The sequence below is a fragment of the Panthera tigris genome, chromosome C1 (assembly GCF_018350195.1).
Source record: "Panthera tigris isolate Pti1 chromosome C1, P.tigris_Pti1_mat1.1, whole genome shotgun sequence".
Taxonomy (NCBI): Eukaryota; Metazoa; Chordata; class Mammalia; order Carnivora; family Felidae; genus Panthera; species Panthera tigris.
The window spans coordinates 128,671,641-128,743,729 of record NC_056667.1 but is presented as its reverse complement, the minus strand read 5'-3'; the positions used below and the strand labels follow the sequence as shown (position 1 = coordinate 128,743,729).

Below are 72,089 nucleotides of genomic sequence, written 5' to 3'. Positions count from 1 at the left end.
AAATGACAACAAATATATACCTATCAATAATTAGTTTGAATGTAAATGGATTAAATGCTCCAGTCAAGGGTGACAGAAGGGATAAAAAGCAAGACCCATATATATGCTGCCTACAAGAGACTCATTTCAGACTTAAAGACATAGACTGAAAGTGAAGGGATGGAAAAACACTTATCATGCAAATGGGAGTGAAAAAAAAAAAAAGCCAGGATAACAATACTTTTATCTGGCAAAATAGCCTGGAAAACAGAGGTTGTAACAAGAGACAGAGAAGGAAACTATATAATCATAAAGGGCACAATACAACAAGAAGATGTAACAATTGTGAATTTATGTACCTAACATGAGAGCACCTAAATATAGAAAGTACCTAATGACAAACATAAAGGAAGTAATTGATAATAATTCAATAATAGTAGGGGACTTTAGCTCATCACTTACATCAATGGATAGATTATCCAAACAGAAAACAAGGAAACAGTGACTTTGAATGACACATTGGACCAGATGGATCTCATAGGAATATTGAGAACATTTCATCTTAAAGCAGCAGAGTACACAATCTTTTTAATTGACCATGGGACATTCTCCAGAATAGGTCACATATTAGGCCACAAAACAAGTCAACAAATTCAAAAAGATTGAAGTCATATGATGCATCTTTTCCAAACACAATGCTATGAAACTAGAAATCAACCACAAGAAAAAATCTGGAAAGAACACAAATACATAGAGGTTAAATAATATGCTAATAAATAATGAATGGGTCAACAAAAATTTAAAGAGGAATTAAAAAAACACATGGAAACAAATGAAAATGAAAACATAATAGACCAAAACCTTTGAGACACAGCAAAAGCTGTTTTAAGAGGGAAGTTTACGGCAATAGAGACCTACCTCAAGAAGCAAGAAAAATCTCAAATAAACAGCTCAACCTTACACCTAAAGGAGCTAGAAAAAGAAGAACAGACAAAACCCCAAATCAGTAAAAGGAAGGAAATAATAAAGACTAGAGCAGAAATAAATAGCAACTAAAAAAACAAAACAAAACAAAAAAACAAAAACAATAGAACAGATCAATGAGAGCCGGAGCTGGCTCTTTGAATAGATCAACAAAATTGAGAAACCTTTAGCCAGACTCATTAAAAAAAAAAAAAAAAAAAAAGAAACAAACAAACAAAAGAGAGGACTAAAATAAAATCAGAAATGAAAGATAAAAAATAACTGGCACTGCAGAAATACAAAAAAATTATAAAAAATATTATGAAAAATTATATGCCAACAAATTTGACAACCTAGAAGAAATGAATAAATTCCTAGAAACATATAACTTCACAAAAATGAATCAGGAAGAAATAGGAAATTTGAACAGACCAATTATCAGCAATGAAACTGAATCAGTAACAAATAAAAGTCCAGGACCAGATGGCTTCACAGGCCAATTTTACCAAACATTTAAAGAACAGTTAATACCTTTTCTTCTCAAACTATTCCAAAAAAATAGAATACATTCCAAATGCATTCCACAAGGCCAGCATTACCCTATTATCAAACCCAGATAAAGACACCACAAAAAAAGAGAATTATAGGCCCATATCTCTGATGAACATAGATGCAGAAATCCTCAACAAATATTGGCAAACTGAATTCAACAATACATTAAAAAAATCATTCACCACAATCAAATGGGATTTATTGCCAGGATGCAAGGTTGTCCAGTATTTGCAACTCAATCAACATGATACATCGCATTAACAAGAGAAAGGATAAAAACCATATGATCATTTCAATAGATGTAGGAAAAGCATTGACAAAGTTCTGCATCCATTCATGATAAAAACACTCAGTAAAGTAGGGTTAGAAGAAACATACCTCAACATAATAAAGGTCATATATGAAAACCCCACAACTAATATCATACTCAATGGTAAAAAGCTGAGAGCTTTTCCCTTTGGTCAGGAACAAGATGAGGATGTCCACTCACCATTTTTTTAAAAAAGTTTATTTATTTTGAGAGAGATAGCATGCAAGTGGGGGAGGTACACAGAGAGAGGGAGAGAGAGAGAATCCCAAGAAAACTCCACACTGTCAGCATGGAACCTGATGTGGGGCTCAAACTCACAAAGTGAGATCATGACTTGAGCCAAAATCAAGAGTTGCTTACTTAACCAACTGAGCCACCCAGGCACCCCATCACCATTTTTATTCAACATAGTCTTGAAAGTCCTAGCCACAGCAATCAGACAAGAAATATGAATAAAACGCATCCAAATTGGTAAGGAAGGAGTAAAACTTTCACTATTTGCAGATGACATGATACTATGTATGAAAACCCAAAAGACTCTACCAAAAAACTGCCAGAACTGATAAATGAATTCAGTAAAGTCACAGGACACAAAATCAATGTATAGAAATGTGTTGCATTTTTATACACCAATGATGAGGCAGCAGAAAGAGAAATGAAAACAATCCCATTTATAATTGCACTAAAAATAATAAGATACCTAGGAATAAACTTAACAAAAGAAGTGAAAGACCTGTACTCTGAAAACTGTAAAATTTGATGAAAGAAATTGAAGATGTCTCTAAGAAATGGAAAGATATTTGATGCTCATGGATTGGAAGAACAAATCTTGTTAAAATCTCAATATTACCCCAAGCAATCTACAGATTTAATGCAATCCCTATTAAAATATCAAAGTACTTTTCACAGAAGTAGAAAAAATAATCTTAAAATTTCTATGGAATCACAAAAGACCCAAATTGCCAAAGCAATCTTGAAAAAGAAGACCAAAACTATAGGTATCACAATCCCAGATTTTAAGATCTACTACAGATCTGTAGTAATTAAAACACTATGGTACTGACATAAAAATAGACACATAATTTAATGGAACAAAATGGAGAGCACAGAAATAACCCATGATTGTGTGGTCAATTAATCTTTGATAAAGGAGACAAGAATATGCAATAAGACAAAGTCCCTTCAACAAATGGTGTGGGGAAAACTGGACCACTTTCTCACACTGTACACAAAAATGAACTCAAAATAGATTAAAGACCAACATATGAGACCTGACCATAAAAAACCTAGAAGAGAACATAGACAATAATTTATCTGACATTAACTGTAGCAACATTTTTCTCTACTTGAAGAAAATCTTTACTTGTAACTAGTTGTGCATATCAAAGAAAATGAATGTACAAAGTTTATTATAGAGTTTGATTCTAGTCATAAAATCTTCTCAGTAAATCTCTGGATACTTAACAAAATATAGTATCCTTCATTGACAAATGTGCTAGTATTGACATAAACTTATCAATAGTATGTTAATTCAATAGATAGATACTTAACATCTATTTCACATCAACAATCATGGAGATGATTTTGTACTAATTTTTGCATACATTCTAGCTTGATCCCACTGGAATTGAAAGGCTCTCCTTTTCAAATTTTCAAATGGTACTAAAGAGACAGGCAGAATTCACAAAAAAAGAGATATGTCATATATATGAATACATTTTATGTAATAAGCTAAATATAATTTTTTCAATTATATATATTAAATATTATGAGTTTTATTTTAATATAAATAATATAAGATACATAGACCAGATTTTAAGATTGAGTCACTACATTTATATAATTTATTTATGTAATATATAATTTATGTAATATATCTATAGCTTATATGTTACATAAATTATAATTTGTATGTAAATTGTATGAATAATATATAGATTGTATCAATATGTTTTATATTATATACAAATATATAAAATAGATTAAATATAAATTTATATATAAATATAATCATAAATCTGTCAGGTATTTTTTAAAAATTTTTTTAATGTTTATTTATTTTCAAAGGAGAGAGAGACAGAGTGTGAGTGGGGGAGGGGCAGAGAGAGAAGGGAGACACAGAATCAGAAGCAGGCTCCAGGCTCTGAGCTGTCAGCACAGAGCCTGACACGGGGCTTGAACTCACAAACTGTGAGGTCATGACCTGAGCCGAAGTCGGATGCTCAACCAACTGAGCCACCCAGGTGCCCCAAGTATTTTTGTTGTCAGTGATTCACTGTTATTTAGAAAATTCGAGCCTGAATGGTGAAAGGATGGGAGAGAGTTGAAGGGATCTAGATGGTGTTCCAAACCTACAACTCTGGGATGCCTTATGGCTGGTTAAAAGATTGCTCTCTAAAGAAAATATAATTTTTGTTGAAGGTTTTAAAGGTCATTATTTAATCATCAGTGCTTTATTCTCACTACGTTTTTTGTTTGTTTGGGTTGTTGTTTTTTTGTTTTTTTGTTTCCTTTCCAAAACTATATTTACATGGTAGATGAAATAGGTTGTGGTTATAGTGGTTGGGTAAAATTCTTATTTTAATACCAGTTCAGCTTCTGCTATGTCAGATGGGAACCAGAAAGGACAGGAATAAGGGTGATATCCGAATTAGGTGGCCCCTTTTTTGGTGTTAGAGTATAATGGTTCAGTTAGATAACCAAGGTCCTTGAAGAACACAGAGACCTGAGAAAGGATTACCAACTACAGAAGAATTCAAAGTAACCATTTTCCTAGGGCTTATCCTGTTCTTTTTTTGTATTACTTATCTAATTAAGCAATAAATAATACCTGTAAACTCAAGGTCATGTCTTTTAAAAATATACGTGAGAGCCTTAAAGTATCTTTAAAGATTTCACTCTAAAATTTTTGGGTAAATTGCAACTCAATTAACATTTGACTTATTGAATTAGTAAGAACAAAAAAAGAAAAAGCCAATTTTTCATCAATTCAGATTCTTAGAGTTTTTTGAAAAGTAAAAAAACAGATTTCTTTATCCCTTGGTAATCTGATTAATTTAGTAATAATTAAAGTCGACTTTTAAGCTATAAGTTAAAGCATTAAAGTATCTCTATTTTCAGATGGTGTGATTATATGACTAAAAACCCGAAGAACCTATGTAAAAACTACTACAAGCAATAGTGTAATTTAGTTCAGATTGACAGACAAAAGTTGAGTAAACTTCATACATAAATTTAAATGTGTATATATAATCAAAAACTATTTGAAGTTATAATACAATAGAAGAACCAATGCATGATTAAACACAGACACACAGATACATCTAGGCATAAGCTCAATAAGAAATTGCCAAAACCTCTGTAAGGAAAATGATAAATCACTGCTGAAAGATTTAGAAGTACAGTTGAACAAATCGAAAAGATATACATTTTTGGACAGGACAGCTTAACATCCTAAAGATGTCAGTTATTTTTAGGGGACATCTGGGTGGCTTAGTTGATAAAGCAACCGACTTAGGCTCGGGTCACGATTTCAACTTTCGTGGTTTGATCCCTACAGTGGGGTGTCTGCTGACAGCTAAGAGCCTGGAGCCTGCTTCAGATTCTGGGTCTCCCTCACTCTCTGCCCCTCCCCTGCTTGCGCTCTGTCTCTCTCTGTCTCTCAAAAATAAATAAACATTAAAAAATATTTTTAAAAAGATGTCATGGGCAGCCTGGGTGGCTCCGTCAGTTAAGTGTCTGACTTCGGCTCTCGTCATGATCTCATGGTTTGTGAGTTCGAGCCCCACATCAGTTTCTGTGCTGACAGCTTGGAGCCTGGATCCTGCTTCAGAGTCTGTGTCTCTGTCTCTCTCTACCCCTTTCTTGCTTGTACTTTGTCTCTCTCTCTCTCAAAAGTAAACATTAAGAAAAAAAAAGATGTAAGTTGTTTTTAAGTTAATACATGTAATACAATCTCAATAAAAGTGCCATTATTATTTTTCTTTCCTGATACTAGAAAAGTTGTCTATAAAGTTGATCTGGAAAGAAAAAAGTGAAAATAGACATGAAAATCTTAAAAAAAAAGGAAAAGAGCAATAAGGGGAATCTAATCCTAAGATACATTAAATCATATTACAAAACCTCTATAATTAAAATAGTATATAGCATTATAGCATGAGTAGAAGGAAAAAATAGAACCAAATACATATGGAAATGTAGTTTAAAATAATCTCACATCAGTAGGGAAAAGGTGAACTCATTTAAATAACTGGTATTGGCATAAATGGATAATAATAGAAGAAAAGAGAAAATCAGTCCCAGTTTCCATCCTACACGCCAGAATAAATTCCAAATGTATCAGAGAGTTAAATTAAAGTGCTGAAGTACTAAAGCAAAACATGGTCTGTAGCTTAGGAAGAAGAGAAACTTTCCAAACTATAACTCAAGATATAAAAGCATTAAGAGAAAATATTGATAATTTGACAGCAAAAACAACAACAACAACAACAACAACAAACTTTTCCATGCATGAAAAAAAAAAAAACAACAACAACAAAGAATACATACCATGAGCAAAGAACAAATGGGAAAATGGGAAAAATATCTACAATTTATATTAGAGGCAAAGGTTAATAATATTCAGTATATAAAGAGCTTATAAATGTAGAGAAGAAAAACATTCTATAAGTCCTATAGAGAAATGGACAAGAGGTTTAAGTGGACAGATAATAGAAAAAGAAATATAAATAACCCTTATTTGCAAAGATGCTCAAATCATTGACAGTAAAAGAAATGTGATTTAAAGCTATCTTGAAATCCCATTTCCCATTTATGAGATTGGCCAAAATATAAAATTTTGACAGCATCATCTCCTGGGTGGATGAGGTGCTCACAAACATGGCTGGTGGAAACCCAGATCTGTACTATTTCAAGTGGAGGACAAGTTGGCAATGTCCATTAGTTGGCAGAAAATCTTTAATTTTAGGAACCTAGTTTTAATAAACCACAGGGGAATAAGGTGGGAAACAAGAAGACATTTGCACAAGGCAATTCATTATAGTAAAAAACTGGAAAAACCCCAAATAGCTGTTATTAGGGGACTGGTTGAATGCTACATTACATCCACTCAATGAGATGCTATTCTATGAAGTGGTAAAGAGAAATGGGAAGGGTCATTATATACTACTATGAAGTCTTATAACTGGAATTAATAAAGAGAGAGACTTGAGAGACCTAGCCACTTATTATAATGTATAGATCTTATTCATGAGTTGGCAAAACTTGTCTTAAGATCCAGATTTAGTAAATATTTTAGGCTTTGTGAGTCATACAGTCTCTGTCACAACTATTCAACTCTGCCTTTGTAATGCAAAACTAGCCATAGACAATATGCAAACAAATGGGTTAGATGTGGCTGTGTTCCAATAAAACTTTACTTAGAAACATGAGCAACAACTGGATTCAGACCTCAGGCTATAGTTTGCTGATATGTGAAAACTATTAAAAGAAATACATGAGACAAATTGAACACTAACTGGGTGGAAGAATAGGGACAGGACAACGAGAGTAACCTCTTCTATTTGGAAAGGAGAACAAGGGGAGGCACAGAGCAGTTACTGGTGTATAGAAATTCTGAAATCCTATTGAACAAGATCTCCCTGCTCTGGAATGGGGACTGTTCCAAGTTTACATGCTAGCTTTTGTTCCTTTGAGTAGATTTCCAGTTTACTGTATTTTCTATTAACTCTACCTCTGGGGGTTCATATCTTTTCCATTATTGTTCTTGGTGACATCTCAAAATACTCTCCTTGTGAGAGTCCCTCAGCCTGTGCTGGGTTGTGTATTGTTGACTTAGCACCTAAACTGTCTAAGGTTGGGAACTACATTTCTCAGAATCCTCTTCTCTGTACAGTTGTGGGACAGAGTTAGCCAGTTAGATGAACTTTTATTACATTTGGAAAGAAGATGAGAGCCGAGGACATAACTCTGTGAAAGCTATGATGGTCAGACATGATGTGTAGCAGAGGTACCTGGTGGGCGGCCTGTTCTCTCTTTCTGCTTCAGCTCATCTTCTTGGTTGCTGGCCATGCTGACCAACAGCTGCCTCAACCCACAAAACCTTGGCTATAGGCCCACAGAAGCTTACATAGAACTCTCCACAAACTCTTCCTTTGCCAGGTCAGGCCTCTCTGGCAGTGAGATTCACAGTCCTTGTATTTTCCTGCAAGATCCAACTTGTCTCTGTGCCAGGGCTTCAGATGAAAGTCATTAATAACTATTTCTCTGATCTTTCAACTCCTACTTCCAAGACCTCCACTTTCCTAGCTCCATCTACATTTAGATAAACTGTAATTCCCATATTACATCATTTCTTGTAATACTTACACTCACTCTGGTTTCCTGACTTAGCCTCAGTTGATAGAACTGCCCATTGAAAGTTAAAAATTAAGAGTCATTTTATGTCTAAGATGGTCATTCTTTTTAGTCCTCCCCAATGTAGAAGAAGATATTTGAACTAATAATAAAATCTATTTTATTTCACCGCTTCTCAAAAGGAATTTGGTATCAGTTAGTTTTATGCCTGTTTTTCAACTATATTTTAACTGACCAATTGGATTCTAAATGTCATGATGCCAGATACTACCTTTTGCCAATTAAAAAAAAAATCCTGCTCCGGGGGTGCCTGGATGACTTAGTCATTTAAGCATCTGACTCCTGATTTTGGCTCAGTTCATGATCTCGTGGTTCATAAGTTCAAGGCCCACATTGGACCCTGTGCTGATAGTGTGGAGCCTGCTAGGGTTCAATCTCTCTCTGTCTTCCTGTCTCTCTACCCCTGTCCCATTCACACTGTTTTTCTCTCTCTCTCTCTCTCTCAAAAAATAAATAAAACATTTTAAAAAATCCTCAGAATTAAACATGGGTTAAATTGAAAAAAAATATATATCTTTTGAAAAACATCATTCATTCAAGGAATTCCATTATAAAAAATTCCTGCCTGGTAATTAATCTAAAATGTTATCATTAAATTTTTTTTTCCCGAAAGATATTTGTCTGCTGAATATGGCATGACATCTAGTTTTTCATAAATTTTCTAGTAATATTTGGGAAAGAAAACAAAAAATAATTCAAAATATGTAATTGCCTGAATATTTATAATCATTTTTTATCCTCCAACCTTAAATTACAACTGTACAAATTCTTGGCTATTGTACTATTATTTGTGGATTTGCTTAAAAGAAAGCCCTTTAGTGTTTAGTCAGACAGTAGATGGATTTCAGTAGGTAACATTATTTTATGACAGACTCAGTAGCTGAACTGTATTCATTTTTTAAATCTAGTAAAACATTTTTTTGTACTTATTTATCATTTTTGCAAAAGGTGACACATTAATTTGTGATGGGCTTTTAATTATACAGTTTTTGTAAAATTACTCCTTTTCTCAAAAAGGAAATTTTAAAATAGCCAGAGCAAGCCATGAAAATAAGCCTGTGCCATGCACCCCAATGTTTATAGCAGTGCTATCAATAATAGCCAAAGAATGGAAAGAGCCCAAATGTTGTCCATTGAGTGATGAATGGATAAAGAAGATGTGGAAGATAAACACACACACACACACACACACACACGCACACACACACACACACACACAGTAGGATATTACTCGGCATTCAAAACGAATAAAATCTTGCCATTTGCAACAACATGGATGGAACTAGAGTGTATTATTATGCTAAGCAAAATTAGTCAGAGAAAGACAAATATATGACCACTCATATGTGGAATTTAAGATACAAAACAGATGAACATAGGGAATGGAAGCAAACATAATTTAAAAACAGGGAGGGAGACAAACCAAAGGAGACTCTTAAATATAGAGAACAAACTGAGGATTGCTGGAGGGGTTTTGGGTGGGGGCATGGGCTAAATGGGCAAGGGGCATTAAGGAGGACACTTGTTGGGATGAGCACTGGGTGTTATATGTAGGGGATGAATCACTGGATTCTACTCCTGAAATCATTATTTCACTATATGCTAAATAACTTGGATGTAAATTAAAACAATTAATTAATTTAAAAAAACCTGTGCCAAAGTCCAAGGTCAAAGCAGTGTGATTGAGTGAGGTATATTTAATTATAATCCCAAAGATACCTTTGTTCCAGTAAGATAATCTATTTATTCTTTTGCCACACCTTTGTTTTAGATAGTATGTGCTTCTTGTCTCCTTGACTTTGTATTTGGCTATGTAACTTTCTTTAACCTATGGGAAGTTAGCAAATATGGTGAAAGCAGAGCATTGAAATGTGCTTGCTAGGTTGGGCAGGTTCTCTGTGCTTCCGTATCATGAAAGAGCATACCCTGCACAGTACTGTTCCTCTAGCATGGCTCCCAGACTAAGACACAGGAGACAGAGCTCCCCAGCCCAGCTACAGGCACATGAGCCCAAAATATATGCTATGAAGGTTATATTTATAAGAATAGGAAGAGAAAACATTTTATGTAATGGTTTTTAGGTTGATCTATAATATTTACATATTTAGACATATGTTATACGGGCCTCCATTTTCTTTTTTTTTTTAAATCTTGCCCTGGACTTTGCAAAGGTTAAAGGCTGGTCTACAGTCAGATAAAATTCCATTTCAGTAGTAACACTTCTATTTGTAGTCTTCACGTGTATTCTCTGAATTTATGTGTGTGTGTGTATGTGTGTGTGAGCATGTGTGTGCTATGACTATATGGGGCCCTCTAAAGTGCAGGGCCAGAGGAGGCCCTGGACTGTTTGTGGGGAGGAGAGGGAAATAGTAAGATTATTCACAACATTAATGCCCATTTTGAAGGCATTTAATGGTGGGCCTTTTAGTTGTGGCTTTGAAGGTTTTTAGCATGTCCGAAGGAATTGGCCAGAACCATCACTTACATCTTTGAGTTTCAAAAAAAGTATGGCAAGTACTTATAGAATGAATGTTTATGTTCCCCCAAATTCATATGTGGAAACCTAATCCCTGACATGATGATGTTTGAAGTGGGGCTCTTGGGAGGTGATTAGATCACTAAGGTGGAGCCCTCAAAAGAACCCCCCCACTCTTTCTGCCCTGTGGGAGGGCTATCTGTGAACCAGGGAGCAGGTTCTCACTAGACATTGGATCTGCTATTGCCTTGATCTTGTACTTCTCAACCTTGAGAACTAGAAGAAATAAATGACTGTTGTTTATAAACCACCCAGTCTATGGTACTTTGTTATAGCAGCCCTAGTGGACTAAGACAGCAAGTCTAAGGCATCCCCTTTCCTTTCCATATCTAGCAGCCACTCCTAGGAGGTGTCCCATTGCATGCCACTCTTTGCCCTGTTGTGGCTTCTGTTACCCTTCAAGATTGTGACCAATGTCTATTTAAATTTAAATTTGATTACTGAGTAAAAATTCTAGAACACAAGACCTAACAAAATGTTTTGTTCTAGGCCTTGAAGTCCTATGGATTTTTTTTTTTTTTAGTTCATTCTATGTAAACAACAACAACAATAACAAAACCCAAAAAACCAAAACATCTCCTTTGCATAAGAATACCCCAGAGTACAGACAATGCACATTTTCTCTCTTGGCCTAGAAATATTCTTAATAGTTAATTCTGATTCTTTCTAATAGTTTCAATGGAGCCGTAACCCACTTAGCTGGATTTTAAGCATCACCTACATTTCTAGGTACATTTATAATGTTAAGGATATTCCCAGAACATACACCAAAGGAAAAAAAGTGGGGTGGGGGGGGGAATGCTTTCGCATTGTAGGATGATGACATATGCTTGTGCTTAATCAAATTCCCAGCTAATCACAAATACCAAAGTCATTGAAGAAATCAATTGCTTTTGCATACTGAAGCTCTGATTTAAATTTTCAAGCCTCCATAATTTTAAAATCAATAAACATTTATTATTGTTTCTACTTGTACCTCTGAATAAATCACTGTATAATTTTACCTCTTAATTCTCAAAGGTATAATATAAAAATATTGATTTTAATGGTTTTTTTGTGCTTCTAAAAGGATGTGTAATTTATACATACACAGCCTATTGGCGTGATGCCTAAGGCAATGGATATTATTGTTACAAATAATGTATGAAAACCTTTTATTTTAAAAATCTTTTATAGAAATACAGAAGTCTTACAGAAATGTACACACAAATGATAAGTTTTCAATTTGATGGATTTTCACAAGGTGAACACACATATATAAACTCTAGATTAAAAAATAATAGAATACACCAGCAACCCAGAAACTTCCCCTTTTCCCCTCCTAGTCACTATTCCCTGAAAAGATAACTGCAGTCTGATTTCTAACACCATTGATTAATTTGGCCTGATATTGGACTTTATATAAAGTTGAATCCCACAATGAGAAAAATTGTTGTGCCTGCTCTAAAAACAAAACAAAACAAAACCCAAATCCCCTCAGCATTGTGTTCATGCACTTCACCCATGTTTTGGATTTAGCAATGATTTGTTTATTGCTGTATAATATACCTTTGTATGAATGTGCCACAATAACTTTATCCATTCTCTGTTGATAGATATTTGTTTCCAGGTTTTAGCTCTTATGAGTAGTGGGATTATGAATAGTCTTGTACATGTCCTTTGATGAACACACGAATGCAGGCATAGTCATGAATTGCTGCTAGGTCAAAGAGCTTGCATGCCTGTGTACGACTTTAGTTGGTACCATCAAATTATTTTCTAAAGTGGTTGTATCAGTTTACTGCTATCACGTACTCCTAGTAGCAGTGCATTCTTGTTTACTTCCTCAACTGCTTTCTCCATCTTTTTAATTTTAGCCATTTTGGTGGATATGTAGTGGTGGCTTTTTGTGCTTTTAGTATATATCATTTCTTTGATGATTAATGATGTACATATTATCATACATTTATTTATTGGCCCTGCATATCCCTTTCTCTGAAGTACCTGGTCAAGTCTTTTGCCCAATTTTCTGTTAGGACATTTATCTGTATTTAAAAAAACAACAACTTGATTTGCAAAAGTTTTTTTTCAATGTCTGGGTTTGAGTCTTTTTAAAAATTATTATTATTTTTTTAGTTGGTGTGGGGGAGAGGCAGAGGGATAGAGAGAGAATCTTAAGCAGGCTCCGTACTCAGCACAAATCCTACACCCCTGAGATCATGACCTGAGCCGAAATCAAGAGTTGGCACTTAACCAACTGACCCACCCAGGTTCCCCAATGGGTTTGAGTCTTTTATGTTTATTACAGTTTTTTCTCTCACTCTATGGCTTACCTTTTCCCTTTCTTTTTTTTTAAGTTTATTTATTTTGAGAAAGAGAGAGAGCGAGTTTGGAAGGGGCAGAAAGAGAGGGAGAGAGAGAATCCTAAGCAGACTTCTTAGAAATAAGTTTCTTACTTAGTACAGTAAAATAATACAGATAAATGTCAATAATGTCTTGTATTTCTATCTTTCTTAAATAGTTTTTATTAATTTATATATTTCTTTATGTATAAATACTCCCTGAAATGGTGCTTGTGCAAGAACAGGGAAGCTGATCTTGAGTAGCTTCATATCTGAGAAGGAAGATTATGAGAATAAATAAATAATTACACAAATATGGAATGAAATAAAAGTTGTAAGATAAGGAAACATGGCATATAAAACACATTTTATCTTCTTTTAGGTGGGTAGCAGGGAAGGTTACATGGAAAAGAGGGCATTTAAACCAAACCTGGCTGTATGGGTGGAATCTGGACATGATGAGATAGATTGAAGGCATTTCCTTGAGCAAGCACAGAATAAACAAATGGCCAGAATTGAAAAGATGTGGTAAATGTGTAAGGACAGGGGTAATTTAATCAGATAGTTTACATGAACTGTGACTAAAAAATTACTGACCTTGACTATTATAAAGGAAACAACAGAAAACATAAATCTAAATGGCTGCCATTTCATATGAAATAGTTGTATTGAATTGCACTTTTCCAGTTGTATTAACAGAATCCAAATCTAGCCAGTTTAAGCCCAAAGAGAAATAGGGTGACTGGGTATTTCATGGAATCTAAGGGGGACATGAGCAGGTAGGCTTTGGGAACCAGTGGGGGCTAAGTGTGCCACTCCATAGTGACCCAGGTAATCCTCTCAGTTTCTATTTGTCAGTTCTGCTTCTCAAGCATATCTGGTTCATTCTGCTGTCTTGCTGTAGAATGGTGTCTTAGTCTGGCCGTTTGGGCTGCTACAACAAATACAGACCTGGTGGCTTATAAACAAGAAAAATTTATTTTTCACAATTCTAAAGGCTGGAATTCCAAGGTCAGTGCACCACCATGGTCAGGTTTTGATGAGAACCCTTTTATAGTTTCAGACTGCTAACTTCTCATTGTATTCTCACATGGCAGAAAGAAAGCAAGAGAGTTATCTGGGCTACTTTTATATGATGATTAATCCCCTTCATGAGAGCTCCACCATCATGGCCTAATCACCTCCCAAAGGCTCATCACTTAGTATGATCACATTGGGGGTTAGAATTTCAATGTATGAATATTAGGGAAACATGAACAGTCTGTAACAAATGGCTTCCCTGCTTCCCAGGCCAGATATTAGAAAATAAATTCTAAGGACTCTTAAGTAGATTTTCTCCATTCAAGAGATCAGACAGATGTACCTGGAATCTCAAATTCCGGGAGGAAGGGGCTCATCAGCTTTGTTTGGGTCAAGTTCCATTCTTAGTTCAATCAATTATGACAGAAGAGAGGATAGGAGATACATGGTAGAAAACATCATATTTGCTGTGATTACTTAGAGCCTTCCCATTATAGCCAAAGGGATATTTGAGGCTGGGGAGGGGGTTTTTAGAAAAGGGGAAAGTTAATCAATTCAGGAGGTGTCACTTTAGAAGACTGTGGTGATATCTAACTTGAGGATATATTATTGAGGTAATAATTGAGCATCTTAAACAAGCTAGGTCCTTGTTTTATTTTGTTTTTTAACTTTTTATTTTAAAATGATTATAGATGTATAGAAGAGTTGTATAGGTAGAACACAGAATTCCTGAATATAGTTCATCGAGCTTCCCCTAATACTAATATCTTATATAACTATGGCGCATTTAATGAAATTAAGAGTTAACATTGTACACTCTTGTCTAAATTGTAGACTTTACCCTGATTATACCAGTGTTTACACTAATGACCTTTTTCCATTCTAGGCTTTGATCCAGGATACTACCCATTGCATTTAGTCATCATGTTGCCATGGTCTTCTCCAATCAATGACAGTTTCTTGGTCTTCCCTTGTTCTTTGTTATCTTGACTGTTTTGAAGAGTACTGGTAAAGTATTTGTAGAATGTCCATCAGTTTGGGTCTATCTGATGTTTTCTCATGATTAGACTGGGGTTATGGGTGGAGAGAATACCACAGAGGTGATATGTTCTTTCTTCATATCATGGTCATGTTATCCGGGGAAGAAGAGAGCAACATGACTTATGACTAGGGATGTAAACCTTCATCACTTGGTTAAGGTGGTGTCTGCTAGGTTTCTTCACTGAAGAGTTACTATACATTTGAAAGCAAATGTTAAAACCACCACAGTAAGGAATGAATATTTCAGGGGCAATACTTTGACAGGAAGGAAATACTTTCTCACTCCATAAAGGTTCATCTATTTGAGCATTAAGCTATGGGTCTTGCTTGTAGCAGTTGTTTCTGTGTCTAATGGTGATGTTGTTTTCCCTTAATCTTTTTGTATTTATCCTTTGGAATGATTTCATAAAAAATGTTTATTTCTTCTTCCCAGTTTATTAATGGTTTCAGTCATTTGTGTGGATCGGAGTGGGCACATGGATATTTATATTTTGGATCATAATCCAATACTAACTTTATTTATTGAGCTGTTCAAATTGTTCCAGCTTTGGCTATTTCAAACTCTTCCAAATAGGATTTTATGTCCTTTTTCCATGTACCCATTTTTTTTCTTTTTTTTTTTTTTTTCCCCTTAAGGCACTTTCTTTTACATCTTTATTAGATGGTCAGATTTGTCAGCATTTTTCTTGTTGCAGTTCTAGAATCTTTCATTTTCTTCAGGAAATCATAGTTCCTTCTATTGGGGAATGGTATTTAGAAACTCAGATGTATACCTTAGGTGTGCTGACAGCTACTGGAGTGTTACTACCTCTAGGTCCTCTCTGCTCACAGAGCTAGGAAATCTCCGTATGTATATTAAACCGTGTATACACAGACATCTATAATTACTCCTGTGTCTATCTTCAAACATTTAAAAATAAAAATGAGTTGATACTGATATCTTTGACTCTGATCCAGTACCATAGGATTTGTTTCAGCCTTACCCTCTTATTCATTTGTAATTTTATTCTCCAACAGTGAGGAAACTCATGCCAGGTGCTTTTTTTGTGATATCATATTAAGTTGTTTCAGCTATGCTTTGGAGATTATTTCCATTTTACTGATGAAGAAACACTTAACCTAATATGCTTAAGTGATTGTCTGCAGGCACAAAGAAAGTAAATGGTGGAGCCAGTGGATTCAAAGTTATTTAAATGTCATGATTACTCACTGACTTATGGTTAAGGATATATGCTTACTATGATAAAACTCTCCTTGCTCGAAGTATTTTTAGAGCTGGTCTTTTAAAATAACAGCCTTATTGAGATATAATTCACATCCTATAAAATTCACCCATTTAATCCCTACAATTAATTGCTTTTTAGCATATTCACGGAGTTGTGCAATCATCAACACTATCAGATTTTAGAACATTTTCATCACCCTCTCTGCCTCCAAAATCTATAGCCATTAGCACTAACTGCCTGTTACCCCTTAACCTCCAGGCCATGGCAACCACTAATCTGTCTTATGCCTCAATAGAGTTGCCATTTTTGGACATTTCAAGTAAATGGAATCATACAATACATGGTCTTTTGTGATTGGCTTTTTCGTCTTTTCTTGTTTTCAAGGTTCATACATGTTGTAGCAAGTATCAGTACTTAATTTCTTTCTTTTAGAAAATTGATTTTATTTTTTTAAAGTACTTTCAGATTCACAAAAAAGATGAACAGAAAGTACAGGGAGTTTTCACGTATCCCCTCTGCTACACAACCTCCACCACTATCAACATCCTACACCAGACAGGTACTTTTGCTGTAATCAATGAAGGTATATTGACACATCATTGTTACCCAAAGTCCACAGTTTACATTAGGGTTCACTCTTGTTGTATATTCTGTGGGTTTGGACGAATGTGTAATGACATGTATCCACCATTACAGTATACAGACTTGTTTCACTGCCCTAAAAATCCTCCATGCTTCACCTATTCATACCTCCTTTCCCCTAACTCCTAGCAACCAGATCTTTTCACTTTCTCCATCGCTTTGTCTTTTAGGGAATGTCATCTTGTTGGGTGCATATACTATGCATTCTTTTCAGATTGACTTCTTTCATTTAGTAATATGCATTGAAGTATTCTCCATGTATTTTCATGGTTTGATTGCTCATTGCATTTTAGTGTTGAAAAATATTCCAATGTCTGGATGTACCACAGTTTGTTCATTCATCTACTAAATGAATTTGGTTGCTTCCAAATTTTAGCAATTAAGAATAAAGCTGCTATAAACATTCATGTGCAGTTTTCTATGTGGATGTGTTTTCAATTCCTTTGGGTCAATACCAAGGAGTATGATTGCTGAATTGTATGGTAAGAGTATGTTTAGTTTTGTACAAAACTGTCAAATTGTCTTCCAAAGTGGCTGTACCATTTTGCATTCACTTTGACAATGAATTAGAGAGTTTCTGCTGCTTTACCAGCATTTGGTATTGTCAGGGTTTTGGATTTTGGCCATTCTAATAGGTGGGTATTGGTATCTCATTGTTTTAATTTGTGGTTCTTGATTACATATAATATATATCATGTATTCAAGTGCTTATTTTCCATTTACCTATCTTCTTTCCTGAGGTGTCTGTTCAGGTCTTTTGCCCCTTTTAAATCATGGCATCTGTTTTTCTCAGTTACCATTGTTTTGAGGCAGCTGGTTGTCAAGGCTACCATAAAGCTGGTGAGAGGGGAATAGGAATAAGGCAAGCTAAATTACCCACAAATGTTGATGTTCTTATCAAGATTCAACTGTTTTTCTTGAATAAATGCTAACCTGAATCATTGAAAGCCTTTGCTTAATATTCAGAGTTCTGAAAAATTTATTTTGACAATTATTATCAGTATTCTGACAATTTTTTAATGTGGGAACTGATTTTTGAAGGTCCTTACTCTGTTATTCTAGAAGTGCTTCTCCTTTGAAATTACACTGCAGGGCAACTTGGTTATTCATTTTGATTTTGGCATTAACATTTTACTGTGTCTTCTGGAGTTTGGTATATTTCATTTTAAACTTTGGTACTTTAAATTCATACCATATTCCACCTTAAACTTTGGTACTTTAAATTCATGCCATTTTGAATTAGTGTGTTACTTCACTTTGCAACTTTTCTTAGGCACTCCAATCTTAAAGGTATAGAAGACCTTTCAGAATTTTAAAATGTTAATTGGGGTTAGTTCCTGTTTTTTCCTGCTTCTATGTAATCTTTAAAAAGAGGAAAAAGCCCTGAGGATGTAAGTGGCTCAACACAGTCTTAAGTGCACTGAATTAGTTGCAGACTGATGACCATGTCATGCTGAAGACTTTCTTCTGTGCTACATTCCATGAGAGACATGTTCAGTCTATATGGTTCCTCACCACAACCAACGCAGGAGAGATGCATTAAAGGCTATTTCCTCCCCCCCTTCCATTCCCTTGTGGTTCCTGGCATATGACTTGGTAGAATTTTCCAAAATCGACTCTTATCAATGACAGATACCATGGACCTAAACATATACACCTCACTTAAAAATTTGCATAACAGTATTCCAGCAAATCACATGCACTGTCTGAACATATGGTGTCATGCAGGGTTACACACTAATGTGTCATATTGGTCAAAATCATTTTGGTTCACAACAAAGGGAAATTGAGTTAAATGAAGTTTTATCATATATACCACTTTATATAATCATATTTTTGAGCATTTGGGGAGAGGCAAATGTATCTTTAGCAATTGCAAATGTATCTTTAGCAATTTGAATCTTTTTCAGAAAAAAAAATTTCCTTTTTTTTTTTTACTTTTTTATTTCCATTTTGTTCTCAGTCATTATTGTACCTCAGAAATATCTATAATATAAAGGTTTAATGGATGAAAAAAATCTAAAGAAAGGGTGTTAATTCAGAAGAATAGTGAACTATTACTGGATATTCATTGGAATTATTTTATATTTTATTTTTTAAATTTCTTTTAATTTTTTTAATTTATTTTTGAGACAGAGAGAGACAGAGCATGAGCAGGGGAGGGGCAGAGAGAGAGGGAGACTCAGAGTCCGAAACAGGCTCCAGGCTCTGAGCTGTCAGCACAGAGCCCAACACGGGGCTCGAGCTCATGGACTGTGAGATCATGACCTGAGCCAAAGTCCGATGCCCAACCGAGTGAGCCACCCAGGCACTCCTCATTGGAATAATTTTAATGCCTTTGATAAAGACTGAAAACTATTTCCTATTATTTTTTCCTTTCTTCTCTAATGGTAGAAGCTCTGATTTTTACCTTAGAGGGGAAAAATATAAATTATCCTCTAATCCCTATTGCCATTTGCTAAGTTCTAACAAATAAGATATAAGTATAATATCATAGGAATATTGTTATTCCCGTTTGGCAGTTGCACCACAGAGCAGGTAATAACTTGCCAAAGGTTATACAGCTCAGGATCTAGTAGGATCTGGAATCAACCAGCATCCTTATTCCTTTAAATATATTTTAAAATACATGATAATTATTCCTTTTCTTGTTGCTTGGTTACTTTTTCTCTTGGGTACATTTAAGTTGGTTGTTACAACTGATCCTTATTGCTATATAATTCAGATACTTTGTCTAATCCTTTGTGGTTTAAAATGTTGGATGTTCCATATTTCATTGAATCTAAAGCAGTATTAATTTTAAAACACCATTGTTTTAAATACCATTGAGATGTTAGATGGTGCTATTAAATATAACCATAAGATGACACCAGTAGTAATATGCATCCTTATTTCAGAGATGATAGAATTAAAAAATAAATGTCTTAGAATAAAAATATTATCATCCCTTTTTGTTGGTCATTTAGGTTGAGGTTTTCCCAGATTCTGTTATTTCAGAAAGCAAGCAGCAACATAACACCTCACACCCATTAGGATGGTTACTATCAAAAACCGAGAAAATAACCAGTGTTAGGGAGGATGTGCAGAAATTTGAATCCTTGTGCACTGTTGGTGGGAGTGTAAAATTGTGCACCTGCTATGGAAAACAGTATGGCAGTTTCTCAAAAAATTAAAAAATAGAATTGCCATATGATCTGGCTATTCCGCTTCTGAATATATATTATACACATATTCAGAATATATATTGTATATATTCTGAATATGTGTATAATATATATATTCAGAATATATATAATATATATATATATAATATATATATTCAGGACATATATATATAATATATATAATATATATATTCAGGACATATATATATTATATATATATATTTGAAAGCAGGGATTCAAAGAGATATTTGTATATACCCACGTCCATAGGAGCATTATTCGCAATAGCCAGAAGGTAGAAGCAACCCAAATGTCCATTGACAGATGAATAGATCAACAAATTGTGATGTATTAATATGATGAGATATTATACAGCCTTAAAAGGGAAGGAAATTCTAACATGCAACAACATGGATGAATCTTGAGGCCATTATGTTACGTGAAATAAGCCAGACATAAAAGGACAAGTACTGTGTGATTTTGCTTATATAAGGAGGTATCTAGAGTAGTCAATTCATAGAGATACAGAGTAGAATGGAAGTTGGAATGGAGAGTTATTATTTAATGGGTACAGAGTACAAAATGAAAAGAGTTTGGAGACAGGATAGTGATGATGGCACAATAATGAGGATGAATGTACTTCATGCCACTGAACTGTACACTTAAAAATGGTTAAGTTGGTAAGTTTTATATTATGTACTTTTTACCACAATAAAAAAATGAGGAGCAACACAAATTTCTGACAATACAGTAAAAAATTAAAAAACAACAGCAACACCGTAGTCTCAATTCTTAGAATTCTACCAAAATGCTTGAAGGCAAAGCCTTTTCATGATACCCTATCCAGTGTGCTTTTAAATTTAGAGAATTAAAAAAAAAACTTAAAGAATTCTAAATTTTAAAAATTTTTAAAAATTTTGTAATCACTTCAAATGTGAGGAATATCCTTATTTTAAAAATGTATACCGGGGTGCCTTGGTGGCTCAGTCGGTTGAGCGCCCGACTTCGACTCAGGTCATGATCTCACAGTTTGTGAGTTCAAGCCCCGTGTCAGGCTGTGTGCTGACAGCTTAGAGCCTGGAACCTGCTTTGGTTTCTGTGTCTCCCTCTCTGTCTGCCCCTTCCCCGCTCATGCTCTGTCTCTCTCTCTCTCAAAAATAAACATTAAAAAAATTTTTTTAAATAAAATTGTATACTGTTGACTAATTTACAAATTACGTTAGCCAAATTATTCCCTGACATTTTTTTCATTCATTCAACATATTATATTGAGTGCATTCTATGTGTCAGATTTTCAAATAGGCATATAGAGTCCTAGACACACATGCTCTCTGTTCCCATGAAGCTTCTAATCTAGCAATTATTTTGCAAAATCATCTGACAACAGGGTAGGCTAGGTTTCTCAAGAAACCCAAGGATAAGCCAAGTATGTTTTCCTTAGAAACAAATTATAATAAATTTAAAAAATAATAAAATATAAATTGATAGTGTGTAAAATGTGAAAAATTTCTTCTCATTACCATCTCCTTGCCATAGTCCCTCTATTTAAAAGTAGAAGTAGTTGACAGTTTTGTATCCTTACAAGTCTATTTCTATGCATTGATAGACAAATAGTTCTATACCTCATTCATAATTATTAACATTGTATCACAGATATTATCCTGTGCTAGTCCACTTAGATTCTCCTCATTCTTTTTTAACAACTACTTGTTATTCATTTCTTTGTGTCACAATTTATTTAACCATTGATGGACATTTAAGAACTTTGCAAAATTTTCACCTATTATATATAATCTGCTGTAAACATCCATGTATAATTTATTATTGATTTATTTTGACTATATTAATAAGACAATAGATAGAGAAATATATAGCCCAAAATTTAAAAGTTGTTAGATACTGCTAACTACTCCTCTCCAAAAGTTGTACCAATCTAGAGTTCATGTTATAGGGTACATATTTTAACCTCCTTGACAACACTGGATTTTATTCATCTTAATTTTGTACTGATCAGATGGGAAAGACATGATGTATTTGTCTGAACTTTAGTATTATATGTTGGCCATTGACTCTACCAATTTTTGTTCCTTTCTTCCTTACTAATAAATATTGAAATAATATTGAATGCAGTGAGGCAGGCATTGCTCTAGTAACAAGAATATAGCAATGAAAAAGAGAGCCAGAATTCTGCCTTCATAGAGCATAGACACTAGTAAAAGAGACTTCCATGTAAACAAGGAAGTAAAACAATCTCTGGGAGTGGTAAATGCTCAGAAGAAAATCAAAGGGAAGTATAGGGGTATAGGAAATGTTGGGGCACAAGATAGGATGGTCAGAAAAGACCTCTTTGGGAGGGAAATCTAAGCAGAGATTGAAAGAGGAAAGGTATGCCCCTTTTGAAGAGTTGGAAAGACAATCCTTTATAGAAATGCCCTGAGGGGTTCGACCTTGGCTTTCCTGAGGAATGTTGGGAGGTGAGAGCTACCGGAGAATAGAGACTGAAAGGAAGAGTGGTAGATGAGGTCAGCAACAGGACCAGTGTCTGTAATGACTAGGGGTTTTCCCTCTCTAAATTTTAGGAATTCCCATAGTAATCTATGTGAATAACTGTAATCTCTGAACAACTAATATTTTGGTGTGAAATTAGAGACTTGTTTTGAAAATAACATCTTCATATTCTTTCTATTTTCCTTAAAACCTGTGTGCTATTCTCAAATTATTCTTTGCTTTACTTACCTCACTTACTCTCCTAGAATCTCAGAGACAATTTTCTTTTTTATTTTTTTTAAGTTTATTTATTTATTTTGATAGAAAGAAAGAGAGAGTTTGTGTGCAAGCAGGGGATGGGCAGAGAGAGAGGGAGAGAGGATCCCAAGCAGGCTCCTTGCTGTCAGCGTAGAGCCCAACATGGGGCTCCATCTCACCAACCATGAGATCATGACCTGAGTGGAACTTAAGAGCTGGACGCTTAACTGACTGAACCACTCAGGTGCCCTGACAATTTTCTTTACCCTACAAAGCACTTGATATTATTTGCTCTAAATATACAACCATTTCAACGCGGACATGAAAGAAAGTCTATTTCTAGTCCCATACTTACTTACACAAAACTTATAGAACTGGGAAGTTCCTCTATGCAGATTGACACATGGTGTGACTTCTTTTTTACACAATCATATACTCTTAGAATTAGTCTTATTACTCTAAATTTACACATATAATAAAAGTGATGTACTTTGTTTCCTGCAAAATAGCATTGCATTGGGAGTTAGAAGATTGGAGAAACAGTTTGCCTTCTGCCACATACTAATTCTGTGGTCTTGAGAGTCTCTTGGTCTTCTTGGAACTAAAGTCCAATAATTGTTCAAAAGAAGATGTTGGAAATGATTTTGAAAGGATTAAATTATTATCATTATCATCCCTAGCACCAATTATGGTAACTGGCACATAGTAGATTGTCAATATTTTAGTGAAAGAATGAATTCACTAATATTGCTTCTCAAGGGTGCAGTTAAATGCCCCATTAGATAACTTACTGAGTGATCATGATGTTCTCTTTCTTAGAGTGTTTGATGGAGAAGGGATGGACCAAAATGATGTGGGTAAATCAGCAAACATTAATTAAGCCTTTATATGTGCCAGAGTCTATGCTAGTTCCTGGAATGCCAGGAAGGAGTAGGAAGAATGTTTGTTCACAGGTATTTTTGTTTGATTCTTACAAGGAAACCAATTATCTAGTTATTGATAGGTTTTTATATCCCTCATATATTCTGTGAAATGTTAGGACTATTCAGAACTATTAGAATTATTGAGCTTTGAGTTCAGATAAACTGCATAAACAACTCTTATCAACTGGATTTAGTTTTAACCACTTCTCGTCTTAATTCAGTAAAGCCAGGTTCATAAGACATGAAAGTCAGTGAGCTCTCCCAAAACAGTGGGTTGGAACCAAGCTCCTCAGTGGAATTATCTGGAGAGATTTTAACCACTCCTAGTTCCTGGACCCCAGTTTGAGAGATTTTGATTTAGTTGGTCTGATATGGCCCTGAGTATCAGTCTTTTTAAAAACTCCTCAAGTGATTCTAATATGTGGGTAGGATTGAAAATCACTGTTTTATTAATTTCATTGTTATATCTATTCTGGGCATTTCAGGAATGACTAATTTCACATATATATTTAAAATTGTTTTTAAATTAAATTAAATTTAATTTAATTTGATTTTTTAAGAGAGAGTGAGCAGGGAAGAGGGACAGAGGGAGAGAGAGAGAATGAATCCCAAGCACGCATCATGCTCAGTGTGGACCCTGATGCAGGGCTAGATCCCAGGACCCCGGGATCATGACCTGAGCGGAAATCAAGAGTTGGATGCTCAACCAACTGAGCCACCCAGGCATTCCTAACATTCTTTTTTAAATGGAGAGAATTTAAATCCTATTAGTCTTTAATAACCAGCAATACTATTGACTTTTGTAAGTTTTGCTCCCTGAGCAGTACAGCCTGGCAACCTAAAGCCCTTTGGCCAAGAAATCTCTGTGCAATTTTTAAGCTGAAGAACTCTTGGATAACAGTCTACTGTGTCTAAGCCAGTTAGAACCCACTCCTCATAATACAGAAAAGTATTATTTTTTTGGAGTGGTTTCTAGGAGTTTCATTGGTCTTTCATGGCCCACCTAAAATTTAATGCAACATTTTCTATGTAGATACCAGTGGGTATTTTGGGTGAGGGGAAGTCCTCTGTTTTAAATCAGATATTCAAAGGGGACTGTGAACTCTTCTAGGAATGTTAAAAGAACCACTGCCCACTAGTATAAAAACACATGGAATACCTCGTGTTTGGAGAAGAAAGTGCTAAGGTTTGATGTCTCTCTAAAAACCAGTCTGATAAGAATTGGGAGGGTGGTTCTTGACACTCCAGAAAAAAATTGAGAATGCCTCCTACTTCTTCCCACTACGTTTCTAAGAATGACTCCACCACAGAGGAAGGTGAATGTGAAAGGCTTCAATATATCCAAGTATCTTTCCTTTCTGGAAGTGAGTCATTACAGTTTCTTCTTACTGCACTTTCTGTTCCCTCAGAATTTAAAGAAACTTTTTTTACTTCTTGCATTTTGAAACTTTTTCATATACTTATTATTGTTTGGTATTATAATTATGTGTATTTGTTTCTTTGTTTATTGTCTGTTTTGTTCAGTTGAAAAGCATCATATGGCCTGGATGCTGTCTTATTACAATTATTGTATTTTTCACTGATACTGTTTAGGATGGTGCCCAGCATATATTAGGTGCTCATGAAATGAAATATTTGCCAAATAAACCATAAATCAATGTTCAGTGGCAGTAGCCACTATCCACTTCCTCACTTGACTCTGGGGAAGTTATTGCAAAGTCCATTCACTGTCTCCATTTATGATATTTGGAGCCAAGGTGATTCCAACAGAAGGTATAACTCAGTTTGTGGAGTAAACAAATAAATATATGCCAGAATAACTGGCATATAATCATGGTTGATTCTAAGACATTTATAGGTCTGACATGTCTCTTAAATTATTGATTTGTTGATCAATTGAATAACAGAGACCACTTGACTTCATTCTTAAATTTATGTACATAGGCTGATGAGAAGTACAGGGAGGTTCAGTAGGGAAAACAAAACAAAACAAAACATTGAAATGGGATTCCAGATACTTGGGGTCTAGATTTGCCTCTGCTACTATGAGACTTGGGAGGAATAAGTTTATCTCTGAATAAGTGGGTTGAACCAGCTGATTAGTGAGGTCCTTTCCATACCTAAGATTTCAGACACGTTTGATTCCCAAAGCAAGGATTGATAAGTATGGGGGATTGACATATAGGATTCACATCTCTTGGAAACCTTTAAAACAGTAATGAATAGCAAAGGAATTTACCTTTCTGTGTTTTGGCTCACTGATAAGCAGTGTATGAGAGTCTATCATGATTTAATCTTCAAAATACCTATTTTCTTAACTATGGCCAGCCGTATCTGGGATGTGTTAACAAATTACTACTTTTGTCTTAATAGAATTCATTTTCTTGTTCTTGTAAGACTTGAGCTAGATGTCCTTTTTGACCTTTTAGAGGGCTTACCTGTATTCTAACACAGCCCACGGCATTTTCCATACCATACTATTTCTGTTTCTCACTAGAGGGACTATGAACTCCAAAGGCTAGGCATAATAAGAACTTAGCCCATAGTAGATGTTCCTTCAATTTTGGTTAAATGAATGAATAAATGAATAGAACATTTGCTATGGTTACAGCTAAATAAGCCAGTAAGTCAGAGTTTTCCCTACTTTTTTGAAATTGGAATAATTGATTTCCAAATAACAGTGTTACACTGGGATTATTGTTTATTTGCAAAAGCTCATGCTCCATGAGCATCAAAACTTGACACTGAGGTTCAAATGGCAGTGGAACCATATGGTGTAATTCTATACATCCATGAAAAGGCACAAAACCACAGTATCAGATAAAAACCTCACCAAATGTTAGAGCTACTAGAAACCTTGACTACAACATAGTCATTTTGGTGGTAAGGAAACAGAAACCCAGGAGTTAAACTAATGTGTTCAAACTTCTTGATAAGGAGTCCATAAACCTGAGCCCATAACCCAAGCTTTCTCATTTCCCCTCTTGTCCTTTAACCCTCATGTACTACACAGTCTCAATCTCCTGTGCTTAGATTCAGAACAAAATTAAAATCCTGTTGCTTTCTCTGTTTTCTGCTCTTCAGCCTGGCCACTTTTTGGGAATTGAACACCTGCAATAGTGTCCTCTCCTTCATGTACCTCACAGTGTTTCAATGCAGTTCACTTGCTGCACCAGGTAGGTTTCCTCCCTCACCTCTTTCTCTCTTTGTTCAGCCTTTGAATGGACCTGTAATTCAGGAAGTTGACAGGGAGCATGAAAGGATTGGAAAGGCAGCAGATGGAGTGGAGGGAGGAGGGAAACAGGAGTCTGAAAATGGCCTGGAGGCAGCTACTACCTGGTGGCTGAAGCCCACAGATGCGTTGCTTGACTTTGAAGAAATGTACACACATATTCTCATGAATATTCTCACATGACAGTAATATCATACAGTTGCAGAGCACGTTGCAGACAACTCCTAAGAGAGGTGATACAGGGTGTGAGGCAGCCTGGATTTAGGTATTATTAAGATTCCTAGTGTAAAAATTTATTGTAAGTAATTTACTGTAAAACAATCTGCGGGTTTTTGGTAGGCTTTAAAAATTCTCTAAATTTTAGCTTCTTGATCTATAAATAGGGTGTATAAGTTTCCTAGGTCTCTTTTCGCTCTGTCTCCACATGGCTTTTCCTCTGCATGTGCAACATGTCTGTGTCCAAATTTTCTCTTTTTTTTAAAGGGCATCAGTCAGATTAGATTAGAAACTACTTTAAAGACCTCATATTAACTGAATTATTATTTTAAAGACCTTATCTACAAATAAGGTTACTTTGTGAGATACTGGCAATTGGGACTTCAGCGTATGAATTTTGTGGGGGACACAGTTCAGCCTATAACATGGAGCATATTTTATAATCCTCTTAGGGTTTGTCTTGAAGATCCAATGACATTTATATATGAAGTGCTTTTCAAATTTTAATTTGCTATATAAATGAAGAGCCTGACATTTAGCAATAGGAATCTTTAAATCCTTATTTTTAGAACCCACAAGCTGAATGGTTAAATGTTCAGTTTTATAGGTTTATTACAGGGTCGTGATGTTTAAATATTAATACACTTCTATATGTTTTGATATATATTTTTTATTTCTTGGTATTTCATACACCCTTTTCCCTCCCATCTCCCACCTGTTAAACATATCCCCTGGTATGGGTTGCATAAGGTGGACAGAGCAGAGAGAGAGAGGGATCTCTCTGCCTTTTGCCATTCTAGATGCACAGAGTGAGTGCACACAAAGTCTAAGCAGAGGGGATCTTGACAAACCCACAGACATTCCTAGTCCCCGGTGCAGCACAGAAACATAGTAGGGAGAATTACAAGACCTGCAGGTCGAAGTGGACAACAATGAGGAAAGTTGCTGTGGAAACCTTATGATCTGACAACTAGGAGCCAGACAGAATGAAAGATGTCTCAGAATCTCTATATGGAAAATGGACATCTGGAACAGTATCTCAGCAAGAAACCACTGGCATCCTCGCAGAGGACTAGCTGGGGGAGGGATTATTTACCAAAGGAATGATTACAAATGTGTGAGTACAGTGTAGAGTGCAGGAACCTGGGGCTAGCACTGTTAGCTCTGCTAGGCCTGAAAGGCTGAAGGGAGAGCATGACATTAGAAACCAGAAGAAAAAGAATCATATAGAGAAGACTGATTCTGTCTGGAGCAGAAAGAAGGGAACCCTGTCGACGTGCTCCCTTTAATTCAGGCTCCAGGACAAATTGCTGGGGTGGAGGTGAGGTGAGAATGAATCTGGAGTATCAAATAGAAGATTTTCCATGGCCATAGTTCTTGGCACTACACATGTCCCAAAACGTTGGCATAATCCTAGAGGTAGGGAACAATGTGGGCATGAACCGGTTAATACTGAGTTTCTACCACTGTAGCAGAATGGGGACTCGAAATAGAAAGTGAACTGAATTATAGAAAAAGACATATGTTATAACTTCTTACAAAATATGAGATTTGGACTGAGAATTGTATCCACCTCATATAATCCATAAATCTAGTGTTATATATACCATACACATGTGTATCCATACACATACGCATGCACACACACACACACACACACACACACACACACACACAACACTAAATGACAATGCAGATGACATTTACATTGGAGTATAAGATAGACAAAAAAGTGCTGGCAGAGAGAAAGAAAGTCTGAGATGAGTAAGAAATCAGTAGGAGTGCATTATGTCAGAAATGTCAAGCAAGGAATGAGGAAATGGGATTTGGAATGGCAGGAGCCACTGGTATTATGAGCTGGAGACTCCTTGACTGACACTGAGCACTTATGGGGAGCAGCAGAGAAATTCTTTCTTTGATCTAGGATGAGGCCAAGAAGCAGAGCAGCAAGTATCAGCTAGGAGAAGACAAGAAGGAGGAATGGGGTCCCGGTGGGACAGAGGGAAGCTTGCTTTTCCACCTTCTTATTCTCACTTCCAGTACACCTGCAGGCTGGCTGTGCCTCTAAGTCCTCAGGAATCTCCTCTTTTAACCTAGTGTGACTGGGGCTCAATTCCATGGTGTCTGTTGTAAATTTTACAATTATTTTCTACAGCTCATTTAAGTTTTTGAAACTCAACCCCCATTCTTCATGACACAGAAAATGAAATCTAAACACTTGATCAAATTTATTTACTATTTGTCACTTTGTGTTGGAAATTGTCACAGTCAGGATTGTTTTACTTTCTTTTTCTTCCTCTTCCCAGGTTGAGGTTCTAAGGGCCCTGAACCATGGTTATTGATGGCATTAGTAATGAGGGAAAGTCCACTGTTAGTATTCTGTTTCACATAGTACTTGACCCTTTAAGTTATAGCTAGTTATTATCTGGTCCTAATGTTGTCCTCATTGACCTTGGCAATCTGCTGAAATGTGGTCACAGCCTATTCTAACCTTCTGTGCAACAGTCCACACCCTTTGTAGCAGGGTTCCTACATCCCAGCCATGAGTTCCATCCTCCCCCTCCTTTCAACTTCACATGCAAAATTAACCTTGAAGAGTATAAAAGCTTCAAATTATCGCTGATATTGAGATAATATTTCAGGAAAAGAAATGATCTGGGTGAGGGAGAGGGAGAGAGACAGACACAGAGAGAGAGAGAGAGAGAGAGAGAGAGAGAGAGAGAGAGAGATTGATTCCAACTAAGGGCTTTTTCTTTTCTTTTTTTTAAATAAATATGATTTTTAATTCAGAGTGGTCTAGTTTCAAATCCTATTTTGGTTACGTATTAATTGTGTGGTATTGGGAAGCTTAGTTAAAATTGCGGAATGTGTTTCTATAACTGCAAAATTAGGAAAAGAATGTCTACTTCTGGGGAGGCAGAGGGGATACAAGGACCTGGAATACTATATGTGATTGATAAATGTTGCCTGCATTTTATTTCATTCCATTAATGATGCAGGCTTATTGTGGGCACAGTGAGAGGAAAGGAATGACCATAAATTAAAATGTTGACTTGTTTTCAGTTACTCTTTATTCTCCTTTGTGCAGCATCCTCTCTGGTCTTGGCAATCTCCTAAGCCCAGTGGGTGTGGGAGATAATTATGGGTGAGGGTTGCCTCAGGGATCTTTAATAGCAGCTCCTCTTCCAAAAGCAGATCAGGTACAATGGATAATATCTTTGATTAATTTTGGTGCCTTGTAAAATTAAACTTTATTCTGTGTAAAAGTTTTACACATCATAATGGAGACATTGTAGATCAATGAGTAAGAGAAAGATTGCTTAATAAATCTTATTTGGACAAGTGTTTAGCTACTTGAAGAAAAATTAAATTTGGATTCTCATTTAACAGCATAAACCAAAGTCTGTTTTATCAAGATTAAAAAGGCAGGGGCGCCTGGGTGGCTCAGTCGGTTGGATGTCCGACTTCAGCTCAGGTCATGATCTCGCGGTCCGTGAGTTCGAGCCCCGTGTCGGGCTCTGTGCTGACAGCTCAGAGCCTGGAGCCTGTTTCGGATTCTGTGTCTCCCTCTCTCTGACCCTCCCCTGTTCATGCTCTGTCTCTCTCTGTCTCAAAAATAAATAAACGTTAAAAAAAAAAGATTAAAAAGGCAATTTTAGAATATCAAAGTTAATTTGACCTACCAGAAATAAAAGGTGATTATTTTCCAATTTCTGGATAAGGGAGGAAGAATTCATAAAGGAAAGGAATAATACATTTGACTGTAGAAAATACAAAATTTCTCAGTATCAGTATTATGAACAAATTTAACTACACATATGACATAATATTAATATCCCTAATGTTTAAGGCAGTTAGTTATATAAATTGATACAACTCCAATATGTTAATGAGTACAAGACATGAACAGATAATTTATTTAGTAGGTAGAAATGATTAATGCATACTTTAAAAAGTATAATGTTACTAAATGCTCAAAAAGATAAAAGTGAAATGAGATAACATTTTCACCTACTGAATTAAAAAATATGAGAACACTCAATTTTGCTGAGGGTCACTTCTTATATAATACTGATGAGAGCTTAAATTGGTTTGCTACTTTGGAGAATAATTTGACAATATGTATGAAAATTCTTAAAAATGTTTACATCGTTTAACCAAGAAATCCAATCTCAGGGCATGAATGATAAACAAAAAATTCTTAAATTTAAGAAAAGCTTCATTATAATAGCTTTAATTCATTGATTGCTTACCATGTGACTGGCTTTGCTTGAATAATTCACTTCTCACCAAAACTCCTAAGTAGCTGGGCTAGGATTTGAACTTACATCTGTCTGCTTCAAATTCTGCTTGTATTCTTTGTTACTATTTTATCCTACACAAAGATACCTTTCATGATATAATAGTGAAAATTTAGAAATACTTAAAAAAAATCTATTAATAATGTAATAGTAAAACAAGCTACAGTTAACCGATTCCATACAATACAGTGCAGCCAGAAATGATATAGAAAGTGCTTATTTTCAATCATTTTCAATGAAAATAGTGTAAAATAAATTGGTATATTTCTTCTGTGATTTTAAATATTTAAAGGAGATAGATACAAAAAAGAATACCAGTTAATAGTAGTTGCCTTTGATTTGTAATATACTGGTCCTTTTCTTCTTTATCTCTATACTTTTGTGGTCTTCTCAGATTTTGCAATCAAAATAGATTATCTTATATTCAGGAAAAAGTAAATTTGAATTAAAAAGTTTGTGGAGACTTTTAGGTTTTTAAGGCTTGATAGGAGATGTATAATCTTCATTAGGTTAAATTCTTAGTCACATACTCTGTCAAAAGAAAAGTGCTCTAAAAATTGACAAATCCAATGAAAATAGGCAATAGTTGTGAGGTTAGATTATTATTAGTGTAATAGATAAAATCTGTTAGTGTCATATAAATAAACAATATCTGTATCAATGTTATAGACTTAAGACTGTTGATTTACCTATTGAAAATACAAGGATTGAGAACCAAGTTATAAATCTAATAAAGTTTCCAATATAATGTAAAAAGAGGTTATCTTAGTAATGACTTTCCCTGTGACTATATATGATCTTTAGGAATTTAAATATCTTAATCAATTGGCTGAGAGTTTTCTTTCCTTGACTTACATGGCAAAACATGGATAAATATTTTTTAGGTGCTATCATCAAAATTGCACAACCTGATATTTTTTAGAGCAATTTCTGCAGAAGTGTCATCTTTTGGGAGCCCCATCTAGCTTTAGAAAATAAGCTTTGCCATAACACATTTAGAACAAAGGCAGTGATTTTATATTTATTTTTATTTTCATGGTTACAATCCCCTTAATTCCACAATTAACGTTGTAATGATTTGATTATGATCAGTTTGTAGGAATATTAACCACTCTTGGTATCTTCTCACCTCATTAACTAGCAAACTAGGCACTGACTATTGATGATAACCAGTTTCTCATGGACTGTTGCTCAGTATTACCAAATCTTTTTAGTTTTATGAAGCCATTTCCATTAGAGAATGAATAGATTTTCTATTTTTTTTCCTTTTTAGCATATGTTGAGATCACATGAAAATAAATATGACTTTATCACCTCGTTTCCAATTTTTTTATCCTAAGAAGCAGCAGCACCTATTCATTGTTTCAAATAGCGTGGCGTTAAAAATTGTTTCTTAAATCAATGTTTCAAATAAGTGGAACTAGTTTAGCTAAAATGGCACTGCTCATTTAACCTGGTATATTGCTAACAAGAGTGTTGGGGGGAAAAAGTTGAAATTAAAAAAAAAATAGTGGTGGTAGCTTGGTTATAATCATTAAGGAGTAATAATATTGAGTTTGATTTATAAGTTGGAAAGATTATGGTGAGGGAAACAAACCAAATTCAGCCAATTTGAGAGTGTATTTGTTCTCAGGACCCTGATGAATGTTTATGGTTTGAGTGAATTGGAGCCCACCAGCATTGCCAAAACACCTGGAAGGGATGTGCATGGAAGAGAAGAGTGTTCTATGTTATACATCTATTTAAGGTAAATAACTATTTAGACAAAAAAGAAGAGGAAGGTCATCATTTACAGCACTATTTTCTCAGCATTACAATTTTCACTGCTTTTCCCCCTTAAAAAAAATAAAAGTAATTTATGCATATTTCCTATGAATTCCCAAATAAGTTTCCCTTTTCCACTTTTCTAATGGAATATCATTTTCTTTTTGTTTATAGAAACTTTTCATGTAACACAGCTATTTTTGTGCTTATTTCAAATACTTCCTCTTTGTTACTTCATGTGATTTTATTTGTGAATCTCTTATATTGGTTTTACCTTTCCCCTCTGTATAACCAACTAGATTTTAAGGATATAAGTAAAGAGAGGAATTGTATTTCATTTTTCTTCTAGAGAGGTAAATTGGAGCTCAGAAAAGTTAAGTAATTTAATTAAGCCAATAGACCAGTGTTTACTAAAATTTATCTTGTGGGTCATTAGATTTAAGGCAGGTATAATCATACACACATACACATGGTTTAGTGGCCAAATTAGTTTAGGAAAGACTGCGTACTATGTAAATTCTCAGTGAGTAACAATAAATATTATATACCAAAAACAGAAATATTTCTGCAGCAAGCAAAGTGATCTATTCATCTATTAAGCTTATTTGAATGCATAGTGTCATTTGTTTTGCTCTTACATCTTTCGTTTGAGGGTTTTTGTTTTCTTTTTGCTTCTTGAGTTAAACTTATATATATATATAGGTATACTAAACATATATATATATATATATAGGTATATTAAACCTATATATATATATATATATATATATATAGGTATATTAAACCTATATATATATATATATAGGTATATTAAACCTATATATATATATATGTTTTTCAGTAAATGCCTTTTAGGTTATAAATTTCCTTCTAAAAACCTCTTGAATTGTATCCCACAGGCTCTAAAATGACGTAATTCTTTGCCACATAGTTCTAGATATTTTGCTTTTTGCATTAGGATTTCAGGTTTAATCCATAAATTGCTGAAGATATATTAATAAGTATCTTTACTCTGTGTATTCTTAGTGGGCCACAACTAATTCACCTTTTAGATATAACATGGCACAGCATATAGTAGATATTTCCTGAAAGCTGGTTTAAGTAAACTGAATCTTTTTTGAAATCACTTAGACTGACAGAAGTGAGTCTCAAATATACATCTCTTGATTTTTTTTGTCAGATTTATTGAGAAATAATTTACTTATAATAAAATTCACCCTGTTTATAAACTTGACACATGTATACAGTCATGCAACCACTACCACGATTAGGATAAAGATGATTAGCTCCCCACAAAGTTCTTTGTTTCTTTTGTAGTCAGTTCCCCCTCCCATCTCCAGGCAACCATTGAACTCTTTTTGTCAGGATAGTTTTGCCTTTCTAGAATGTCATAGGAATAGAAGCATATAGTAGGTAGCCTTTGTGTCTTCCTTCTTTCACTCAATGCATTTGAGATTCTTCCATGTTGTTACATGTAATAGTAGTTTTATTCCTTTTTATTGTTGAGTAGTGTTCCACTAGTTGGCTATGACATAGTTTATTATCCATTCGCCAGCTGATGGATGTTTAGTTTGTTTCCATTTAGGTAGTTTTTAGCAATTATGAGTGAGGCTTCTATAAACATTCGTGTACAGGTGTCGTGAGGACATAAGTTTTTATTTCTCTTGGGCAAACACCTAAGAGTGAAGTTGCTGGATGTTCTGATAATTGTGTGTTAGTGATGGGGATTGGTGGTGGAAGAGGAGTGGATAGGCTCTCTGATGTCCTACTGCAGGATAGTGTTTCCTGGTCCTTCCAGCAGTGATAGCACACCTGTAACACATTAACATAATATCATGGGGCTGACTCCATACTGTTTCCTGACCCCCCTCCAGGGCCAAAGGAGTTTTTCTTCTACATTTTCCCATCAGCAGTAGGTCTTTACCTGTGCCTGGTAGTGACAGAGTTTTCTCTGCCCCTCTCACAGAGGTTTAAGGTTTTGCTACTTATGAGAGGATGGTCTGGGCAGGGTGTCTGGGGTTCATGCTTTCCCCACAGCAGCAGTCGCTGTCTTCCAGCTGGCCCGTACCACACAAGGGACTCTCTCAGGTTGTCTACTGTGCTATCATCTTTCTCATGAGCACCTGCTGGGGTCCACGGAAAAGAGCCTGGGAGTAAGTACCAATTCCTCTTATGTCCGGGGCTGCCAGGGGTTTCATACTGTCATACTACCCACACTCAACCTTTACCAATTCTTTAAAGGTTTGGTTGATGTTTTTTTAAACTCAGTTGTAGGGTGGTCAGTGCTTTTTCTCCCATTCTCTGCCACCTGTGAGCCAGTCCATGGGTACTTGATTCAATTTAATTTTATTCAAATATAAACTTAAACTAAAAACAATTCAGCATAGTTTAATTTCTTGTATTGCCTTTCTATTGGGGCATTAATGGAGGGAAAGTTAGATGATTGGGAGGATCAAAATCTGAATCCAAAGAGATGTGTTCTCAAACTAGCCTCCCACAGACACTGGGGTTTGGCTACAAAATTTGACTGAGTTGCTTTTTTCCCAAATACTCAGAAAATAGTTAAATTTATGGGTTGAATTTTCTGAATTCTAAGATTCTACCTCATAATTTGTTATTATTGTAAAACCTTGGTAACTGCTGCTGATTGTTTGCTCAGTGGTACATGCAGCTGGGTAAACAATGAGCATGAAAATGGCAAATTGGACAGCCAATCAAGCTTTTTCATCACTTTATAAGGTAATTTGGGTTCATCTTATATTGTTTTAACTTGATAAAACATTTTCCTGAAAATTTTTGTGTGGTTTGGGAGTATAGAAACACATATCATTTTAGAGATGCTTAAAAAATTTGCATTCCCTGTAGAAACTCAAAGTAGTTTTGTTGAGAAACACTGCAAAGCAAAGGGGATGATGTAACCAAAAAATAGGATCAGTAAAAGGTCTTTGATTTCAATCTCATATTATTTCTGTTACTGTGCAAATTTTTACGATAGTGGCTCATGTTATGTAAAGTAGTTTGAAAAGGAAGGATTTCAGCAAAACATATTTAAACACCTAAAAGGAAGATATGTGAAGCCTAAATACAAAGCTTAATCATGTACTTAATCATGGGGGAGAAGCTAGGTGTGTTTCAATAAATTTTCATTTATGCCAATTTTTATCTTATAAAAGGATGTGGAAAGTCTTCTAGGACTGATTTGAAAATAGCTGAAATATATCCTGAAGAATTTTCAACTTTTGCAAAATTCAGTGAGTGAAATAAGTGATAATTCTGTAAGGCATAGGGTGTCTGTACTTATTAGAGTTGAAGGCATTCTGGGATATAAGGTCCCTCTCCAAATCTGAAATATATTTGTATATTTAAACATATGCAATGTGCACTCTCAACAATAGCCAAATTATGGAAAGAGCCTAAATGTCCATCAACTGATGAATGGATAAAGAAATTGTGGTTTATATACACAATGGAGTACTATGTGGCAAGGAGAAAGGATGAAATATGGCCCTTTGTAGCAACATGGATGGAACTGGAGAGTGTTATGCTAAGTGAAATAAGCCATACAGAGAAAGACAGATACCATATGGTTTCACTCTTATGTGGATCCTGAGAAATTTAACAGAAAGCCATGGGGGAGGGGAAGGAAAAAAAAAAGAGGTTAGAGTGGAAGAGAGCCAAAGCATAAGAGACTCTTAAAAAACTGAGGGTTGATGGGGGGTGGGAGGGAGCGGAGGGTGGGTGATGGGTATTGAGGAGGGCACCTTTTGGGATGAGCACTGGGTGTTGTATGGAAACCAATTTGACAATAAACTTCATATATTGAAAAAAAATTAAAAAAAATAAACATATGCAATGTAAATATAATTTGGTTAGGGTGGGGGTGGGGTATAATTGAAATAGGCAAAGGGAGGTACAAACTTCCAGTTCTAAAATTATATATAATATCTATAATTTTGATATATGTCATATATAATTTATACATAAATATATAAATAAGAATAATTATATAAATATAAATGTGTGTGTGTGGATGGGTGGATAGATAGATAGATAGATAGATAGATAGATAGATAGATAGATAAAACTTAGTTGGATGGGGTGCCTGGGTGGCTCAGTTGGTTAAGCATCCAACTCTTGATTTCAGCTCAGGTCATGATCTTGGCTCAGGTCATGATCTCATGGTTTGTGAGTTCGAGTCCCACGTCAGGCTATGTGCTGACAAAGCAGAGCCTGGTTGGGGTTCTGTCTCTCTCCCTCTCTCTCTGCCCCTCCCTGTTTCAAAATAAATAAATAAACTCTAAAAAAAACTTGATTGGTACCTATATATATTTTCTAGTAATATTTTCTTCTAGAAAATGTGTTTCTAGTTTATACAATAGAACTAAATATATCAATATTTCATGGTACTCTGCGAAGAGTACTATGATTTCCAAATAATATATCACATGTGTTTGAGTGGGCTTTGATGTGTTTTCCACATGACCTATTTTGGATTTGGGGCATACTCTTGGATAAAAATTTGGCTCTGAAAAGTGATTGTGTTTCAATTTCCTCATCTGTAAGATGGGAATAATAATAGTGCCTCCTTCACAGAATTGTTATGGGAAGTAAATGAGGCATTGCTTGTAAACTGCTTGTTTCAGTGCCTGGCTATAATAAGTGTTCATTAGAATTTAGTTATTATTAGTACCTAAAACATAGAGGTGGTCATGGGATTGTTTTCAGGCCCTGGAGAAGAGCTATGTATCTTTGTAGTGATACCTCCATTTGAGACGGAAGGGACAATAGTGATGATGTTCCCTGACCCATTAATTTACAGCATTTGTTGTAAGAATCAACTGAGATAATGCTTGTTAATCCACATTGCTACTTTTGGGTATGCAAGTTAAAAACTTCACAATAAGAAAGAAACTGTCTTTATTATTTTATACACATCATTTTAAGAGAATCTGTCAACTTTTATTTTACATTTTTTTGTTTTATTCTCCTAGGTTTCTTTTTCTTGTTTTTAACCAACAGCTCTTTTAACCTTAAGTTTCAGACATCTCTTTCCATAATATCTTTCATCTGACAAACATGGGTATCAATGTGGTGTGTTAGTTCAGTTCAGGTTGTAGGAAGCCCTTGTTGCCAGGATGACTGACTGGAGTGGGTTTTCCAGTTCCCTTTTTATCTCTAGAACCAGCAGAGGGAGCACCAGTCTCTCCCTATCTAAACAATCGTGATGACTTTTAAACATATGGTGGCCCTTTAATGATTAAATTTAGAAAGATGGTGTTTGAATGAAGATGTAAAATTTAAAGTGTGAATGTCCATTAATTATTTTAATAATGCAGACAAGTTTAAACTTATTCAAAGGGGAAATTTTCTTTTCAAGACTACAGGTCATTATGGAGTGAAACTGGGAGCTACCGAGTAACTTTACCACAACATAATTTAGAATATATTAGTTTTCATTGGAAGTAGAGGGAAGGAGGAAGCTGAGAATGTCTGGAATCATTTAATAAATATTTATTGAGTGCTTGCTATGTTTCAGGTGATAAGCTAAATTATGAGGCTATAGAAATGAACCAGACTCAATCTGGGAGGCAGACCGAGAAGAAAACGTTGGGAAAATTACTTGAAAATGTCTAATTGTTAAATAAGAATTTTAAATAAAATGTTTGTTGAAAGAATGAATTATAATAGTATGTGTATTAATAATATAAAATTAACATTTTTGTATGGTGCTATAATAGCATGTGTATTAACAATATAAAATTAACTTTTTTATATGGTGCTTTAGAGTTATAGTGCTTCCACATACATTACTCATTTAATTAGACTTAGGAGAGGTTTAAAGTTCCACAAATATGAGGCACCTGGGTGGCTTAGTGGGTTAAGCATCTGATTCTTGATTTCTGCTCAGGTCATGATCTCATGGTCATGAGATACAGCCCCACTGTGTACCTTGGTTGGGATGTCTTTCTCTGCCCCTGCTGTCCCTCCCCTCTAAATAAATAAATTAATTAAAAGTTTCACAAATGGTGAATATATATAAGGGTTTTATACTTTAAAAGTAAGGATTATCTGCTTAAAAATAAATTCTTAGAAAACGAACATCCTCCTTTAGTATATTGGGCAATAATCCTTTTTAGAAGTTATTTTCCCACTCAGTGGAAGCTATTAAATATCTATGTTTAGAAGATCAAGAAGGTTGACCAGGGGAAATAAAACTAAATATACAGCAAAAGCCTAACAAGAATTTCTTTGAGGTCATTAGACAAATCTTAGTTGAAGGAAGTACAGGGTAATGCCATTCAGAAAATTTCATCTATATGGAGAAAAAATGATCCAATAAAATTAGTAGTAACTTTGGTAGAACATCTGGGATAATATAAAATATACATGTTTTAGATTAGGCAGTTTACCTAATATACAGACCTCAGTTCTGCACTAGAAGAGAGTAACCCAGTGAGTTAATTTTGACTTCATTATACTTTGTTGATAAAGCAAACTTTTGGTTATTAAAGACATAAAGTGAATGCATATTATGATACTTTTTAGAGATCCTAAATAAATAGGCACCCAGATCTTTCAACAACCAGACTTAATCTTACCAAGGAGAGACAAGAACTCCAAATTGATCAAATACAAATGAAGCATGTAAGGTTATGAGAAATTTGATTTAGGAATAAAAATCCTACAACTAACCCAGTTTTAGATATAGGCTATTTCAATGTTTCTCAAGATGAGATATAGCCTTTGACCCTACCAATTCTTTTTTCTATTTTGGGGCTTAAAGTAGCCACTTTATTTATTTCTCTCAGTTCTGTTGGCTGACTAGGCTCAGTTGGTTGGAAGGCTCTTGTTCAGGGTTTTGATCAGGACTTACTTTTTTTTTTTTTTTTTTCTCTTTAAAACACCTTCACCCATTTCCTCCACCTCTCTGCTGCCCCCTGCCCCGCCCCATCTCAGGCAACCACTAGTCTGTTCTCTGTTTCTGTGAGTTCAGTTTTTTTAGATTCTGCATATAAGTGAAATCATATGGTATTTGTTTTTCTCTATCTTATTTCAGTTAGCATAATGCCCTCAAAGTCTATCCATTTCACAATTGGTAGGAGTTCTGGCCCCACTCAGAGGGGTAGAGCTTGCTTTCTTCTGTTTTGTCCCCCAAATGCAATGGGCTTCCAATAGTGCCCTAAGGTAATTGGTTTCACTGTTTCTTCTTCCCCCTGCATATTAAGGCTTTTGTTTTGTAGGAGACATAGAGGTGATGGGTTGAGCCAGGGTTTTGGCAGCAGCTAGTGTTTCCTCCTCTACCAGCACCCCAAGAAAAGCCTTCTCAGGATTCTCCCTGACCTTCCCTGTGAGTGTCTGGTGGGATTCATGGAGTCCAAGCCTGCAAGAGTGCGTAAAGTCCTCTATAGCTGAGATCCTTAGGAGTTGGCACTCTCATGCTAGTTCATTCTCATCCTCTAGCAATTTGTTTAAATGTTTTAGCTACATCTTCTTTTCAGCTAAGATTGTATCTAGTATTGTCTGCCTCAAGTCAGTAAATACTTGGCCTTGTTTCTCCCTGAAAACACTGTTTCTCCCCAGACTTCAGGTTACTTGGTGGCCCTGCAACCTCAGTTTCTTAATGTGTTAAAGAAAAATTATTAATTTGCGGTTTGTATAGCTTTGTCCTTACTACAAGATTGGAGAATACTCTTTACATCTCTGAGCTGAAAACCTTTATCTTACTTGTCATCTGTGCCATTTTTTGGTCTTCATTTGCCACCACCATGTTTCTCAGGATTTACTATGCTTAAGAATCAACTGAGAAGCATGTTAATAATACATATTTCTATGTCCCACTCTAGAAATAGTGATTCAGTAGTCTCAGGTAGACAAAAGGGATTTGCTTATTGACAAAGCTCCCCAAGGAGTCCCCAGGCTAAAAAGGACCTTGGAAGGCAGTATCTTCTCAAAGGTAAATTCTCCCTGAGGGATGGTAGTGTGCTCATTCATCTTTCTGTCTTCCGTTGTGTCCATGCCTTATATATGTTAGCCTGTCAATAATTATGCAAAATATGCATTGAATTTAAATTAGTTGCATAGGATCAGAGGTGGGGAAGAAACTTCCCTTGAAATATCCCACACTTATTAAACCTATCCACAATTCAAGGTTCAGCTGAAGTTCTAAATCTTCCAACCAACATCTTGGAGTAAATAGCATTGGAGGAGTGGGGGGAGGGTAGTGAGTCAAGAAACCTGCTTTTACCTTCTAGTTTGAGCTTCTAGTTTTGTCAGTAATTAGTTATGTGATTTGGCTAAGGCACTTAAACTTTTCTGCAATTTATTTTTGGCTTTGATTTAACAAAATATAAGAATGGAATAGACTTGGAACATAAACATGAATAATCATGAAAATCAGTTGAGAAGGTGTTTATTTTTACTTATAATGTATGAAGATATGTTTATAAACACACACATACATTATACATACATACAGACACATGCATATGTGCACATACATACAGTAACCATATTGTATACATTATATATTTTGCATATGTAATTACAGATTCCAGTGCCTCCATCTGTAGAGATGATGAGTCAGTAATTTGAAATATATATATTTTTTAACATCTCTAGATGATTCTAATGAATGGTCATGTTTGAAAACCACTCAGTTAAATGCTTTGAAAATTTTCAAGTCTAAGCCTCTATCTCCTTTTACTGAACTCCATCTGATGGCCATGAACTACCAAAAAGTAGTGACTAAAAATATATTTAAGTTTTATTTTTCATTTATATTATCATCCCAATACATCCCAATATGCTTAGTGATAGAAAACGCATCATATTTTTTCTTGAATAGAGTTCCTAGTATAGTTTATAGAATCCTGCAAGCAAGTTAGTAAATTTTTGTTGCTGGATAGATTAAAATAAAAGTAGCCAGAAGTTAGAAGTCAGGGAGGAAAGGGAAGTTAGAGATAGGTGGGAAGACGTAACTGTCTTGGTCTTAGCTATATGAATAGAATATCTTGGCAGAGGAATTTTAAATAGATTGGATAGGTGACAAAGGAGAATTGGCAGAGAAGAAGGTGGCAGTAGTCAAGGTAACTAAGCAGTTGATGAGCATCTGAGTTGGGAGTTTCCGGAATGTGGAGGAGGAAATGACACATGTGAGTGTCTGAGGGAGGAGTATGTGAGAGGAAGGGAGAGCTAATGAGGGGAGGCCACTGTATTTCTAAGGGCTAATGATAGATTTCAGAGAGAGAGAGAGAGAGAGACAGGAGGGTCTAGAGTTGGGAATGTGCAAACATGTGTAGCACAAAGACTCCAGAAAGCTTTAATTCCTGGAGCTCAAAGGAAAGCAGTTGCCCTGGAGATCAGCTAGGATCTGCAACCATCACTGTGAATATGAGACATAAACTTTTGCCGAGGAGAACCAGTAAGATTTGGGAATTCGTGGCATAGCCTAAGCCTATCCTGTCTGCCCTGAAAAAAAACTTTAATAGAGTTTATATAGGATGTTGTTATTGATCCTGATGGATCTGTCATTTTGAGTTAACAGTAAAATAAGACCCCAAGTATCTGAATGAGTTTGCTTGTTGAATGGATTTGTGTAATGCCATTATTGCTAATTGTGAAGAACATTTGCTCAAAATAAAAAACTTGAGTTTTTAAATTTGACTTAACCTTTAGATATAAGAAACAAATGCTGTTCCGCTCATCAGAGGAGGTCATGTTTACTACCAAGTAAGGAGGTGGGATTTTGATTGACTTTATTGATTTTATTAGTAGAATAACATCCAGGAAGTGTAAACATCCCAAAAGATATTTTAAAATAAGGTTTTTTGACCTAACACTGAGGTTTCAGTGCAAGGACTGGAGTGAGCAAAGATCAATGATTTTGAGTGGTCTTTTTCAGAAATTATCATGGTATCCATGTTTCCTTACAAAGGAGAATCAGTGTTCAGTTGTTATGACAAAGAAGTGATTTCCTTTTTAAAAGGTGTACTGTATTGCATAGTTGCAGCCCAGAGATGACTGATGCTCTGAAGAGATGTAGTCATCAGAGAAGACATAGCCACAGATTAGAAAGTTCAGGTCTGAGAGGCAGAGTGCTGCCATAAGTGTAACAGAATATTTGATGGAAGGCAAACTTTGACTTTAAATAAGTTAAGGAGCAAAGATGTGGGGCCCCGAAAACAGAAGTAGGTGTCGCAGCATTGAAAATCATGGAACCCAGAGAGGAGAGTCTGTTCTGGCAGAAACCACTCCCTTCACCTCCTTGTTCCAGGTTTATCATAAATTCTATGTGAGATAAACAGGTTTCAGAAACTATGTATCCTTTCTAGTTCATTGTATTTTAACATGTTTCTAGGTAACATTACCATGTATGGAGTTATTTGACCTCAGTAAAATTTTTTGTCATCTCTATAAAGTTTTGAATAAAAGCAACCTTCCAATCTTCCATCACTGAATGTAGATACTAGAATTGGGAATAACTTACTCAGTACTCATGGTCAAGGCTGTGGCACTGAAGTCACTACTGTAGAATAGACACTGCTGTGTTATTGTTTGGCTGCCTAACAACCATCAACAATTCTTAATCTTCTGTGACTTTTGAAGGAATTTCTTCTTTTCACTTATGGGAATTTTGAATATTAATGTCAGGCATGTGTCTTGCATGCCCTAACTGAAAGCCAGGTACAGAACTCAAGCTGATTAATCTTGCCTAGAATCTTGAGCTGAATCAAAAAAAAAGTTGCTTGAGCTCATTTACTCCAGCACTTGGACCCAGGTTCCAGTTGCGTTGTTGAGCTGCTTTGATTTGTGTTTCTGCCTGTTCTTTCTCAAAGCTTAGTTGTTTTTCTTCCTTTTTATGACAAGTAAAATTATAATATATTTAAAGTATACAATATGTTTATTTGAGATGTATATATTGTGAAATGATTCCCATTATTGAGTTAATCAACATAGGCATCACCTCATAAAGATTTTTTTTTTTTTTTGGTGAGAATATTGAAGATTTAGTCTCTTAACAAATTTCAAGTATACAATATAATATCGTTAACTATAGTCACCATGTTATACACTAAACCCTCAGAACTTACTCATTTTATAACTGAAAGTTTGTAGCCTTTAACAGCCTCAAAGCCTACTTTTCCAGTTTTCCCTTTATTCTGTCAGCACTTGATATCTTTCCTATAAATTATATTTTTAAGTTTACCCAAATTTGTCTTTGATACTTGAACTCTTTGCAAATGTAGCGCAAACTCTTTTAGTAAATATAGTGAATAATTCTCAGGAGGAGAGTAATTTATCTCAGTTGGTATTTCATATTATGAAGGCCAACAGGAGGGGAAAAAGGAGGAAGGAAAATGTTTTTTTTTTTACTTGTGGGCCCCCCAGATACTCCCTGCCAGCAATGTTAGTTCAACACGGGGTTCACTCACATTAGGTCCATCCTTTTATTGTCAGTTTGTGGGATCAAGTGCTACAAATATCATCTGAGCAGATTCAATGAGCATTAGTTTGCCTTTAGTCACATAGGTTATATAGATGAAGAAGGAGCCAAGAAAGGTAAAAGAGGAGGAGCAATCAGGTCCCATAAGAATACAGGCTATTCCTGACCTCTACAGAGGTCACAAAACAGTAAATATAGACCCAAGATATGAGCGTGGGAATTAACAATGTCAGGCACAGGTGCACAGGCGATATAGAGCACCTGAGCACCATGTGATGTGCATCTAGGCAAAGGCAGAGACAGACACTGGAGTGCCATTCCTCCATTTGAATTCACACTCCTCCACTTATTGGCATTGTGACCTAGACAAGCTATATAATTTCTCATCTTTTGGTGCCTCTGTTTCCTCATGCATAAAATAAAGACAATTGTATTTCCTACCTTACTTACTTACTGAGGACTGAGTGAGTTAATACAAGTACAGCAATGAGAACAGTGGTTGGTGCGCTTAATAAATGTGATATATAAAGAATGGTACTTGTTAAATAAATATTAACTATTAAAAGGTATTGGTAAATACAGTTGGGGTTCAACAGTCAGCTTTCGTTCAGGCACTTGACTGAGAATGTGGGAAGGAGGAATGAAGAGCACTTATTTAGAATCAGTAGTGAGTGGGTGAGGATCCAGGAATGCTTCCTCCCAAATGGAAGCCTGAATTTGGAGACAAATAAATGTGGCATAATATAACCTGGAGGGAAACTTGCGGAACCCACATGGAAGAGACCTAGATATAATTCTCATCCGGTTCCCCCCTTTTATTTTCTCTTACATAAAAAAGAATCTGCTCGACTATAGTGGCAGGCAAATCCTTAACCTCTTTTTGTTCTGTCATCCATAAAATAGCACATTCTCTGTGCCTAAATGAAATTATCTGTGTGAAAGAATTTTGCACAGTCATAGGAAGTTTGTATTATTTAGGACTCTTTCAGTTGCAAGTGATGGGAATTCAAACGAGCTAAGAAAGTAATTAATAGACTGATAAAACCGGACAGGATGTTGGGTATTTCATAGGACTGAAAGACATGCCGTAGGAACCTGGTCCTTGGAGACTGGAACTAAGTATTCAAAGTTACCTGCATTTTTTTTTTTCTCATTACTAAGACTACTTTGTGGCACAATTCCAGAGGAACTGTTCACATGGTATTCTAGAGGAATTGTATAAAAGGCACAAGGTAATGTAAGGGGTGAATGTACCCTTTGGAGATGTGACTAACTTTTATCTCTGATTTTGCTTCTCTTTGCACCTTAATTCTTTTTGATACTAGATAGGTTTCCTCCTTAAGGCTGGGAAATGTGGCACAAATAGCTATAGCTTTTATCCTTCCAACACTGTAACAGAGAGAAAACAGAATCTTTCTTGTTAGTTTAAGTAGAAAATTCCCAAGAAGGACTCTGATTGGCCTGAGCTGGGTCACATGCCTATTCCTAAGTCACTGTGGCCTAGGGGATGGGGTCCTCTGATTGCAGGAGCCTGGATCATGTGCTCACCTTTGCAAGTATGCACGGGGAGTATGGGGAATGTTTGGGATTGAAAACCCAAAGAAGGGAAGTATGAAAGACAAGATAGAGTTATCATAGTCCACTGTAAACAAAAGCATTATTATTTTTTGGTGTTTGAGATTATTCACCACCCTCCAGCCAACATTAATGTGAAGAGTGTGTTGTGCAGTAGCAGTAGTTCTATACATATGCGACATATATTAAGCCAAGATTTTTCTGTTGGGAAAATAGAGTGGCTGAATTAAGATACTTCAACACAGCTGTACTATTTTTCTTCACCATTAGCCCTTTGGAACACTCTAATACTGTCATGAATGAGGAATTACTTTTCCATATACTATCTTCATGTGGACATGCTTTTTAACAATCCTGAAAAGAACTGGTAACTATCTCTGTTACTAAATGGGAAGTAGGTGAAAATAGGAATTCAACGGGCATTCATTTGCTTAGTAAGTCTCCTGAGTGTGCTCACAATACCAAGAGTCAGCATGGCTTCGGAAGAAAGCGTGTGTTTATCAGATGTTCTTGCTGAGGCGCATAAGCAAATAGTACTGGGACTGTGGAAATGATATGTGGATATGTTTCTGGAAATTTAAACAGGAGTATTATTCAGTGAGCAGAAGACTTGGGCTGGGAATTGATAACCCTTTGAGAGCCACTAGAAAGATCAGATATGTACAGATGAATAATAGCATGCATAAAAACTGAAGGTGAACTGGTAGTCAATCCAAGTTTAATATAATAATAAAGAGTGCTTCCTCTTTCCCCCCACATTTCTTTGCTCATCATTTCTAAGTTTCTATTTTAAAGACCATGATTTCTAGTCTATATACAACCTTATTGATAGAATTTTACCCTTTCATTTCATCCAGAATTTTTATTACTATTATGATCCTTACCTTATGGATAAGGAAACTGAGGCACAGAGAGTTTAAGAAACTTGACAAAGCTGCAAAGCTAGTTGGTGGCAAAGCCAGGATATGGACCAAGACAGGCTGGATCCAGAGCATATGCTATTCTACCGTGTTGCATTTTCACTAAATTCAAGGTAAATGTTTGAAATCTGGGGCATGGTCAAACTCTCCTTTTCCAGGAGAGTTTTTGTATGATCAGATAAGGTCATTGTATTCATCCATTTGTTAAATGTAGCAACAAGATTATAATTTTTTTTTGAACATGGATATGTTCCGAATATAGGTATAATTTGAGTGCTAGAACTGTCTCATCCTCTTACTAGCTGTGTGAATATGGGTATACTCAGATTCATCACTTGAAACAAAGGAACATTACCACTTGCTTGACATGCCTTGCAAATTATTGGGAGAAAAAGAGCTGGGAAGTGTGAATTCAGGACGCATTAAGAACATTTGCACCATGAAAATGAAGCAAATTGAAACCAACACCAGCTTCTCACAACCTTTTGCCATCTCATTTTCCTGGTTTTGTCCTGTCTAATTTAGATCGTAAACCCTCCAGTCAGAAACCATCACCTCTTTATACAGAGTACAATGACTGGTGTCACTATTTAATAAAAACACAAGAAGCAGCTGCAAAGGTTTGAAATTAAATCTACAAACGTAAGGTGAAAGTTATATTGAGTTCCAACTGTAGGTCATTATGGCAAAATTAAGATAAGGACATGGATTTGTTTTCTTAATTTTCCTAAAACTGGTGTAATGTAGCAATTAAGAGAATGTGGTCCAGAGTCAGGTTTCCTATGTTACAATTCTAACTTGGCCGCTTACTAATTATATAATGTTTTGAACACACTATATTTTATAGATTCCATGAAATACAATATTTTACATTTTCACATCTCAGAAATTGAGATTATTTATACAAGGAACAGTATTTTATGATTACCATTGCCCACATAGCAGCTAAGATACAGCTGGCATTGCCTGAGCATGTGCACACACACACACACACACACACACACACATGCACACACACACGCACACACACACACACACACACACACACACACATATTTGGCCATTGCTGTTCACGTTGTCGTGAGTTTACCTGAGTTATAGGCATTGGTGTTAATGCACATGCTGAGGTAATTTGCTATTTAAACTGTCTTGAGAAAAATTACACAGTGCATTTGGCTTTAAGATAAAAAGTTATTGTATATGCAGAAACAAAGCAGTGGGGCTTAAATTTGTTATTTGTGAAGCAACAATTCATCACTGGAAGAATGACTGTTATGCCAGGTTTTCTTGCAAAGAAAAAAGAAGGGGGCTTTATGATATCCAAGAAAGGAAAATACCCTCAGGTAGCTGAAACTGTGTTCCTTTTGTTACTGAGGTGCAGCAAAAGGATTGCTTATCACACACCAAGTCATGCAACCAAAAAGCAGGAGAAATCCCAAATCCCTTGGTATATGGAGAAAAAAATTGCAAGGCAGCGAGAGGCTGGTGTGACAGAAGAGCACTTTCAACAAGTATAAAATAAAAATCTGAAGTGGCAAGAAAATATTATATCACAGTTTGGCAGCATTTCCCCCCTTTTTATTTGTATATTTAAAAAATCATATAATGTGCTCATGGCTTCCTTGAAATGTGAAATACAGAATACCTCATTAGCTGTGTGAGAATTAAATGAAATAACATAGGTGAAGTGTTATTGGTGTGCTTGACACATAGTAAGTGTATAATACATGTTGGCCATTATTATCATCATCAAATTACAAAGGCCTTTCATTTTCGTATCTGCTCTCTAATAGATTAATGGGGATTAGAAACAATTCAAGTGGGATATGTTTCATTTGAAAATAAAATGTGGTTTTGTGATCTCAGGGAGAGCTGGGGAAAGTTTAATAGGCAATATCAGGTGTTTCACAAGTGGGAGGGATGAGTGAAGTGAGAACTTTTCACAGTGTGGCCAACATGGGATGACTTTTCCTGTCATGGACTGGAAGTTATATGGTACTACCCTAAGAAATTGCTTCCTGGCAACATGATAGATACAGCTTCAGCCGTATTTCCTTAACCAACAAAATTGCAGACATTTCTATGTACCACTTTGGTGTTTTATTCGAAAGTGTAGTGTTAATTTCAGTGTACCACTTCACACACACACACACACAAAAATTCATGGCTTTAGAAATTGTGATTTTAGCAGCTATTTGGAGCTGCAAGTACATTTAAGGATTTTATTGAAAAGTTCTCAAGTAAACAAATGTGGGCCTCGGCTCAGTGAATTTACACAATGTTCAAGTACACAGATGAATTCAACCTCTGAATTTTAATTTTCATCTAACTTGAGCTGTTGCATTCCTCAAAACATAAAAGGAAGAATTTATAAAGTCATGAGTGACGCTAATTGGGATGTGATTTTTTTTCAGAATCCATTTCCTGGTTAGAAAGTCAACATTTTGAGATACTTTCCCAAAATATCTTTCAGATTGTGTTCACGAGTCTCTATTAAAAGTTAATTCTTTTTTTCTTTAACAAATTAACTTTTGAAGTCTGAAATATCTACTTGAATATATTTGATTTTTATTTATCAAGATAATTAAAGTAAAGGCATGTCATACACCACTCCTCTTTCGCTCACTACATTTTTTAAGTTCATGTTTGTGAAGGACAAGCAAAGCTTGTGTGTATTTGATTTTTGTCACTTTTGTTATTTCAAGAGTACAAAGATGATAACACAAGATATTTGAGACCTTAGGATTGAAAATCTCTCTTAAGGCCAGAGGAATTATGGAAATTTCAGTGCACAAACAATTCTGGGCTTATTCATTTGGCCAAATTAGTTTGTCTTGTTTTTGCATTACAATTTTGATTGCTGCACTCCAGTGTCTTTTCTGTCCCTGAAAACTATCTAGAAATATTTGGCTATTATCATAATAATTGTGTCACGAGACAGTTGTTCTAGTAATAAAGTTAACCAGTCATGATAGAGTGCCTCTGGACAAGTGGACTTGTGTGTGTGTGTGTGTGTGTGTGTGTGTGTGTGTGTGTGATTGCAAGTTAACTTGGTGTGTTTACTTATTAGTCTTAACAAAGTTATCCTTTTAAAAAGTGGGGAGGAAAGGGGGCGCCTGGGTGGCTCAGTCAGTTAAGGGTCTGACTCTTGATTTTGGCTCAGGTCATGATCTCACGGTTCATGAGATCGAGCCCTCATCAGGCTTGATCAGCGTGGAGCCTGCTTGGGATTCTCTCTCCATCTCTCTGTCCCTCCCATCTCTCAAAATAAATAAATAAACTAAAAAAAGAAAAAGTGTGGAGGGAAGAAAAATGCTGTCCTGGGACTTTGTTGACTTAAATTTGTCCCTCAATGTCCAATTAAGGAATGTCTTTTCAGTATAAACTACTTAAAAACAATCTTCCATTTTTCACATTTGGCTTCTTTTCCCTTAAAGGTCAGGTAGATAAACAAGGAATGGATATAACTGCTAAATGTGGTTCAGTTCTTGACATTGGTACTGAGGGTCTATCAAAATGGAAAAAAACTTTTTTTTCTTCATTTTATACCTTCTATTAATTTTGTTTAAGAAAAAAAAGTTGGGACAAAACTCTAATCAGTGATGGTAGAACTTTCTCCAAAATGTTGTCTTTCATTTATTATTATCTAATATTGTAGCAGGATTCTTGCACAGAGTCGTGACACCGAGGCTTTTCTTTCCAGGAAGCAACTTTGTTCCTGCAAGCACCACTCAGTTGGGTTCGAACCTGAAGAACTGAGCCCCGAACACCATTTAGCATAGTTTTTTTTTATATATTTTTTACTCTTTGTCTCCCATATATGGTAACACACAAACATAGTCTGATTAAGTGGTCTCATGTTACAAGGTCAGGAGTGATGTTGTCAAGTAAGCAAATAGTAAGGTTGCCTTGAGGTGGTTTTTTTTTTCTTTCTTTCCTTAGGGAGGGGACCCTACCACATTGTGAAGTAGTTTGACTAGTGCTAGATAAATTACACAATGGAAGAGAATTTTAAGAAAACAAGTGTTTTATTGTCTCGTTCTATTTGATGGTCTACTCTATTTTTGGAAGTTCCTTTTAAGCTCTGGGATTGTAAAACAATTACCTTTCAAACCACTGAAGTGCAACTTGAATATGGTTAACACTTCATCTGGCTTCCAGGGTGTAAATTAGCCTTGTCTACAGGCCATCAGGAAAATTTAATATTCTTTATTGGTGAATCATCAACATTCTAAAATTTGACTAAGTATTATAAAAGATAAGCAATGTAATAAGAATTCTTGAATGCAATTAGGAAGCAAGGCATTATTTCAATAATTTTATTGCAATGTGCAATACACTTTTCCCTGATCCCTGAGTTGATTAGTTTATGCATTAATTCCTTTTCAGAAGGACCCCTAACAATGTAAGGAATCAGTACCCACCCACTTGCTGTCACTTCAAATGTACACATATTTATAGAAAGTCCAGGGACCCCAAAATATTCCTCCATCAGTCCACAGGTCTTTTGGTGGAAAGGAGAAAGCAGTAGGCATTAGGAACGGAGGTGTAGTCTCAGAGTCTGCCACAGGAAGGTCCCATCAAGATAATTTTCTAGTGGGGTGCTTTAGCAATGCACAGACTTGACATAAGAATAAAAATATGGCTAGCCTCTGTTAACTGAAATGTAAAAACTTTTTCTTTGTCCTCTTTACCTTTTTCCTCTTTCTCTCTTTCCTCTATTCTTTCTCTGTTGTCTCTTCCTACTTCTCGTCTCTTTTTCTATCTTGGTCTTTTACTATCCCTCCTTCCCCTATCTTCTTTTTATGCATTCTCCCTTTGAAAGCATATTTACTCTATGGCACATCAATATACATATCATTTCAGTTCTCTATCTCCAGTCTTGATCTCTTTAACCTACAATCTGCCATTCCCACCTGCCTGTTGGACACTTGCAGATGTCATTCTTTAAATACTTGAGATTCCTCTTGTTGTCTGTTGAACTTATCTTCCCCTCATTCCTCAAAACAGCTCTTGATCTTCTCTTACCTATTTCAATAACGTTCTCACCAATCTTTCAGTTACCTCAGCCTCTCACCTTGATGTAAACCTTGCATTTTCTTCCTATATCCAATCAGGCATGAGTCCTCCTGATTCTTCTTTTGTTATATCCTTAAATCTTCTTTTTATTTTTATTTCTAATATCAAGTAGTAGACCCTTTTCATCATTCACCTAAATTGGTCTTCTCTTACTTCTTTTCTCTGGTCCTTACTTACCTATCCTCCAAGTCAAGAGAGAGCTATGAAATCACAAGATTCCTAACATAGCACAAGGTTCATTTCACCTGCTCATCAAAAGTCTTAGATGAGAGACAGGAATAGGCCAGACACTCTGAGAGATGAAAACAAAATTGAGTATGTATAATACTAGATATCAATATGTGTTGTAAATGATTTATACTACAAGATATCAAATGCAATGCAGACAATGTGGTACTTATTCAGCAAAGATAGACAAATAGACTTGGTGGGGCACCTGGGTGTCTCAGTCAGTTGGGCGTCTGACTTCAGCTCAGGTCATGATCTCGTGGCCCATAGGTTCAAGCCGCGCATCAGCTGTGTGCTGATAGTTCGGAGCCTGGAGCCTTCTTCAGATTCTGTCTCCCCCCCTCTCTCTGCCCTTCCCCTGCTCACACTCTGTGTCTCTCTCTTTCAAAAAGAAATAAACATTATTTTTTTTTTAAAAAGATAGACAAATAGACTTGGAATAGATGAAAAAATTGCAAAGCAGTAGGTCTGGTATGACAAAAGAACTCTAAGTACAGACATAATAGACAGTCCAGAAATTGACTCACACTATGTAGTCCCTTGATTAATGAGAAACACAATGCTGCAGTGTAGTTGGGAAGGATAGCCTTTTCAATAAGTGGTGCTGGATCAATCGAATATCCATGTGGGAAAAAAAGGAAATGTTGACCCCTTTCCCACATTGTAAAAAATCAGTTTTAAATGGGGCATAGAGCTGAATGTGGAAGATAAAAGAACCAAAGGGACACATATGGAAAATTAAATAAAAAGAAAATTACTAATAAACCAGATTGTGTTAAAATTAAGAAACATAAAGAAGTAAAAATGCACACCACAGAGTGGAAGATGTTTGCAATACATCTATCTGACAATGGAGTAGTATAGCATATTTGACAAAATCCTACAAAATAATAATAATAAAAAAAGTAACCTAGTAGAAAAATGGGCAAAAAACTTTAACAGGTAATAAAAGAGCATTTGTAAATGGCCAATATACACGTGAAGAAATGCTACATTTTATTAGAGGCTAAGGAACTGCAAACTAAAACCTCCATGAAATATCACTACACACCAACCAGGATGGCAAAACTCAAACAGTACCAGTACTGAGAGATATATGGAACAGGTATAACTTTTATAATTCTTGACAGAAATGCAGACTTTATATAATTGCTTTGAAAGACTGTTTGGTAGTTATCAACTAAAGCTGAGTATGGGCTTTGGTTGACCCAGCAATTCCACTTGTAGGTAAATAAATACCCAAGAGAAATGAGTAAATAAGTGCATTAAAGCATATTCATAGCAGCACTATTCATAACAGTCTCAAATTGGAAAGCTACCTCAATGTCCATCAATAGTAGAATAATAAATACATTTTATTATGCTTGTTAATAAATACACATTCTACCAACATTTTGGAAACCAGTGGCTTCCATAATACTCTTTCTTTGTACTTACTTTGCATCTCCCTAAACTTCTCTGGATGGTGGGTCCAGCAGAATTCCATGCTCTTGGGGCATCCCCAACATTATATGTAAATAGGGCAGTAAGAAACAGTAAAGGCAGGGGCACCTGGGTTGCTCAGTCAGTTAAGCGTCTGACTTCGGCTCAGGTCATGATCTCATGGTTCATGTTTTCAAGCCCCGTGTCAGGCTCTGTGCTGACAGCTCAGAGCCTGCTTCAGACTCTGTTTCTCCCTCTCTCTCTGTCCCTCCCTGGCTTGCACTCTGTCTGTATTAAAAATGAATAAACATTAAAAAAATTAAGAAAAAAAAGAAACAGTAAAGACATTTTGTCAAGTTCCTTTGTTTACACACATGATCCATTGTACCAGCAGACTTACCTTACAAAACACAAATTCAAAGATCAAATCATTAAGATTTTCAATAGCAGGGCAATAAACTAAGCATGGGCCCTTCTGAGTGAGGGGCATTCCCATGAACCCAGCCATTCATGTTAATCATCCTTCAATAAAGGGTTTATTAAAAGTAAAGTGAACAAATAAATATTTTGTCTGGCTTCTTCACTGTTGAACAAATAAAGGCAAAATCCCTTAGGCTAAAACAGGGTTTTTAAAACTTTGGTTTAAACTCTAGCTTGCTCACCTTTCATTTCCCTCTCTGCACACCAACTAATTGTCCCTCAATACTAACCCATCTCCAAGCCTGAGATTCATCTTTCACCTCTTTCTCAACTCCTCACAGCAGGTTTGGTTGCCTCAGTCTCACAAATGCATCCACTTTCCAATAGAGACTGATCACTCTAAAATAAGCCCCATGGTACCCAGGTGCCTAATCTAATAAACCAGCCAAATGCTGCAGAGCAAGATGAAAGCCAAGGCCAAACACCCTAGGGCTCAGGGTGTGGGGAGCTTGCATTCACCATCCCTCCATGATTCCCTATAGTCATTCTCCAAATAGTAGTCACTATACCTTTTATAAAATGTCAATGACTCCTGCTCAATTTTGACAGCGACTTCCCACTCCATGGAGACTGAAATCCAGATTTTTTACTCTGAACCAGGAGGTTCTGCCCACATACCTGTCCATCCTCATCTCTTTCTTCTATTCACTTACTTCACCCCAGCCTCCCTGACCCTCTTAGGACTGATTCATGGCTTATAAATTTGCCTAATTTCTCCTGATAGAATGCACATCTTTGCATGGCTATTAACCTTCCTGTTAGGATACAGATCAGCAGTCCCCTCCTTGAAGAAGACTTTGCCTACCACAAAATATAAAGTAGCTCTCTGTCACCAATTCTGGTCATTGTTAACATAGTACCAAATTTTTCCCTCCTAGAACTTCCCTCCACCTGCAGTGATTTGATTGATAATTTGTTTACGTATTTAATGTTTATGTCCTCTTTCTAGAGTATAAGCTCTAGGCTGTCCTGCTCATGGACAAGAACAAAATTTGGCACATGCACGTGCTTAAAAATACTACATCTCATAACTTGCTTTTGGAAGGGCGATTGAAAGCTCTCCTCATTCTCTTGGTTAGTCTTGGCTTTATTATTATTGTTATTATTATTATTTTCCCATTGATACTTCTCAGCCAAGTTTTTGTTTTGGTGATGGGGGATGGATAGTAAGAGGCATATGAGACAGGGAACTAGAGCTTATGGTTGGGGTTGGAGAGTGGGAAAATGGAGAGGAGATATGTATGTTCTGGAGAGAATTTTTTTTTTTTCTTTTTTTGGGGGAAAGACAAAAACTTATTGTTTAAAGTGGATTTTGGAAACTTCTGTTGTCTAAGGTGCCATCTAACCCTTTGTCCCTTCTCCTCAGAAAACCATGATTAAAGTTAACATGACTTATGAAGCATTGTCAGGTTTTGGGGGGAAGGGAAGATTGTTCCATCATGTGCTAAGATGGGGTTCATATACAAGGCAAGTGTAGGGAGCCTCAACAGCCTTCCCTCCCTCAGGTTATGCTTCTCCTTCAACCAACATGCTAAGTTTGTTGACTGCTAAGTTTGGTTAAAAAATGCTTTCTTTGGCTATTCTGTTTGTAATATTGTTGCCAAACATCCTTTCCTAGGCAACCTACTGTGGAAAGGAATTTGTGGGTAAGAGCAAAGGTCCTGGAGTCTGATTTCTTTTAAAGCCCAGCTGTGTCCTCACTTCCTCTTGTTCTGTCTTGCCTGCATTCTAAAAATAGGATTTGACTCATGGCGTGGAATGCGGATACTGAAGACCTGGAAGATACACTGAAGACCCCAGATTCAGATCTTCTCATTTTATTTTATTTTATTTTATTTTTAAATTTTTTTTTTCAACGTTTTTTATTTATTTTTGGGACAGAGAGAGACAGAGCATGAACGGGGGAGGGGCAGAGAGAGAGGGAGACACAGAATCAGAATCAGAATCAGAAACAGGCTCCAGGCTCTGAGCCATCAGCCCAGAGCCTGACGCGGGGCTCGAACTCACGGACCGCGAGATCGTGACCTGGCTGAAGTCGGACGCTTAACCGACTGCGCCACCCAGGCGCCCCAGATCTTCTCATTTTAGAAATGTTACTTGATAGGGAACTTTTCTCCCCCAGTACCAGTGCAGCAAATCCAGTAAAGGGTTCTGCTTAGTTTCCCTTGAGTTATGTGCCTATCTTTGAGTTAATCAGTGTGTTGATGGAAATGGGTCCTATATTTGATCAGAACTGGTTCATATCCTGAATCTAATGTCTATGACATGGAATCCATTAATAGAAGAAAGTGCTCACAAAAAATGCTGGGCAATGAAAACAATAGATTTCATAATTTTCCTGAGTCATCTTTGGTGGGTCAGAAGATCTAGAAACCAGGGTACTAATAGCTCAGACAACCAAACAATTCATTATCAACAGTCTTCTAAAATTCTTAGAATTCCCAAAATCAACTTCAGGTTAAGGCATAATTTTGAGGGTGGATTTGCACATTATATAGCTGTAAAGGACCATGAGAAAGAAGATGCTAAGCAGCAAGAAAGGCCTGGGTTTAGATCCTGGTTCTGATACATACTATGACTTTATATCTTGGGACCTGAGTTCTCTCATTTGTGAAGGATTTTTGCATGGACGAGGTACTGTAAATTAAAAATTCTGTGCATATATGATATATTTAGTTTCTTACCCTTTGTCCCCAAATCACCAGGGCTTAACCTTTCTGAATCGTAGCCTTTTGATGTCTCTTAGAATCGTGGAACTACAACTCCCAAGGATAAGTTTAGAAACTAAGTATAGATCTAGACAGAGAACCCTGTCCAGTTGGGACACTTGGGACCTAGAGTATAAAATAAAAGTGAGTTCTCCCACTCCAGCCAAGAAGGAGAATTAGCAGAACATTGAGACTAGCAAAAGTCAAGGTGAGGGCAGCTTCTCTGAACCCCAAGTTGCTTGGGATCTTCTGTGAGCTGTCAGGTATTTCTTTGGCGCTAAGGAAACTCTGATAGTGCCTTTTACAACCCTCTGTCTCCATTTCTTGCTTGTACGGTTCAGTAGCTACTGATTATATACTGTCATGTTTTATGGTTACAATGCTTCTGCCTATCACTCCCCTATTAGATTATCAAATCTTCAAGAATAAAAAATCATTCATTCAGTAAAACCAAATGAGAAATAGTATGTGGAGACTGGAACCACAATGTTGAGGTTTAAGTGGCAGTTTGCCACTAAGTGGCTGTATGACCCTAAGCAAGTTACTTATCCTTTCCATGCCTCAGTGTTTTCTTCTGTCAAATGGGGATAATCATAATATCTAGCTCATATGGTTATTTTGAGAGAAAAAGGTTTTTCAATGACATGTTGCAAGCCCTTAGTGCATGCATGCCGGCTATTATTAAGGCAGCACTTACTATGTGGTAGGTGCTGTACTATATTTACATCATCTAAGTTATTCCTCACAACACCTCATGATATTGTTAGCACTCCCCTCATTTTACAGATGACAAATTTGAAAGGTGGAGCTCTTTGCCCAAGGTGATGCAGCTAGAAAACGACAATGGTATGGCTTCAGAGCTTATATTTTCAAGAATATCTTACATTGCCTGCTTACCTGGGGAGTCCCTGACTTTGATCCTGGGCACCCAGATGCTCCCTTAGAGGACTGTGTGTTTGGAGCAGATTGGTGCTCATGGAGCTTCCAGGTTTGATTGCCATCTCACCCGCAGCCCAGGGCTTTTTTCCTGGAGCTAATTCACATCATAGTTTCACAATACAGAGCTGAATGTGGAGGCTGTGTTGAACCATTTTTTTTCCCTCCTTGTCATTTAAGGTCAGGATTGGGTACAGCATGTTGAAATATATATTGTTCACAGCCTTTTTCTGTTCACTGAACTTTCCAATTAGTGTCCACTTAAATGGATGCCGGGGAGAATTTCTTACAAGTCATGGTGTCATGTTGAATTGTGGTGATTATGAAGGCTACAGTGACAGGAAAGACCAAAGATATTTTTTCTCTCCTCATGTTGCTTGGCAAAAACTGGCTGTGAAAAATAAGCCTTGAGTTAAGAATTCCCTGATATAAAAGGACATTAAGACTTTTTTCCCCCTTCTTGCCATTTTTTTTTTGTTGTTGTTAAAAGTCCTTCTAATTTAAATGTTCTATTTCCTTGAATTTTGTTTTTAAGATTATAGTTGTATATGGTGCCCTCGGGGTAATGTTATATTGATTATCAAATGTCTCCAGTGCATTCCTGCTCTTGGTCTATTTAAGTATAGAACAAAATATCTTTCATTCTAAATGTCATTTGCTGTGAGCTATTTTCTTGTACCCAGTTGCTTTCTTTCCCTTTTGTTTATCTTATTTTGCATACACTTTCACTTTTTATAAAATTGGTTATAATATGGGATGGTTATGCTGTGTTCTGAGGGTGAATTTGAACATTAAGTCAGATATTTTATTTTGTGACAGAAAGATTAGGGTATTTCCTCCCCCCCCACCCTTGTATTCTCCTTCAAAAAAAGAAATGCCCCAGTCAATGAATAATTTAAGTCCTTGAATTCTGAAGAACATTTTTGAGTATTTCATGGTACAGGCATCTTTATTTTATGTTTCCTTCCCTGAGGCAGGAGAGGTACCAAGTATTATAATATGAACTCAATCAGTCATGTCCTTTCCCCCAGCTGCATGGTGATGAGAGTCTCACCTCTAAGAGAATTTAATTCAGGGACAGGAAGAGAATTCAAGGAAGGCCTCTGTCACCCTTATTCAATCTCCATTGCATTTTATGTTAAGTCTAGGACCACAGGCTTCAGCTTTTCTCATGCTAAAACCAAGAGGGACTGGTTTTCCTGTGAAAATACGGTTGTCTCTGGAGTTTTTCTGGGGATCACCAGGTTGTGATCAGGGGTTTAGAACAGGCTGTCCGCCTAATTCCCTCCTGGTTCTCTTAACAGATCAGTGGAAGGAATTGGGTACAGGAGTGTTTCTAATTCTACTTTGGTTCTGGTCTCTAGATCAATTTTATCGAGATTTATTGTGACATACTGGCTATCTCAATGAAAAGAAGCATGTGCACATTAAAGAAATGTGATGAGTTGACTTATCAGCAATTCAGAGTATAATGGTTGCAGAGGATTATTTATGCTGAACTGTGTTCCTTGCCAAGTTTCAAGGCTATTTCAGGGTGTGGCAAGTCACTGCTATAGCTAGTCTGCCTTTTATTTATTTATTTGTTTGTTTGTTTATTTATTTATTTATTTATTTTCAATATATAATTTATTGTCAAATTGGTTTCCATACAGCACTCAGTGCTCATCCCAACAGGTACCCTCCTTATGCCCATCACCCACTTTCCCCTCTCCCTTACCCCCCATCAGCCCTCAGTTTGTTCTCAGTATTTAAGAGTCTCTTATGGTTTGCCTCCTTCTCTCTCTGTAACTGTTTTTTTTCCTCTTCCCTTCCTCCCTGGTCTTCTGTTAAGTTTCTCAGGATCTACATATGAGTGAAAACACATGCTGTCTATCTTTCTCTGCCTGACTTATTTCACTTAGCATAATACTCTCCAGTTCCATCCACATTGCTACAAAGGGCCATATTTCATTCTTTCTCCTTGCCAAGTAGTATTCCATTGTATATATAAACCACATCTTCTTTATCCATTCATCAGTTGATGGACATTTAGGCTCTTTCCATAATTTGGCTATCGTTGAAAGTGCTGTTATAAACATTGGGGTACAAGTGCCCCTATGCATCAGCACTCCTGTATCCCTTGGGTAAATTCCTAGCAGTGCTATTGCTGAGTCATAGGATAAACCTATTTTTAATTTTTTGAGGAATCTCCACACTGTTTTCCAGAGCAGCTGCACCAGTTTGCATTCCCACCAACAGTGCAAGAGGTTTCCCGTTTCTCCACATCCTCTCGAGCATCTATAGTCTCCTGATTTGTTCCTTTTAGGCACTCTGACTGGCGTGAGGTGATATCTCAATGTGGTTTTGATTTGTATTTCCCTGATGAGGAGTGTCTAGTCTGCCTTTTAGAAATGTATTGGACCTCCTTGTAAATTGGCTGTTTGGAATTTAGGAATATAACAGTCCATAGAAACGTTTTTTTTCCAAGTTTTTATTTAAATTCCAGTCCGTTAACATACAGTGTAACATTAGGTTCAGGTGTAGAGTCCAGTTATTCATAACTTACATAAAACACTCAGTGCTCATCACAAGTGCCCTCCTTAATCCCAGTCCATAGGAACATTATTAAAAATAGTGACATAATTCCTAGGCTAGCCTACTAAAATCTATTCAACTCCCAATGCAATTGTAGTGTGGTATAACAGTACAGCAAAACCAACAACCACTTATGCTTGGAAATGTATTTGGAGTTCCAGTTACCTCCATTGTGGTCCTGATTTTATGATCTGATGTTTTCCCTCCACTCCCACCAACTCCACCACTTCCCTGGCTTGCTACAAAGAGACATTACTTCTCCATCTCATGCCTTCAAACTCTACATTTAGTCTTTGTCAATTCTTTTCAGATGTTCAGTGTGCCATCTTTCTATCAATTCAAGGCCCTCATTGTGTGTGTGTGTGGGTATTAAACTGAAATCAGTTCATCTGAATTAAGGTTTCTAAATCTTTATTCATAATTAATATCAGCCTATAGAATAAACCTATACATATAAATACAAACTTATTAAACAAAAATTGTAAAATTACCACCAACCTAAAACCAAATGACCAAAACAACAACAACAACAACAACAACAACAACAACAACAACAAAACAAGGCCCTCAATTTTGCTGGCCACTCTACCTGAAACGCTCCGTCATTCATGCTTCTATTGGCTAACTCCTATTTGTCCTTCAGTAGGGGTGTCACCTTTCTGTATAAGTTCCATGGTTCCTCCTTCTCATGTTTCAAGTTTATGTTAGGTCTCCCCACCTTGAAACTGTCCAGAACCTCTGAGAGTGTAGTTAGTGCAAGGAAGAGAGGACGGCCAGTCCAGCAGCTCTACTCACACGGAGAAACAGCTGCTGTTTCTATTGGCTGTTGGTGGTACTTATTGTTCCTCGTGAACACTGGTCCTACAGAGATGTCTGAACCTGCTCTTCCACTCCCCTGACAATGACAAATGAGACCCCTCCAGGGACTTCCATGTGTTTTTGAAGAAGGGTGACACACCAGCACCAGTGCTAAGCTCAGTCACAGCTGCCCCACTCTTGGCTCCCAGGGTTGGATCCTAATGCTCAGTTTTTCCATTCACATGGATAGCTCCCTCTCTGAGGAATGAGTTCCCACTGACACTGGGTCAGGACTGATCTGTCCTACACCTCACAGATCCAGACTACTCTCTTCCTTTTCTCCCCAGGGATTTACATCTAGTGAATGAGCAGTGTATTAGTTTCCCAGAGCCATTGTAACAAATGAGCACGCACTGGATGGCTTAAAATAAGAGAAATTTATCCTTTCACCATTGTGGAGGCTAGAAGTCTGAATTCAATGTGGCAGCAGGGCCACTCTCCCTTCTAAGACTCTAGGGAAGAATCCTTTCTTGCTTCCAGTAGTTTTCTGAAAGTTGACAGCAATCCTTGGCATTCCTTGGCTTCTAGATATACCACTCTGATCTCTGCTTCTATCTTTAAATATCTTTCTCCCCTCTGTTTCTGTGTCTCTGTGTCCTAATTTCCTAAATCCCATCATATTGGGTTTAGGGCCTGTCTTAATTCATTGTGGCCTCATCTTAACTTGATTACATCTACAAAGATCTTGTTTCCAAATAAGGCCACATTCAGAGGTTCCTGGATGAACATGAATATTGGGGAAAAACTTTTCAACCCAGTATAAGCAGTTTCACCCTAAATGTTCACAATCCAAATGGTCTCATTATACCTGTTTTCTGCACAAAATGGCAGTAACTTCCCACACTCCCTTAGAAGGTTACTTCTAGCAGTTATAAGATGATTCATCCTCATAAAGGAGATTCCCTAAAAAGGCTGAGAGGTAAGGAGGCAACTAGAGTACAAAATTTAAGGAGGTACTCATTGTCTGTGTCATGTAGATTATAGGGTTGTGCTTACATGAGCCTTAAATTTTGGGTATAGATCTCTTCTTGCCTCACCCAAGTCCCAACACTATTCCCCAAGGCAACACAAAGAATATACCCATGAAAATGGCAGGTGGGGTGAGCAACTTTCTTGGTATCTTTGTCAACAAAAAGAGAAAAAAGTCTATAGTTTTCATTTGTGGCATGTCACCCTGAGACATAATGATAACAAATGATGGGGTGATTCCTCTGTGTAAGCACTGAGCTAAGGTCTTTTTATATAATTTATTCCTCAGAACCCTAAGAATGTAATAATATTTTTCCCATTTTATAGATGTAGAAGCATGACTTCAATTCTCTTTCATTTCATAACACTTTGCCATAGTACCTGACACAGCAGGTGTTCAAAAAATGTTTGAAAAAGAAATCCTGGAATATTTTGAAGAGATTTGTTTATTTGACAACTAATCATAGTGGTTCTTTTTGTATTCATCTGCTTAGGCTGCCATAACAAAATACCTTAGACTAAGTGGCTTAAAGAAACTTATCTTGTCATAGTTGTGGAGGCTGGGAATTCCAAGATTAAGGTGTTGGCTGATTCAGTTTATGGTGAGAGCTCTCTTCTTGGTTTGCAAATGGTCACCTTCTTACTATGTACTCGTATGGTCTTTCTTTGGTAAGTGGAGAGAGAGAGAGAGAGCACATGCGAGGTCTCTGGTGTTTCTTCTTATAAAGGCACTAATCCTATTGGGTCAAGGCCCTACCTTTGTGATTTCATCTAACTTTAATTATTTCCTTTCTCTGAATACAACTGTACTGGGGTTAGGGCTTCAACATATGAATTTTGTGGGAACACAAACACTGAGTCTGTAATACTTTATGTCAGATATTGTTATGGACACTAGCATGTAGAGATGAGTGAGGCATCATCCTATTCTTAAGGAACTTAGAGTCTATTGGAGCAGTTCCCAACTTGAGGATGTGGAACAGGGAAGGAACATTGGAATTACCTGTGAAGCTTCTCCCAAACTAACTGGAGGTCATTCTAGGAATCACAAGATTTCTCATCTTAAAGCTTGCTTACCCTGAGAAGTACATCACTTCCTAATCCCCAAGTGACCTTCTGCCTAAGCCATGAAAATGCTATTATGCAAATCTCCCTCCTTGTCCAATAATTGAGTTGTGCTTAAGTGCTGTGTAACAACCTCGAATTGTGCTATTTCCTTAATAAAAAAAAGGAGATGTATTTTGGAACATTTTTCCTCTGAAATCCCTCTGCATTAATTAGACTTAATTGTGTAAAGTGATTTTATGATTAATTAAAAATCTAATAAATTATTAATATTCTAATAATGAGGACTCACTGGCATAAAATATTTAGGATTCCATTTTTTCCCATAATTTATTTGATATAATTTGATTATATTTGATATATTTTATTTGATATAATTTATTGTCAACTTGGTTTCCATACAACACCCAGTGCTCATCCCAACAGGTGCCCTCCTCATGCCCATCACCCACTTTCCTCTCTCCCCCATCCCCATCAACCCTCAGTTTGTTCTCCGTATTTAAGAGTCTCTTTGGTTTGCCTCCTTCTCTCTCTGTAACTTTTTTTTCCCCTTCCCCTCCACCCTGGTCTTCTGTTAAGTTTCTCAGGATCTACATATGAGTGAAAACACATGCTATCTGTCTTTCTCTGCCTGACTTATTTCACTTAGCATAACACTCTCCAGTTCCATCCACATTGCTACAAAGGGCCATATTTCATTCTTTCTCCTTGCCAAGTAGTATTCCATTGTATATATAAACCACATCTTCTTTATCCATTCATCAGTTGATGGACATTTAGGCTCTTTCCATAATTTGGCTATCGTTGAAAGTGCTGTTATAAACATTGGGGTACAAGTGCCCCTATGCATCAGCACTCCTGTATTCCCCGGGTAAATTCCTAGCAGTGCTATTGCTGGGTCATAGCATAGACCTATTTTTAATTTTCTGAGGAACCTCCGCACTGTTTTCCAGAACGGCTGCACCAGTTTGCATTCCCACCAACAGTGCAAGAGGTTTCCCGTTTCTCCACATCCTCTCGAGCATCTATAGTCTCCTGATTTGTTCCTTTTAGGCACTCTGACTGGCGTGAGGTGATATCTCAATGTGGTTTTGATTTGTATTTCCCTGATGAGGAGTGACGTTGAGCATCTTTTCATGTGCCTGTTGGCCATCTGGATGTCTTCTTTAGAGAAGTGTCTATTCATGTTTTCTGCCCATTTCTTCACTGGGTTATTTGTTTTTTGGGTGTGGAATTTGGTGAGTTCTTTATAGATTTTGGATACTAACCCTTTGTCCTGTATGTCATTTACAAATATCTTTTCCCATTCTGTCGGTTGCCTTTTAGTTTTGTTGATTGTTTCCTTCGCAGTGCAGAAGCTTTTTATCTTCATGAGGTCCCAATAGTTCATTTTTGCTTTTAATTCCCTTGCCTTTGGAGATGTGTCAAGTAAGAAATTGCTACGGCTGAGGTCAGAGAGGTTTTTTTCCTGCTTTCTCTTGTAGGGTTTTGATGGTTTCCTGTCTCACATTCAGGTCCTTCATCCATTTTGAGTTTATTTTTGTGAATGGTGTAAGTAAGTGGTCTAGTTTCATTCTTCTGCATGTTGCTGTCCAGTTCTCCCAGCACCATTTGTTAAAGACACTGTCTTGTTTCCATTGGATATTCTTTCCTGCTTTGTCAAAGATTAGTTGGCCATACATTTGTGGGTCCAATTCTGGAGTCTCTATTCTATTCCATTGGTCTATGTGTCTGTTTTTGTGCCAATACTATGCTGTCTTGATGATGACAGCTTTGTAGTAGAGGCCAAAGTCTGGGATTGTGATGCCTCCCACTTTGGTTTTCTTCTTCAATATTACTTTAGCTATTCCAGGTTTTTTGTGGTTCCATACAAACACCACTTCTATTATTTATTACAAAATCTAATGAAAATATACCTGCAAGGAACTCCACACTTAAAAAAAAAATTTTAACATTTATTTATTTTTGAGAGAGAGACAGAGACAAAGTGCAAGTGGGGGAGGGGCAGAGAGAGAGGGGCACACAGAGTCCAAAGCAGACTCCAGGCTCTGAGCTGTCAGCACAGAGCCCTATGTGGGGCTCGAACTCATGAACTGTGAGATCATGACCTGAGGTGAAGTCAGACGCTTAACTGACTGAATCACTCAGGCACCTCCAATGAACTCCACACTTTGATCATGGTTTCATTTTATTCTATATCCCTGGCTCACTATTTTGGAAAGGAACTAGTAAGTTTGTTATATTGAATACGTCACAGAGAGAGAGGAAGTGGGACTTATTTCACGTGTTTAAGAATCTTTCTCTTCATATCTAGCAGGAATTGGAGGGAATGAGTGACCTTCCTGTGTTCTCATTTAGCTTCCTAGAATATCAAATGATTCCTTAGATTATAAGTTTCATACACTACCATATGTCAGCATCTAACGCAATGCCTTAACACAGAGAAGATGCTAAAAAATATTTGTTGAATGAGTGAATAAATAGCAAATCTGCTATTTAGCCCTCTTCTTTCTCTATGAAATTGGCTGTTCTATCAGTAAGAGAAATAGAAATTGTTCAATGACTTCAGAAAAGGGCCTAAAAATATGATTCCTTTCATTATATGGGGAGATTTGAAATGTGTGTTAATAAACATGTATACACATATTATAAATATATGTATATGTTGATGCATATAAATATATACAAAATGTATTATATTGAAATTTAAATTTCTTTATTTAGAATTAATCTTTTATGATGCTACAGATACGTATCTGTTAACAACAAAGTTCTAGAATGCTGTCCCAGAATGTTTTCCCACAAAAATAACTCCCTAGCTACTGGACAGAACTGAAATGTTTTAGTAGAAAATAGTATGCAAATACAGAAGAACACTGACTTTTCTTTTTTTGGGGGGGTTGGGAGGGTAGAGAATAGAATTAGTTTGTATGTTAATACACTGCCAACTTTCAAGGAATAAACAACTTTGTTTGCTTCCAAAATGTGCTTTTATTACTTAGCAGATTCAACCTGTATTTAATCAGACTGCTAAATATTTCTTCTTGTAATGGTGTTAGAAAGATAATAATGTCCTTAAGGAGTTTTCCTCAGGCAGTAAGTATTTGCAAGAAAACATATATACTTCTAACATGCTTTTTAATAATTGGACAGGATTTTCCCAGCATTCACCCCCTAGGTCCTAGAAATATTTTAAATAGAACCACAAGATTGACTTTACCTTAGACTTAACATCTATTGATAAGAAGTCATGCTAGAAACTAGAAAGGCAAAAATTGTTTTGTTGCCAATCAGTGATGTTTCAATTTAAACTTAAGTTGTTTGGTACATAAAGTGCCTCAGTTACTACTAGTGATTGATGGGGGTTGTTCTTCAAGTGCTAAACTGTAAAACTATTTTATATAGCTGAAAGATATGGTAATTTTTTTCTCACTGATTCAGAAAAAAAAAGTAGTTTAAAAAATAAACTCTGAACTTGAAGAGTTATTTCTGTGGAAATGAAGAAAACAACTTAGGATATTAAGTATTAAAAAATTCACACTCTGAATCTCGAAGCAATTGTAAAAATGTATTCATATTCCTAGGTGGTACATTTTCTTTCTTTCTCTCTCTCCCTTTTATTTATTTATATTTTATAATGAGATGCACCAAGTTTATTTGGGTTAAGTAAAATTCCCCACTTTCAAATGTATGCTGGAAGGGAGCTTGTCTTCTGTGTTAATGTTAAAAAGGCTAGCAAAGCAATTTTGTGTTTTGAGAGACTTTTCAGCTTCACTGTGACTGTATAAAGAATGAGAGGAAGATGATGTGTGATTTGACTAGGATTGCTGTTGCTTGCTGGGAGAGCAGTAGCGATCATTCTTCTTGATAAAACTGGACAGAATTAAATCCTGCTTCCTGTCCTCCCACCCCCTGTTCTGGTATTCCTAAGGTCCAATGCAGAACTCAGGGAAAGCACTGGAACTACTTCAGTCTCCAGTATTGTGTGCCTTAGAAGAGCTGTGTCCTTGAAGACTTGTTTTGGAGGAAGCATTGAGGGGTTTCCAGTGCTTAAATCTCTTGTGAATATGCCAACACTTTAGATAGTTTAGATAGTTAGATAGTATCTAACTATCTAACTCTTTTGAGCACAGGCCCTAGTTAGAGCCAAAACAGCAAGGAAGTGTTGCTTTCCTTTCCCATTAACACTTATTGAGTGCCCATCATGCACCAGTTGTGGTGGGATGTGATGGGAAGTGCAATTGCTAAGGCTTAGTCTCTTCTTCCAAGGAAGGGTGGGGCAGGAATTTACCTGTGAATATGTGAAAAGCAGGAATAAGACAAAAGGGAGAGTTGGGGCTTGAGGCAGTTGAGGATACCTGCCAAATCCTTCAAATTCAGTTGTTTACCAATATTGTGGTGGCCAAACAGATTAATCCGTGGCATGATTTTTGACCCCTGGGCTGGCTATTTGGTTGTCTATCTACTTTACTATAAAACTTAATAGTATCTCCAGGTGTTTCTCTCCTTAAATATCTCTGAAGCTCTCCAGGAGAGTATATAGTGTTCATGAACCATTTCCTACCATTCTCCCATGCTGCTTCCTGCTGGGGGAGCAGAAACTGATGCCCTCCTTGAGGACAGCCACCATATTGACCACTCTTTCTGAGACCTCCATGCCACCATTAGTGGATCTAGAAATCTACCACCGATGGCTCTGCATTCCTTCCTGCCATGAACACTAGCTGATTTGTCCCGGCAACAGTAGCTTCATGAGTGGCAAAATCTCTTTCAGTTCAGAGCCACTCACCCTGTCATGGCCCATAAAGTACACTCGTATTACCAAAATTCATTGTGCTAATAGTAATTGAATTTTCAATGTTATATGTGGGGAGAACCAGAAGTCTCAACTCACCCATAGCTTTGATAAAGAGACGTACTCATGCTTCCAAACTACTTCTATCTTGTATGCTGTGTTCCCTCTCAGAGGTCTTATTGCTCTTCGTTAGAATCTGCCTTGGGCCAGACCCTTGCCAATTCATTGACTTATTTTAATACCTTTGCATGTCAGCAGAGAAAGGTCTTGGACTCAGATTCATTACCCTTGTTTCTAATAAGTCTTATTTGTTATGTTTTCATTTGTTTTCACAAATAATTACAAAGAAGGCAGGCTGCTAATCTGGCAGCATGGAAAGATGAAATGAATGCGCCTGGGTTTATTGGGAAAGGTATGCTAGAATTCAATGGGTAAGTAGAGTTTAAGCCCTGACCCCATTCATAATGCCATATGACACTAGTCACTGAAAAAAGATTTAACAGAAGTTAGCAAGGGGCTAGGAAAAAGCAGTCAGCAAGAAGTGGTGTGGCCAGGGAAGGAAAGATCTGTGACAGAGGTAATGAATTGTGATGGATATAGACAATGGACGGGAGAAACATCTCTTTTGCATGGTGATTATGTGTCATGAGGAAAGTGATGGCATTTGGGAATGGGAGCAGTGTCATCAGAAATTAGAGATAAAAAAAGATGAAAAAAATAAAAAGAAATTAAAAAAAAGAAAAAAATTAGAGAATATCACTGACAGAAAAATTAGGAGGGCTCCTGAGTTTGATTCCCTTCCTTGTTTTTACCCAAAGCCAGTAATATATATGAGCATTTTGAAACTATTCCCCAAAGTATTTTTAATGATTATAATTTATAATTAGTTCAACTTTAATATCAGTTCTAAAGAAATGACAGTTTTCTTGTGCTTTACAAAAACTATGTTATTATTAATTAACTACTTTTGAATATATTAGGTTTATTCTGGAGTGATGTTAGAAATTCTCCCACCCCCAGCATTTTCTTCTATAAGTATCCAATGTGTGTGTCTTGGGGCTTTAGAATTTTAACCTTTTAATAGGGGTTAATAGCAGAGACGTTAATTACATTACATTATGGAGCAAAGGGATTGAACATGATTCCATTACTACTTCCACACATAGTAGAATGGTGAACAATAGAACTTACCCTTATTTTGCAGATAGAGAAGGAGGAGGCATAGAGTATTAGCAGAACAAGGTATCCAAAAACATGATTGTGGACAACTGGTGGCTGCTAGCATGATCACTACTACCAGGGGAGGGACCACAGGACCACAGACTATAACAATAGGAAATTCAGTATTCCCTGAGATGATTTATCTCAGTCCAGGCTGGCAGCCCTGGGAGAACAAGCCCCAGGAAGGGGAACTAGGGATGTGGGGATCAGAACTACAGTCCTGAGGAGTGGGGGTGAGAGCAAGGCACTAGGGAATCCTTGAAGGATACTAAAAGAGATTTAAGTATACAGAATAAAGTAGGAAGGATAGGGTCAGGGCTTGAAAGAACCATGAACTGAATTCATCTGTAACATTCTCCATACGTTCTAGACGGCATCATCATCAAGTACAGGGATTTGGAGCTCGTTCCAATTCGTGAACCTTGGGGGATTCCATTTTGCTTGACTGGAATTACTCCATATTCACTGGTACATGACAATGAGCACCCTCAGACTTAAAACTGACAGCACATTCTCCAGTGTCTCTTCTCTTCTCTCACCATGTGATTGTGCAGCTGTGCTAAAAAAGAGACTGATTAATATACTAGTAAGTATTATTTGAATATAAGACTATGCTAAATACATCATACCTATTGCCTCATTTAATTCTTAAATCTTAAAACTACATATTAGGAAATTGAAATAGAGGAATTGGGATTTGGGTCATCTTTCTTGAAAGCTCTTAACCGGGGTGCCTGGGTGGCTCATTCGGTTGAGCGTCCGACTTCAGCTTAGGTCATGATCTCGCGGTCCATGAGTTCGAGCCCTGCGTCAGGCTGTGTGCTGACAGCTTAGGGCCTGGAGCCTGTTTCGGATTCTGTGTCTCCCTCTCTCTCTGACCCTCCCCCGTTCATGTTCTGTCTCTCTCTGTCTCAAAAATAAATAAATGTTAAAAAAAAAGAAAGCTCTTAACACTTGACGTTTTTATATATAAAAATGCTGTGTGCACCACACTCCCCCCCACCCCTCAAAGTGGAGCAAACAGTTTCTTACCCTACCTCCTTTCCAATTATTCAGTTAACAAAGTGTTTGACATTGACATTTTTGAGACTTCCTTTCATGTTGATTGTAACGTATTAGTAATTTACAAGAGGAAGTTCCCTAGTATAGCTGTGCTTTTGGACATCTCCTGTGGGAGATGATACAACATCATATATAATTATATAGCCCTCAGCTTCCCATAGATCTTGGTTTAAATCAAGTTTTTCATTATATCAGATGTGTATCCTCAGGAAAGCCACTCATCTTCTCTGAGCCATTTTCCTCATCTGTAAAATAGGGATAATAAATAAAATAGAGTTATTTTGAAGATTAAATGAGATCATGTGTATAAGGAGGCATGGTTTCTGCTTCATGCAGTCTTGAGCCTGGTAGGGGTGGGTAAACAGACAAACTGATAAAACCAAAACAAAGATGAAAACTACCCATAATAAATGTATTAAAAAATTATAATGTATTGTGAAAAAAATAATTTTATTTGAGACATAAAGGGTGCAAGGTATATGATTTAAATTGTGCTTATACTTTATCTTAAATACAATGGGAAGTTCTTGAAGGCTTTTAAGAAAAAGTGACATAATGGGATTTTCACTTTAAATCAAAAAAAATTTGTAATGTTTATTTATTTTTCAGAGACACAGAGAGTCAGAGCATGAGCAGGGGAAGGGTAGAGAGAGAGGGAGACACAGAATCCGAAGCAGGCTCCAGGCTTTGAGCTGTCAGCACAGAGCCCGCTATGGGGCTTGAACTCATGGACTGCAAGATTATGACCTGAGCCAAAGTCAGAGCTCAATCAACCAATCCAGCCAGGTGCCCTGCAATTTTCACTTTCAATTGGTCATTTGGGCTGCCATGTGGAGAATGAATGGAGGAGGGAGGAGGGCAAAAAAAGGCAAATGCTGGGAGGCCAGGTAACCAATCAGAATGAAAAGAGAAATGTAAGTAATTTAAGTAATATTTTGAAAGTCAAGTTAACCAGATTTTATAGTGGACTAAATATAGGAGTCAAGGAAAAGTGGTAAGGTATCAAGGACAATTCTCAGATTTTTCTGGCTTTAGCAGTATAGAGATTGAGAAATCGAGAGAGGAAGCAGATTTGGTGTTAAAGAAGGATGATCAAGAGATCAATTTTGGAGAGGCTAAATTTTAGAAACATCTGAGATATTTGAGCAGATGTATAAGCTAGGGAAGAGGCTGTCACGTTTAAGGTCTGTACTGGGCATTATATTCAGGAAGCACCAAAATTTGTATGGTTTCATAGCCATAGGAAAGGATGAGATCACTGAAGGAGTGTGTGGAGAAGGGGGTAGAAAAATTAGCCCTAAAGATACCCAATATTGAAAGGTAGAGGGGCTCTTAAAAGAATAGAAAGATCTTAGGAGTGACAAAAATAGAAAGAAAATTAAGATTTACTGTCTGTATGGCACAA

At 36.4% G+C, this 72,089-nt stretch overlaps 1 long non-coding RNA gene across 1 annotated transcript; it reads left to right on the top strand.

Annotated features, from left to right (window-relative positions):
* Window positions 1–47,228: 47,228 nt before the first annotated feature.
* On the top strand, window positions 47,229–71,324 carry LOC122240905. The gene is made up of 3 exons (XR_006220688.1): window positions 47,229–47,400; window positions 69,993–70,208; window positions 71,294–71,324. It is a non-coding gene; the product is annotated as an uncharacterized LOC122240905 (long non-coding RNA).
* Window positions 71,325–72,089: the final 765 nt, after the last annotated feature.